A 71,183-nucleotide genomic window follows, 5' to 3' on the forward strand; every position below is an offset into this window, starting at 1 on the left:
TGTGTTATCCTTTTAGCATCTTTGTATAATCGTTATAATATTACGTTTTTACTGGAATAAAATAAGACTGTCCCTCGCATTGCAATGTGACCGCTAAATGTTCTTGCCTCCTGCTCTGTTTTGGACCTCCAGGTCCGACGCTAATGTCCCTGAAGCCTGGCAGTCAAGTAGAGGAGTCGTACCATGAACTGAGGAGCAAGGGGCTGGACAGCCGCCGGTCACAGAGTAGACCGGGAATGCTGCAGCTGGCATACATTCAGGACCAACTGGGTTCCAAAGAGAGCAGAGAAGAGGACAGCAGTCTAACGGAGGACAAGGACATCAGTTGGACGTCAGTCAGTAATGGACAGGACCTGTCTCCCTGCTCTCCTCCCATGACAGAGAACGAGGTACCAGGGATGGGTGTTGAGTTTTACCTGGAGGGTGAAACAGCAGATGTGTAGCCTGTATTTACATTTTTCCCCTTATTTTCAGTATGTTAACCACTTGAATGATAGCATCCCAATTTTGGGCAAAGAGAATTAGGATAGTCCTGGGGGCCCAGTCAATAAAGTAGCCTATACAGGGTTCAAGTGGTTAATACAATACACCGTAACAGCACATCTGCAGTGGTTGGAGGTGGTCTCCCTACTTTTCCAACTGTGTCAAGTAATTTGAAGCAGATAGCACACTGATGGACAACACATGAACAAACTAATATTTCAAGATAAGAGAAGATATAATGTACGTTGTTTGATCCCTGAGTGGAAGTGGAACTTTGGTATTTTCAGTAGCCAAAATGTAATGATAGCAAACAAACAAAGCTAAAGCTAAAGTGGAGATTCAATGACCTACGTTTACATCTGGAGCATGTTCCAAATCGCAATTCTAATATGCATACCTGTGTGTGTGTGTGTGTGTGTGTGTGTGTGTGTGTGTGTGTGTGTGTGTGTGTGTGTGTGTGTGTGTGTGTGTGTGTGTGTGTGTTCTGCAACCTCACAGCTGCGACTGAAGTTCCTCAAGCAGCAGGAGGACATCCGACGGCTGCGGGAGCTTCTCAACCAGAGGGACGTGCGTATCAAACAAATGGAGCTGGAGATCAAGAACTTGAGGAACTCCCAGCAGGCCTCTCTCTGAGACATGCCACGCCCCGCCCCGCCCCTCGACCACACCCACACCCCGGCCAACCCCATCCTAGCCCTGGCCAACACACTATGTCACCTTCATGCACTGTACAATGCAGAGTGTTAATCTAACTCTGAGAGAGTACGAATGACACCAAGTGGACCGTTACAGGTCCATCTGGTTCCATTCGTACACTCTCAAGAGCAGGGGTCTTTAACGTTTTCAGGCCAAGGACCCCTTAGCTGAGAAAGAGATGAAGCAGGGACCCCATATACATATTGTATAAATGTGTGATGGAGATTTTCATCGATTTCATGGATAGATTCATAGACTTGTTTGACAGCACTGTCATCAGACTATTTTGGATTCATGTTAATGTGTGTTTTCAGACATTTTAACCACTTAAATTGTCGATATTTTGTAAACTTGACCTTTCACTATGTACTTGGTCTGCTCTTTTTGACCTCTACACCAAACCTATTTGCAGAAAATAGCTGATCTACAAGCTCTCAACGCCGAGCTTATAGTTCTCCTAAGAATAGGGATGCATGCAAGGGTTCAAGTTGTTAATTTAAAATAATTATCCCATCACACAAGGATTTGGAGGCCCCCCTGTAGCAACTTGGAGCAATTTGGAGGTCCCCCTGTAGCAACTCTAAGGACCCCCTAGGGGTCCCGGACCCCCTGTTGAAGACCCCTGCTCAAGAGTTCAATCAACACTGAGGACTTTAACAGTGTATAGTCTAACTATATATCAACACACTACAAAATAGACCCCCATCACACACCTCTCTTTACATTCCCTCTCTGGATGGAGTCTCACCTCTATAGACAAGGCCTCTCTGTTCCTCTGTCGCAGCACAGGGGGAGGTGTTACAAATCCAATATCACTTCAGTTCCAGTTTGTGTTTTGGGAACTTGCAGTCTCACCGACACTGCACAGAGTGTGCACGTTTTTCTTCTTCATGTACGGTACATACACACTCACGCACTACCCGAGTCTTGTTCCTCCATATGACCAGTGCGTCATCTATTTTAGATTGTAGCCCATCTATTCACCTGTTATCTCCCCACTTCTCCCCCTCAACTTAAAATGTCTCTTTTGTATGCTTCACAGCTATGCAACTTTCTTGTAATCTTTTACTGTATCGTGTATTTTCTTCTTCAAATGCTCGTTAAGAGAGGAAACAGATTTGATGTACGTGCCTGCCTTCTAAATGAATGACGCGGTGGCCTGCCCGTTGTTTTGGAGCTGTCAGCAGACAATCACTTGCGATTGTACAACGACACTGAATATATTTTCTGTGCTTCTTGATCTATATTTTCTTGCATATTTAAACTACTGTATGACGCAATGGTGTGTGTGCGCGTGTGTGTGTGTGTGTGTGTGTGTGTGTGTGTGTGTGTGTGTGTGTGTGTGTGTGTGAGACAGAGAGGGAGAGAGAGAGAGAGAGTGGGAGAGTGGGCTTGAAAGAAGATTGAGCAGGTTTAATGAAATAACAATACCACAGTCTAGAGCTCTCTAGTGTTCCATAGAGCTGCCTTTGCATTTGAATGAATGGGGAAAAAACTGGTGGTTCAATTCTTTTTAGAGTTGTACAATTGTTGCCCAGCAGCCATCTCTGTACCTGTTGCCACATATGGCAGATTATTTTTTTATTATATTTTTTAATTTCTTTTTTAATTTATTCTACAATGTAAAAAGTGGACAGTGAAAATGTTCACCGTGCAAGTTATAAAATGTAAACGTTTGACATCAAAGTCAGGAGCTGTAACGTGATTTCTGTTCAGAAAATCAGCATGTTACCATTAATAAAGAGCATGTTTAATGTGTGTCATGATATTCCGCAGCCACTGTGAAGAACAGGTTTAAAAGCCATAGTGTGTTTCAATCAATATAACCTATGGTGCACACAATAAATGTATTGTCAATGTGCTTACCTTAAGCAGTGATCTCTTAAAACAACCATGAAGGCTTAAACAGCCAAGGTATTTAAACGTTCAGGTTAACAAAGAGTATCTTATTCAAACTAGAAATACTGTTCCTTCGAAACAGTGTGGGCTCGGTTCCAACCCAACAAATAGGATACTTTAAGGTACTGTAAGGTACAGTACCTTACAGTATTGTACTGTACCTTACTATACTGTACTGCACCTTACTGTACTGTACTGTACTGTACTGTACTGTAACTTACTGTACTTTACTGTACTCTACTGTACTGTACTTTACTGTATTCTACTGTAACTTACTGTACTTTACTGTACTCTACTGTACCTTACTGTACTGTACTCTACTGTACCTTACTGTACTGTACTGTACCTTACTGTACTATACTATACTGTACTCTACTGTACCGTACTGTACCTTACTGTACTGTACTCTACTGTACCTTACTATACTGTACTTTACTGTACTCTACTGTACTTTACTGTACTCCACTGTACCTTACTGTACTTTATTCTACTTTACTGTACTTTATTGTACTTTACTGTACTCTACTGTACCTTACTGTACTGTATTGTACTTTACTGTACCTTACTGTACTGTACTCTACTGTACCTTTCTGTACTGTACCTTTCTGTACCTTACTGTACTTTACTGTACTCTACTGAACCTTACTGTACTTTTACTGTACTCTACTGAACCTTACTGTACTGTACATATTATATGTGTTCTAGATCTACATTTTTGATTCTGTGTTTGGGAACCAGCAACTGTCAAATGGACTCCAACTGTAGTGGAGTATATTGAGTGCATATACTGTAGGCTAACAATCCCAGATCACATATGTCCTCCACTATGTCTATAACCAAGGCGTTCTTCTATGTGGCCACTCCAGACTGAGGAGTGGAGCATGGCTTTTATTGTGTTTGTGGATCTGACTTGGAAATGCATTGGTTTTGATATCTCCCTGACAACCAACAACAACCACTAATATGGCTGACTGTCCCTGCGGGCTCTAGGATATATGGCTATGGGATTTACATCCCATCGCCCGGACTTGATTCTTGATCACAGCTGTGTAATCAGTAGAGTGGAGAGGGACATTTATTTATAGTTTTAACTATAACTATAGTTTTATACATCACACAGCTTAGACATTTGGATCAAATCAGAGAGCAGACCTGTGTGAACGCAATGATATAGATAGCATATCTGAAGTGTGAACACTGCAGCCACAGCGCCTTAACATAAACATGGGTCTATTATCCTTCTCTCCACTCTGGGGACCCATTGGAAATGCATTGGGTGCTTAAAGTTAAACATTTTTATTTTTTTATAATTAAACTACAAAACATTTCAAAAAGAAAAATACACGCACACTTGTCCTCAGTAAGCTGAACACATAAAAATTTGAATGGTGTTGAAAGGTGTAAGCGTTTAGGAGATGAAGCGCGCCAAAGTTTTAGGATACTGACTAGTATAGAAATAAATAAATAATGAAGATAACATACGTGTGCTCGCCTTTAGGCGAGCCCACAATAATGACCATGTTTTCCTAAATGAACTCTTATTGCGTTTGGTGCTTTACGTACATTTTGACTTGACTTGAGAGATTTGCTGTTAGCAAATGTGCTCAGTCTGAATTGACAGATTCTGTAGCAGTGGTTCTCTTGTGGTTTAACACCTAGGATATGATGATTGCATTGACCATAAAAGACATAACACAGAAGGTTAAATGACACATCCTTCTAGTGAAGTTGGCGATTGCCTGTGACCTTGTCAGAACACCCTGCAACCCACTTTTGGGTCTCAGTCTGCTGGTTTGGAAATGCATTCAAGGCTAAGCAACAAGGCTATGACATTTTAAGGCACATTTTATGATAAAATGCCATAGGACTTCACCCTCTGTTTTTCGGTAACTCTCATTCAAGTGATGAAATGAAATGAAATGAAAATGAAATTAAGACTATTTTGCAATTGCATACATGATATTGTAAATTGTTTGTAGCAAAAAAAGACCACAACATCTACCACATACTACATAGACTGGTGCTTGAATGAAACTTGGTGTGAACACATTGTATGATGTATAACTATATAATTAATTTGAGCCATGTCCATAGCTCATGACATTATGTTATATAGTCATTAGCACACTCATCATAATGCTACTAAAATGTTTATGAATAAATGTACGTACACACAGGACAGAAGTGTACGTTTTTACCTTCCAATATGAGATGACCTTTTCAAACAGGCATGAGATTGATACTGCCGTACTCTCCAACACAACCACACACAATACTACACTGTGACAATACTTTATCAAGCTCTCTCTCTCTCTCACACACACACACACACACACACACACACACACACACACACAGCTCTATAGAATATGTTGTCTGTGACCCCAGTGACCCTTGCAGGACAGTTCTAGTACACCAGGCTTACCCATGAACTGTAACCACACACTGCCATTGGCTGACATGCCTCAATATATCTCCTTCATGCACTGCTGTCTGTCTACTATACAGAGCTGGCCAGGATGCCGCTCTGTTGATTGGCTGATTGTTCATGTCATAAAGGTTGTCTCTAGAATTTGATAACCAATTTCATTTCTATTTTCATCGCTCAACTCCACCAAATCATTGGATCATATCTTTCACAAAGTATCACCACTACTCTTTGAGCGATGTTTCAGTCAATATTCTGCCCAGGCATTTGCACACTGGTCTAGCACAGTGGTTTTCAAAAAGGTTTTATGTCAAGGACCGCCAAATTGATATGTATTTGCAACAGACCTCCATTTGAAAATATGTTGTGCCATGGACTGCAATAAGAGAGGATTTTTCAACATGTGTTGAGAATAGAGGCTCTACAAGCTCATGTGTTGTGAGCCTGAAAAACATCTGAAAAATAGAATAGGGCTTAAGTGTTTAAACTGTTTCTCATTTTGCTGGGGCCCCCCTGAGAACCAGTGGTCTAGAAACCTGTTCTCACCATTCCCACTCACCTCCTGTGGGATTTACATACAGGCAAACTGATAACAACAGACCTGTAGGTGGGGATGGGAGCACACAGCACAGTGGGGGAGACTAATAATGCAGAGGACTATATTAAACAAATGCAATCACTGGCTGCTCACTGTTCTGCATCTGTCTCAGGTGTGAGCATATTTTGTCACTGCGGTTTTATGAGGCTCATCTGAATTGTTTTCAATGGCACAACATAGTCAAAAATCCACACTCTAAAATGTATTTTTGCTGAATAATGTTCTGTTTCGCATGGCATAGCCAATATGAGCCTTCTTGAAGATGTATCTTCAATCCAATTGAGGGGACAAAATACCATTCCATAGCATAGACCCTTATTGTTAGATTCACGTGTTCGCTTTCAGCTGCTAACACTTTTGTTCATTTGATCAGTCTCACTGTGCCTAACTTCACTGCATTTTATTATTTTTGACTGTTATTGTGATGTCTTTGAGATATTGATGTATGCAAAAGTTTTAAAAAATATATGCATTTTACCCTTTCATTTCAAAATTGTTCCTTAAAAGATGCAAAGATTTATTCATCATATCAAATAAAATAATAGCTAAAAACTTATTTGCCTGTTTTATAGTGATGTTTCTGTCTGGACAGAACACCATCCTCACCAGCCCATGGGGTAGAAGTGTGTCAAAATGCTAATTACCAGCAAATGAAAGGCATAACAATCACATGCCTGCTGCTAATAGTTCATCAGACATCACCATTTAGATTTAGCTCTTGACCAAATGTCAAGAGAGACCATTCTGTGTCAAAAAACAATATTTAAATTGCTTGTCTTGCTGCTGGCTCATTCTGGTTGCCATGTGACTGTTGACTTTTACAGAAGGCACCCCTCCCCCAATACACATCTCAGGCTGCAACATGTGGAAGGCCCACATTTCCCCTCTCTGTTCGTGGGAAGGTAGCTTGCCTGACCTGTTTGGTTTAAAGATGGCCAGGCTAACCTAGGGAACATACATCTTTGGTGCGGTCTTAAAACAAGTAAAAATAATAATAAGAAAAATAATCACATTAAGCAAATCCGGGTGGTGTTGGACACAATATACAAAAATGTGTTTCAGAGCATTTCGCAATGGGGCTTACACGATAAGAGTGAAATATTGCTGCACCTACAGTAAATTAGACCATGATCGCTTAATTGATGCAAAAGGCGGGCTACTGGAGATTTCAGAAGCAGAAAGTACAAACATTTGAACAGGGCTTCAATATATATATATGTGTGTGTGTGTGATGGCAATATAAATTGGTTACACAAGTAGTTATAAAGGGAGAATGCTGGTGTTCCTGTGTTCTTTTACTTGAGCTGCTAGAGACTAGAATTCCAAGACTATTGCGGTCTCATGTCCAGTTTCCACCAGGCAGTCAGCACACGCAGGGTGCATCTGAGCAATACAGCCAATATGGCCACCACTTAATTTCTTCCTACTGACACTGTGAGTGTGACACCACAAAAGCACAGCAAGTAGGAAGAGAAATAGAGCAAGAGAGGGGGAAAAAACCTCAAAATGTTAACTTTTTATTTACAAAGTTGTTTTCTTGTCATACAGAAAGTAAAAATGTAGCTACAACCTTGATTCGTGCAACAGGCGGCCAACTTGAAAAATCATGGCTCGCTTGTTGCACTGTTGCTATAGCAATAATTTTATTGGGGGGGAAAAATAAGGAACTGAAGGCAAAAAAGAACAAAAAACAAAGACAAAAAATAAGAGAAATAATAAACCCAACGACAAAAATTCAAATTCATCCAACAAAATATTAAAAGCACAGACCCAAAAACTAGATACCAGTCCCAAAGTCCTCACGCGGGAATACATAAAGGAATACATAAAGGGGGATTGACAGTGAAATTGTGGAATGCTGAGTGGAGGGCTGCCTGAGAACCTTGGGGCCTTGGGTTGGGTGAGGTGAGGGGGGAATCGATGGGGAGGAGGTTTGGCTCTCGGGTCCATAGGAAAAGGTGTATGTGTGTGGGGGGGGACAGCTCCACTCTGCCCACCCGTCCGGTACAGTTTTGCTCCACAAAAGGAGCTCAGAGCTGGGGGAGAAACGTGGAGAAGAGAGGGCGGTTGGTGTGAGCTGGAGGGGGAAGGTGGGTGTTTGAGGTGGAGGTTGTTTGGGAAGTGGGGAGGTAAGGGGTCGGTAACTCTGTAGGCTCTCATCATCATCTTGCTCTTAATCGTCATCCTCGTCATCATCATCCTCGTCTTCGTCTTCTGGATCTCGCTTTCTCTTCTCTCCTTTTCCGGCTGCTTCTGCTTCTGGAGGAAAGTAAGACCCCCTTTAATTACACGTATACAATGATTCTACAAAGTAACAATAACCATAATATATCAGCAAGGGATGCATCCAGGACAAATATCTATGAAAAATAACATGAATTGAATTGGTTTTAATATTGATTCAGAGTCTAGTCTATTTAGCCGTTTTGTGTACTTGAAAGAGTTGAGGAATATCACGCGCCTTGCACATCGTGCCATTTTGGAGAAGTATGGTTTAGATCAATAAGTTGAACAAATCCACACCATAATGGGGGCACAAATATTTGTCATGGCATAAACTAATAGCGACTGCATTTCTAACTTTTTAAAACCTTGCAGTGTCAACATCAAAAATGCCACAAGCAGGGGAAACAGAGACACTGGCAGAGGAAATTGGGAGCTACAGGGTTTAGGAGAGTGGAAAATAGCTCCATAACGATTGCTAAATATTTCAAAGCTCTATTGCTAATGCAGATGACTCTCACTGGTTCACTTAGACTCAAATACTTTTTTGACTGTGGTGGGAATTATGCAATGGGGTCAAAACATTTATTGGCCAGGAGTCGATGGGTCCTACTGAATCCCCACAAATAAATCAATGGCAATGCATAGACTGACATGTCTTAGGGTTGAGCCGGTTGACATTGTCAATTGTCATTTTCTATGTAAAAATTCCACACTTTTCAGATTCAGATTTCCGAGTAACGGTTTTAAAATCCAGCTGTTCACATCTGAGTTACATTCTGACTATGTATGCTACTATGTTACCAAATAATTTCCATTAGATGTTTGCTAGGTACTATAGCAATCAAGTATTCAGTTAATAGTACCAAACACAGACATGTTCCCATGCTAAAACATCACAATGTTATTCCGTTATCGTCATGTATAACTACCGTCTACCCTTAGAGTAACAGGAGGCATGTTCATGTACAGTTCTTCGGGGAAGTCCATTGATATTGCTTACATTGTCTGTTATGTGATATGCTATGTGTAAATATGTAGATACTGTACGACGTTGTCTTGTCTTTTTTATTCCTTCTTTTTTTCTTCCCTTGCCCCCCCCCCCCCCCCCCCCCCCGTTCTTTTCATCCAGTGTATTACACCTCTAAACCTGTGATAAAGATTACAATTCTGCTAGATGGAGTAAAATGTACTGTATTCACACTTGTGAACACTGAAAATGAAATGGTTTAACTAATTGTTATTTGTTAAACAGTGTCTGTGCAGCCATGTTTATACATAAAGGTATGGTTTCCTTACACTGAAAATATTAGTTTTCATCTGATAACTAAATCACTATACATAACTCAAAAATGTTCAAACAAGCTTAATATTTGGTTATTTGGTGATGTCATGTATATATGCGATCCAAAGATAATGACACATTTCTTTTAAACTAATTTGGTTGCGGATGTCTGGATTTGCTACAGTTATAAGCCATTTGTGGAAAGCCATTTTGCAGGCATACAGGCAGCTCTGTTTTTACACATTTTTATATTTTAGAAAACCTAATAGGCACAACAGCCTGAAATCAAAAATATTTTTCCATAGGCTCCTATGTTTTCAATTTCCAATCAATTTCTCATACTATGCTGAATGCTGCTGGTTAAAAAGGTGCAGTAAGTGAATACTATCAGAACATAGAGCTTTATCTTTTTTTTAACCAAAACCACTTACACCACCTATAACATGTATCATAAAATAATTGTGTTAAATAATGTGTGTTATCATGAATATCACGATAATACACACCCTCAAGTGTAATATTGCGATTAAAAACACTGCTAGCATAGCCGCTTACAAGGCATTGCCTATGAAAGCAATGATAGCGAGCCGGCAGCTTTTTTGCGACCATCACAGCCGATTTCTTTGTTTGACATAACATAGTCCAACGCCAATTACGGATTTACCATTAAAATCACCTGTGACACAATATTATGACATACTGTATGGTATCAGGACAGTTGAGACCTGCTTATTGTCCCCAGATGTTGTGGGAGTGTTTGAGTGATTTTTGAAACCCATTTTCACCCAGTGCCAATTGACTATGTAATCCTGGGCTCTGCTCCCCCTCTGCCACGCCTGGGGAGACAACAGACTGATCTCATGCTTCCTTCTATGCATGAGTAGTCCAAGTTGCTTCTTTTCACCTGACAGTGGGGATTTTCCCGGTTTGGAAGTAGCGCATGGAAGGAACACATTATTCCAACCGGTTCCTTTCCCCTCCATCAGGAGCCCCCGCTGGCCAGGGGGAGGCATTACAGAGACCAGGATTACTGCATGTTTTTGTGAGGGTATCTACCCTAGGAGACACGAGGAGAACATACAAACTCCACAAGAAAGGCCCTATCGCCAACCCCACCTAGGGTGTGGGCGCTGATGATGCGGAGGAGGGAACACGCCCCCAGCGCCCCCAGCGTCCCCCTGCGGGAAACGAACCCAGGACCTGGGTTAAGCACCGTTGGTCCGAACAGCTTAACATTCACCAGGTTAGCCTTCACCAGCGTTGGCAGGTTAGCATTCACCAGCGTTAGTTTTACTGAGGTTAGTGTTACTGAGGTTAGTGTTAGGTTTAGGTGTACATGTATCCTCATCCCTACCATATGTTGTGATGTTATATAGCTGTGTTTTCACTACAGTGCCAGAATGTTTCCAGCAAAACCAAAATATGGCAATGGGAGATACCATATTCACATGCCCACCTTGAGAGCAAAGGTTCTGGCATTGCCTAATAAGAGACCGTTTTCATTTGTTTATTTTCTAATGGTATAGTACTTTAGTTTATACTCATGTGAGAGTGCTAAGAGGTGACAGTAGATTGTAACTTTAATCCATCAAAAGAACAGAGGATAAGCGAGCAGTTTTCTCTCTCTCAACCACTCATTATCACGGGGACGCAGGATAACAGGTGGAGTTGGCAGTTAATTCTGTTTCTAGCCTAAAATCTCATGTCCAAGACGACATCTTAAAATGTCAACATTGCAGTTTTTTTTACGGCCACATTAAATCATACAATCAAGACAGCTGTGTGTGTACTGACACAATCCCTTTATTCACTGTGCATGGCTTTCTCTTTTCTCTCCCTCACCCCCTCTCGCTATAAACATCTTAGGACAAGCCATCTTCTTCATGCAACACATTATGTAAGTTTCACCTTTCTCAGAGACTATTGTCAACATTGCTTTGAAGCATTTTTGTCACTTAACACTTACATAGGACAGTGGTTCTCAACCTGTGGGTCGGGACCCCCAGAGGGGTCCCCAAATTATTTTGGGGGGGTCCCCAGATGATCAACTTAATGTGAAACATTGTTTTCTCACTCAACAGTGAACAAAACAACATAAAGTTTAAGTGTATAGAGGGTATCTGAGTCCGAGTTTGGGCCGTTTTTGAAGAAAAGAAAAATTGTCAAAAATGTTTTTTGGACCTCAAAATATTTATTAGGCATGATCGCGATCGCGAAATTGCATGTTTAACCCCCATATCAACCCATTCTTTCAAACATGGCAGCCATGTTTGTTTACATCTGAAGAAAACATAATGGCTGCTATATCATGAATGCCTGAACGGATTTCCAAGCTGATTTCTTTGTTTGAAAGCTGTGAACAGCGTGCACACACGTGGGTGGTGCATGATCTAGGCATGGGCGTGCACGATCCGTGCACTATGAATTACATGGAAGTCTATGGAGACCATGGCATCTTGGACCTTCAAAGACATTTAATTGATTGCAACTTAAGTGTTAAGCCAATCTTAATATACGATTGTCTCTAGATAATGCAATATTTATTCTCTTTTCTTTTTATAGAAATTACAAACCAAATTCCCCTTTAGGACACTGATTACTTGAACTGAATTAAACAAAGTGGAAATATTAAAAAGAAAATTGTGCATTTGTACATTTGGTGAGTTAGGATTTGTGGGGATTCAGAGACTCTGTTGGGCACATAAGAGAGGTTTTGCGATACGATGTCTAAGAATTACCATTATGGTAACAGGTAATATCCTCCCTAGCTTCATCTCATCACCTACAAGATAAAACACACATTTGTGTACTCAAAAACAAAACTGGTGTCTATTGAAGCGCCTACAGCCTCACAGATTAAAAGTCTGAAAGACAGACAATCAATACATACCATCTTCATCATCATCATCATCGTCGTCGTCGTCGTCGTCATCGTCTTCGTCGTTGTCAACTGCTCCATCCCGACCTAAGTCTCCCTCCTTGGGGGGAAAAGGACAAAACCTGTTAGAAACAATCCTCCCGGTAGAAAGCTTTTACCTAAATCAACCACTCAACAGCAAGCTTTCACCTCTTCCTCTCCGCTGACCTCCTCGTCATCCTCTTCTCCTTCTACCTCCTCTTCGTCATCGTCGTCGTCGTCCTCATCAAAGTCTTCCTCCTCTCCGTCCTCATCCTCCTCCTCCTCTCCCTCTGCAAAAACAGAAAAAACCTTGAAACCACATCACTAGTGAAAATACAAGTGCACAGCCATGTTCCATATAATGACAAATTTAATTTTTGGATGTTTTTGTTTGTGTTACATTTTCATGCAAAATGTTTTTGAGCGGTGCTAACCGCTCCTACATCTATCTGGCTTGTTGTGTGTATGCAAGTCCGTCCGTCCTGCAGACTTGCTAGAGTAATATAAATGATAAGACAAAATGTGGACTAGTTTTAAGTGCCCAAAAATGTGGATGGCAGTAATATAAATGGTAAAACAAAATTAATTTACCATAGAAATTCACTGGGAAACATTTTTCAAAAATCTCAAAAAGTATAAACATTTATAACGAAAAAATACAAGCAATGATAACTGTGAACACGTTGAAGTTTGAATGAAATTCGTAGCTCAAAAACAAAAGAGTTTTAGGTGCCAGAAAATGTGGATGGGACAACTAGGGGCCGATGCATACTCCACTTGTAGAGCCTAATCTATTTAGGTTCGGTTCGGGGAGTCACAAAATCTTGCCAGCACTGAACAGCTGAATTAATGACGGTACCCGCCCCCAAACCTCTGAATGACGTCATATTGTAGTTTAGACAGAGCTCAACCAAAATAAATTCAGCTCTAAAAGTGGAGTATGCATCGGCCCCAAGTGTCCTCGAGTCCACAATTAACTCATAAAGGTTACTGCTCACTAGGGCTGTAATCTAGCCGTGTTTTAGGGATTCGAACTTCGGGGGAGATTTTCCGAACGGACCATCGAACCTTCGATGTTTAATTAATTGAATAAAAACCGAACAATCGGACCATCGAACGTACTGTACCTTTAACCAGCTAAAACAGTGTAGGAAATGTGTTAAATGCGCTGTTTTATCCATTGAAAACACGTTGATGCGTGACCGCATTAACACGTAGGCTAACACTTGGAAAATCCAATCCAATCTGAGAAAATGTTGCGCTGTTTGTTGACGAACAGGCTCAATGTATGGCGGAGTTGCACGGATGATGATCGGAGCGCGTGGCGTTCGGGCTGAACTGGTCTCGATGTAACAACCCCAGAAATCGCATTATAGATCCTTTAGGGGTTTGCAATGAAATCCATCTTTGCTCATGCTAAGGAGAAAGGCTGTTTAATCTTTGGGTGCGTGGATGGGTGTTCGCTGTTCGGAGCACAAACAAGTCAGTATCTGCCCAGCTCAGAGTGCTCTCACTCTCACTGTCATCAAGCGTGTGTCAGCGAGGCTGGTTCGCAGCCCCAACAGGAGCGGAACTGGAGCGGAGGACGGTCCTTGATCACTCCAAGCTGTTCTGGCGCATTTTAAAACTACTTTAACGGTCACCATTAACTGTTCGTGTTTACCGGTAGGCCTAACTTATTTCGTATTTGGCTATCTCTACTACTGTGATATTCTCCATTAACTGTTCGTGTTTACCGGTAGGCTTAACTTATTTTGTATTTGGCTATCTCTACTACTGTGATATTCTGAATAGGCCTATCACATTCTGATAATTATTTTTCGTGTAAAAAAAGAAAAGAAAAAAAAAGAAAAAAACCTGAACCCATTAATTTTGAACTTCGATTGCCAACGTAACGAACGAACGTTCGAATCCCCGAACGTTCGCTTGCAGCCCTACTGCTCACTTCACACTGGGTGTGATTTTTATAAAGCCCTTGGGTGATTGTGAATGTGTTCGTTTTTAAATCCCTCCCACACAGGTTAGTAACTTGTGCCTTTCAGATTATCATAATTTTTTTTTAATGGAACTATAAAAGAAGATGTTGCATTGAACCTTGGAGAGCCTGGGGGTAGCAGTAGTAACACTTTAGAACAAAACTGATTTGAACTGATTTCATGGTTTTATTTGATTGATAATTTGTTTGATTGATTACGGGGAATGCCTACCAACAAGGCACTGTGTATTTATTAGACCTCTGCCCGTAGGTTTATTAACAAGCCTGGTCTGACTAACCTGTGCAATCATATCATATATATTATAGCAGAGCATTAGTGTATAAACTAATGATCAGTCCATTCAACTGCACAGGCTCGCCCAGGGCTCTATATTAAGCCCCCTTCTGTTGTCACAAAAAGAAAATCTTTCCAGAAAAAAGCTGATCCACAAGCTTTTGTGAGCTTGTAAATAGCATTAAAATACATTTGTCAGTCTGTGCATTATGTGGACATGGTTTCCTTTTCAATCACTTCTTTATTACACAGTGTAGTGGTAAGAGGGGATTGACCGAATTATAAGCTGTTCTCTTTCTAACCTTCGTCATCGTCGTCGTCCACTCCGTCTCCGTCTACCTCTCCGTCTGAGTCAGAGGCTTCTCGGTCCTCCATGTCATAGCCGTCCAGGTAGGTGAGCTGTGGCAGCAGTTTGAAAACACTCTCTCTGTAGTCGTTCAGGTTCGTCACTTCACAGTTGAACAGATCCAGGCTCTTCAGGTTGTCCAGCTTTTTCTGTAAGTCAGGAGGCATAATGTGATAATTGGTGGTGGCTGCATCATTTTGGTAAAGCACATGTGTGCATTGAATGCTTTGTATTGAATTGTGTTTATCCGTAAGCAAATACAGCAAAGTGTGTGTATGTGTGCGTGGGCTTAAGAGCTGTGACCATTGGCCATATGATTTTTATGTGCATGTGTGGATATTGTGCACATATCTATAAGTCTGTACTGTTGTCAAAGTTTTCTAGCCATTTGTGTGTGTGATACTATTGTGTTTTCATCTTATTTTACTGTAAAGGCACTGGTGGGTGAGAAATGATTGGCTCCACTTTGTTCCTCTGCTACTCTCTCACACACACACACACACACACTGGGGCAAGCAAGGGTTTGTGTAGTTAACTTATGTAAGGCAAGTGCCCAGGATTTTAGCGGCAGCTATAAACAAACATTTAGTGATTTCTACAAGCATAATGTTTTTTATGCATATGCATTATCCAGTTACCTATGTTTATTTTTGCAATAACGTAAATACAATGATCTACATTGATTGCTTACATAAAGCGTGGGGAGAATTGGAGACAGTCTCTTTAGTGGGTAGTTACAGTATACCTTCCACTATGGTCATTTGCTGCACTTTATTTTATTAAATTTAAGGTGTCTCAGACAAGTCTATATGTTTATTATTGTGAGCTTGTTCTGTGTATTATGCATCATGCATCACATGCAAACAAAAATGTCACAGAGACATGAGCAAGTATTTAATTAGCATATTCATTATGTCCAGTCATTAAAAAAAAGACTCATAAACACTACGTACCAATGGTTCCAACGTGCTGATGTCTTTCAGTTTGTTGCCGCTCAGGTTTAGATGTGTAAGGAGTGGGAGTTTCTCTGCTAAAACGTCGAGGCCACCGCTGATTCTGTTGTCACTCAGCTCCAGCTGAAACCATGCAAGAGGAAAATTATTAATAATTATCCTTCTGTTGCCAGTTCTTAACCTGAATTTCCTTTTTACCCAACCCTTCACTGTGAATAATTGCACTTTGAGTGTACATATAAGAAAGAGGTGCACCAGTGCGTTTACCTTTTTGAGTTTTCCTAGTTTAGGCAAGTTGGAGACTGAGATTAAACCAACATTTATCAAACTGAGGAACTCCAGGTTGATAAATTCAGCTGTGAGGCCTTCGATTTTTCCTTCATTTGACCGACAGTTGTCAAGAACAAGTTCTCGTACCTGGGGAATAAAACATGAATTACCACATGAAAAAGACAAAAACATAGTTTATGATCTTCATCTGAGTACTCATCATAAAACTACAATAAAACTAAATGGTTTGCAATATTACACAAACATGCTTACATTTACAATCCAGCCCTATATTGCGTTGATCAGAGCAATGCTCACTGAGTTATGGCCATTTGAACTGTTGAATACTGATTTAGTGCCCCTTGTTGTGTGTGCTATTTATTATTTTTTTTGTCACTATTCTCTAGCCTGGCATTGCCAGCCTGATAATGTGGATTCACTCACACGTTGAATCCACATTATCAGGCTGGCAATGCCAGGCTAACTGTGCGCATAGCAGACTCATGAACTGTATTTGTGCCAAGTTTAGTCAGGATTGGAGCAACAGTGTGCTTGTGGTCACTGGAGGCCCCTGATGTGACCATTCTGACAACAGACTCGCCCTGAACAGTGTTTGTGTCAAGTGTGGTGCAGATCGGCGCAACTTGGCACCCAGGGGCCCCTGGCGGGGGCCTCCCTGGTGTGGCAGACCCCTGGACAATGTTTGTGCCAAATTTGGTGCAGGTTGGAGCAATGGTGAGCCTCATAACTCCGGATGTTACATTTGTTGTGACATCCACCGTCCACCCCTCGCAGGCAATTTTAATATAGGATAGGATAACACCCTTTTGACTTCAAATAGGCCTACATGACGTCACACTAAATGTAGCATTTACAAACAAGACGTATGGGTAGGGTAAGCAAAAAAACAACAACAAAATAATACCATGACGTAGAACAGTGGTTCTAGTGGGGCCCAGGGACTCTCACAGGTTTGTAACAAATGGAACCACATTTGTACACTCAAGAGTTATGGGGGGTCCTTGAAATTAAAAAAAGAACCACTGGCCTATAACACAATAAGGAGTGGTTGTTGCTTCTCCACAGTTAGTGTGCAATTATTATTAGAGCGCCTTTAGAATAAATGTCAGAACACAACATGTTTCTAGGGTAGAACATTATGATAACACTCCCATCAGTTACTGTGTGTGAAGTTGCGCAACTCGCAGTTCGTGTTCGACAACAACTATGGCCAACAAGTTCTCAGACGTCAAAGACCAGCAAGGTCTGACTGAAGTTAAATAAAAAATAACGAGTGTTTGTTTTATTGGATTATCCATCCAAACGTGAATTAGTCGCTCGGGGGTCTTTGAATCAGCTTCCACGAGAATAATAAAATATAGGCTACACAGAATGTCGCGTTGCCCTATCCGCTCCACAAAAACGTCATGTTTACACCGGTCTATGGTCGACGTTGACACTTTTTAGTTATAAACACGTCGATTTTTGTTGAAACATCATTGGTTCTCAAAGTGGGGTCCGGGGACCCCCAGTGGTCCATGAAGGAGTTCCATGGAGTCCCCAGCTAAATGATAGTTTGGAACCAAATGGACCATTTGGTTATGTATGTAACAAGTGTACAAATGTGTTTCCATTTGTACACTCAAGGGTTAAATTAACATTGATTTTACCATCTAAATTGAGGTCTCAGAGACACAAGTACTATGGGGGTCCGTAGACTAATGCATGTCAAACTGGGGGGTCCTTGATTAAAATGGTTGGGAATGGGAATCACTGCGAGAGCCGTAAAAATCTTCTCTGATGGGGATCCCTGGCATATCTTTTCAAATGGGGGTCCGTGGGCTAATAAGTGTCAATGTGGGGGTCCTTGACATGAAAAAGTTTGAGAACCACTGGTGTACATGAATCGTAAGCTCTGCGTTCCCCTGGCCTGCTGATGGGAGTCATTAATGACAAACGCAGTGGTTTGTGTTAGCAGGCTGGCTAACATCATGCTAGCTAGCCATTGATGCCCTTTTAAACGCTGCGTGCTGTAGTGTGTTCAGTGCTTTGTGTGCCCGCCATTAGCCGCCCAACACCAGCCGAGGAGACAGGGTGGCGAAAATAGCCCAGTAAATCGTTGTTGTTTTTTAATTCGCAAAAATCACTTTTATTGGGGAAGTGGAATGCCTTGACGTCGACCGAACGACCGATAAGACTATAATTTCATTTTGTATCATCGCTCCAGTTCGAATGGCGGAGGAAACGTTCGGAACGGAAATTTAGTGAAAAACAAAGATGGAGAGAGTTCCTTTCTCCAGAGCTTCAAAGACGACAGAATGACAACATGGCGATTCCTGGGACACAGTATGCAGTTCTCTGAACACTTAACACAGAGAAAGGGCTGTTTCCAGACACTTTAGACCGTAAATTACACGTCGCTTGAATTGCTTTTGCGACGATAAGTTGTATTATTTTGTGCATGCGAAGCAGCGTTATGCGGAACGTCGAGTTTGGTGCGCCCACGCATCGAGCGCTGTGTGTGTTGCACGGCTCTCGTGTCATCCTAGGAGGCTTGGTTCCTTATGAGCCACAAGCCAAAAACACCGACTCCTCCTAAACGACACAACAATGCAAAGTTTATGTTGTGTTCGAAGATACGTGGAAAGACAAGACTCGTAACGTTATGTGATTTCAGATTTATACGGGGGTGTATTTGGTTTATTTTGACCATTGAAGCAAAGGGGGGGTAATATGGCGGGAACAAAACACAGCCTGTCCGCTGTCTGGATGATGCGAACTCTTTAAACGTCTGATCGTTCACACTTTACGATCAGCTATAAGACGGATCAATATGTTTATGAATGCCACATTCGCAGCTGTTTGGAATAAGCCACGGCTGACATGTGCTGTGGCAAAGGCGATGACTACATATTTTACATGAAATTCTCCCTCTGCAACTTGTGTTGATCGAGGCACGCCAACGCCAGATTATTTGACCGAATAACTTACACCACGATTGCTTACATTGTAACTGTATCGTGCGCGGAAACATTGTCTCAAAGGTTGAAGTGGCCGTGCAACTAATTGGTGAATATATGGACGATTCGTGGACGAAGTGACAGTTTTTTGTTGGCGTAGCTGAAATCTAGGTCTCGTAAATGACTCCAAAGAAAAACACCTAACTCGTGATCGGGAATAGATCGCAATGCATGCCGAAATATCTCACATTTGGATGTATGCTGAGGAGTTTTAAGTGCATTGTAATAAATGCGCCCCATTTTAGCAGTTATGCTAGCCACAAACATGGCTTCCAAGGTCTATATAAAATAAACCCTCTGTGTGAATGCTCAACACGCCGCGGAGAAGCAATTATCCTGACATACTGCCGTGAATAGAAGTTTTTAAAAAAAAATGTGCCACAACGTGGAATTGAACCGTGTGTGCACCACCGACCAAGGAGGCTGCGAAACGGTTAAAACACTGCAATAATGCCAGCAAGCCAAAGAATCGGCTTTCAAAGTAACGATTCAATATAGCTTTTCTCGTCTTGTTGCCCATTCACGCCCAATCCAAGGCAGTATAATGCGATCAGCTCGTTACAAGTATTTTCCGCCCTACTAATGTATAAGAAACACAACCTAAAGCCCATGTGGTCACCATTACGTTAGCTACACAGGTCACTTAGAAAGCAAAAAAAGTAGCAGGCTAGCTCGCTAGCGATAAAACTAAGGGTTGGTTTTTAAAAAGCACGACTTACATCAGACGGTGTCCTGTTTCTTAGCTCCAAGTGGATCCTCTTTTTCATGTCCATCTTACCCAACGAAAGTTTAACTTTTCTCTCTTGGGTTTTGCTGTAATCTTCAGTCCAAAGGCAGAGAGATGCCCTAATGGAGGGAGAATATGGGACTGTATAATCAACTGAGCCAAACGCTAAGTTAGTCGGGGAGAGGAGAAACCATGGAGGGAAACGGCCTGAAACAAAATATATGCTCAATAGCGCCATCTGGGCCATCGCTGGCGTTTCAAAAAAGGCAATGCAGTCACAAATCATGACGCTGCCCCGAAACAGTGCTGTGGTGCAATTTTTATTTCTGGAAAGAAAGTGATATGTTGTAGCATTAAAAAAAGAAACCCCTATGTGTCAGTCAGTTTGAACATGCAAAGGAATTGATTCATGTATCACACAGTGTAGTAATATAATGTGTTTTTTTTATTCGTATTGTTCAAGCAGACATTATTTAATCAATTGCAAATAAAGTAGGTCATAATGTTTAATTTGGTTAGTGCCTATCTAAATAAAAGTGTGATATCTGAAATATGTCCATGACTGGCTGCTGTTTTCCTATGTCTACATAATTGAGAAGAAGCATCTGAATGAAACAAAACATATCTGTGTAAACACTACCTGTTGCCTCTGAACGCCAGATTGTGTTATTTTGACTGCACAATTATAACTACTGTACCCCAGCAAGTACAGTAATGTCAACCCTTTACCCTGGTAAGAAACCTAAGCCACTAAGTACACAGCATTGACAGCAACCATATGTTTTTGCAGCCTCAGACTCAGTCAATTCATAACCATCTCAGTCATTTCTTCTGCTCCATGATCTTACAGACAGCGTTTAAGCAGGGGAGGGGGTCGTATTTGGTTTGCTGTGAAGAGAGCATTGTATATGCACATGGTGAGGGACTGCCCCCGCCCCCCACTGCCCTCCCATTACTTCCTGCTTAGGCCCACGATCCCTCGAGCAGAAGTGGTCTTGTGTGCCTCCCTGTGTCTCGTCTCCATACCAAAGAAAACCACCATCACACATACATTTCTGGGAAATATTGCAATTATGAACCAATGAATTTGAAGTGACATTGGGGAGGCCTACAATATCCTGTTTGGATAGAAATCCCATCCTCTAATGAAGCCTAAAGCAATTCCATGTCAAGCATAAAAACAAACAAAAACATATATATTTTTGATTGATTGATTGATTGAAGACTTTATTAGAAGTATGCATAGGAAAAGGTACAGTTTCATGATGGTACAGTTCACTGGTACAAGGTCTACTAAAAGGAGATCCTAGAAAAGACTAAGCTTATTTCCACAGGAAACCATTAAAGTATCTCATATAACATTGAATGACAGACGAATAGAACACAGTACTATGCAGTAGATATAGTCAGTAAAAAAAATATATTATGTATAGTGTGTATTATGTATAGTGCATCATTGTATTCTGTATGTGCATCAGGATTGACTTATTTTTATGGAGTTAATAAATATTTATATGGGATTGTTTTAAGTAGCCTCCAACCTTTGTTTTCATTTAAATATTGTAAGCCAGTGGTTCTCAACCTGTGGTACTAGTACCACTGGTGGTACTAGAGCCCCCCTATGGCAGTACGCAGAGGAGTCTCCCAAAAAAGAAGACATAAGTGAAATATTTATATTATACGGGGGAAGTTCACACACTTAATAACTGAATCTGGCCAATGTCATCAAATTATTGTCTTAGGAATGCAACAAAAACTAAAATAAATAAATAAAGAAATCCATGAATTCAAGGAATAAATTGGCCTCTTGTGTCAACTGTGCATAGCTGAATAGGATGGGGTAGGTCTACCCACCTGTATTTAAACATCAGTTATTGTGGTGTTACTTGGAGAGACAGATATTTTCTGAGGTGGTACTGGTAAAAAGGTTGAGAACCACTGTTGTAAGCCAACTGTTACTGTTTATAAATTGGTACCTGGTAGTTGAGATAAAGCACCAGGAGAGGGCAGTGTAATGTCAAATACTCCAACTCATTTCATTGTGCAGCAGGGGTGTGTGTGTGTGTGTGTGTGTATGACTTCTGTCCATATGCTGATCATAATCAGCCCACTAGGAAGATGTTTCTTGGTTGTAACTGTCTGAATGTTATCAGCTGAAGTGTAGTCAGTCCATTCATTTGACCTGTTGTATCTCAAGCACTGGTAGTGGGAGTTTTGCTGTTCCTATCCTGTCATTCAAGGTAGTTTGAATAATGAGTGTGTGTGTGTGTGTGTGTGTGTGTGTGTGTGTGTGTGTGTGTGTGTGTGTGTGTGTGTGTGTGTGTGTGTGTGTTTCAGCTCTTTACACACTTTAAATCTTTATATGTGAATTTAATTTATTTAGCAAAGCAAGGTGTTCTGTGTAAGCATTTCTACACCTACAATGTATAACAGTGAGGCACAGGGTCACTATTTGCACCCTGTGATCTTGGAAGTTTGGAACTGCTATAATGTTTTTTTAAGAAATGTGCAGCTGGAAATGTTTGTAAACTGTTCACTCTGTTGGGCTGTCACAGTGTTAGCGATTTAAAAATAAATAAATAATAGAGTTCTCCAGACAGCAGTACAGTAGTAGTGTAAGGAATGTGTACACAGCCCACTATGTAGTACATCTGACAATAATCGTACTGACAGTAGTGGAAAACACTGTTGTACACACTAGTAGAATCCTCAGTGTTCATTGTAAACTGAGAGTGTTCAAATGGACTCTTACAGGTCCATTTGTTTACATTTTGTACTGCCAGTGAGTGTTAAACGAACCCGCAAAGAATTTACAGTGTATGCTACAAAATTGTATGTGTGTGAGAGTGTGGGAAAGTAAAAGGATTATGACAAATGAATATAGGCTGCTGACAATTGAATTTCAAGTAACTTAGAACAGGCAATCAGCTGAATTTGACCAGGGGCCCTAAAGTGGCCCTCGACACCAGTATACCATACTGGCACAGTATACCATACTGATACCAGTATACCATACTGGTGTCGAGATGGTTGGCAGTTGAATGTTATTTAATGTTATTTAGGCTGCTGCTGTCTGTGTGGCTCACACACGCACATCATGCCTCAATGTGCTGTGAGCAGATTGAGAACACGCCTCAGAAACGAACAGAGATAAGAGGAGCATGTCCCCCTACACTGCTCTTGAGGATGTGGCAAGGCGGGAGTTTGTCAGTCTACTTTCTCCTGACTCATTCAAAACAAAACATTTTTAATATTACCTAAAAACCCATGCGTTGTATGTCAAATGTAAATTGTTATTTTGCTTGCTTTAATAGAGACTACGGCTTCAGAATATTTCTGTTATTATGTTCTAGAATCTAGATAATGTGGAGCCCCTGCCATTAAGTGTTAAACTATCAACTGTCAAAATTAATAATTTAATATCAAAGGGACAGTTGTTTTGCCTGAATTTGGGCCTGAATGTTATGTGTTTTTACGACGAACGTGGAATGTGGCCATCAATGCCATGCCTCCCCACAGCAAGGCTTGCAACTGAGTAGCCTCCTTTTGCACATAATCAAACATGGTCTATAATTCCATTAATCTCGCACAAACTTGTTTGTCTGAAGAATGAATAACAGTCACTGTGTAATCTTTCTTACCATTGAGGAGGCCAAGTTGTTTATATAGGCCTACTGTTAAATGATGCATCTCTCAGAGAAGTGAGGAGAAAAGAATTAAACTAAAGTCTCATTGACAGTTACTGCTAGTTACACATACATTTCTTATATATTATTTAATGCAGTGATTTAGGTTAGTTATTTCCATCAAATGTCCCAAGATACTGTACACAAAGAGAAAGAATCTCATAGAAATTCAATTAGACTTGATGGAATTACAGGACTACTTCTTGAATTGACCCTGTTTGCTCTGCTTTGCTTCCTCCCATATCAACAGTGACAGAGAGAAATTGCCTAAATTCAGTCATAGGGACTTCCGCTACAGAGTACCAGTGGTACACTCAGCAGCTTTATTTGTACTGACTGCTGCTAGTAGTTCTCTGGCTCACATCTCTAGAGCACGCACGCACGCGCGCGCGCACACACACACACACACACACACACACACACACACACACACACGCTTATTATTGTCCCCCAGTCTAGTTGCTAACTTAATTAGGGACGCATTTGAAATTCAGGCCTTCTTCCTTTCTTTTTGTAATTGCTGAAAAAGCAAGTATTAATGTTCCCTCTTCCATTATCATGCGTGCGCGCGTGCACACACACACACACACACACACACACACACACACACACACACACACACACACACACACACACACACACATGCACACACCAGCCACACAACCCAGTGCAGACCGTTTTTTTCTTCTTTTTTTTTCTGTCTGTATTGTGCCAACTCCTCCACCTTTCCAAATACGATAAGAGCAACAGAACTCTCCCAGCATTTTGGTAATGGTTAACCAGATAATTTTTTAGGGTGGGAGTCAAAAACTGTCAGAGCTTAATCTATCCACTTTGGTTGTGCTTTCCCCTTCTCAATGAGTTGAATTAATTTGTTCCAGCTTGTCATAATGGAGGAGTCATTGCCAAAAGAGAAACCAGAGGTGGAGCTGAAAGAAGATGAAGACAACCAAGGTAAATAAATAATCTAAAAATATTGTCTGAATATATCAACTACTCATAGAGTTTTAGCATGCCAGTGGATGTACTGCAAGAGTTTAGTTGTGCATTTATGCTGCCACATGTATGGTAATAAAGGTTAGACTCTAGTCTACTGGGATTATTATATGTTTCTGGTACTTATACAAACTATATTATTTTTATCTAAATATTTGAATCCTATATTGTTGTGTTATTACTACTAAATAGAAGCCAAAGTGGCATTTCTTCTCTCTCTCTCTCACACACACACACACACACACACACACACACACACACACACACACACACACACACACACACACACACACACACACACACACACACACACACACACATATTCGGATAGGCCTGTGCATCATTGCGTTCATAATGACCCTGGTTTCTCTGTGTTTGTTCTTGTATAGGTGGGATCGGGCGGAGGTTAAGAGACAGGGATCTCCTCAGGAAGAGAAAGGCTGAACAAGAGGAGAAGGAAACTTACCAGTGGGTTTCTGGGTAAATTTTGTTTACTTTAGACAGTCGATGGTAGGCTGTGAGGGGGTAGTGAATGTTTGGAATAACTAGCATTGGTTCAATAATCATCCCTATCTTTGAAATTGTTTCTAAAAATATATCTTATTATTTATCATCTTATGACAATGTAACTTGACATGGAGCTGGGTTGAACCCACAATATAGTAAATGGTGACTCAGTATTGCGTTCAGCCCACATCCACTTTAATGGATTTAGTTTTAAGTGATTAGGAGACTTGTGAAGCTGTTGCAACTTAACACTAACAGTATAGCTTATCATTGTTCTCATGTTGTTTTAGTGATACAATTTAAGAAATGGTTACACTAACTGTTAGCTTTGCAACAGCTTTGTAACATAGCGGCCACCTACATTTTTGCAAAGTAAAGACTGGAGCTTTATTAATGAGGGTAGTCTTTATGACATTGCAGCTTGCCATAAATGCCATTAGAACATTGAAAATGAGTATTGAGCATGTGAACGGGTTAAACATTTCCCTTGTATTCAACATAAGCTCGCATTACAGCACACTGTAGTTAACAGTGAGGGGTGAAAAAGTTTATTATCAGCAGTCTTTTTGCTTATCAGTCAGTTCATTATTCAATATGGAGCAATAGGAAAACAAAGGTTGCTGCTGCGCTTGTTTGTTATTGACTACCCAGATCCAGGTCAAGGACTTTGTACCAGCACAGAAAAATAAAACATGACAAAGAACTGTATCAGTGTCCAATACTGAGGTGCATTATATTTCATTCAGGCTCGAGAGCAAAAGGAAGAGAGCAAGAAGAGAGGAGAAGAGTGGTACAGGAAAGAGAGGGAGGCCAAGGAAGACGGAGCCTCCACTAGAGCTTCCAGTCCTCCAGGAAGAACCAGGACAGCTTCCTCCAGAGGCTCCTGCATTAGTGGTGGTGCCTGAACCCACACTGGTGATTCCATCACCTGCTCTAACCCCGTTGCTGCCTGTGTTCCCTGACCCACTAGAATCCCAACCGGGGAATGTCCCTGCTGGCCCTGCCCCAATTCCTGTCCTGGCCTCTGCTTCGGTCCCTGTCCTCACCCCTGCTTCATCCAATAATGATGGAGGTCCAGCCCCAATCCCACTCATGCCAGCCCCCGTGTCAACCTCAGTCCCAGGCCTTGTTTCGGCACCAGCACAAGAAAAGGCTCCAGCCACTATTTCAGCCCCATTATTTATTTCAACCTCAGTCCCACCTTCATTTAAAAGTCTGCCCCTTGATAAAGCTTTAGATGCAGGGCCCGTTTCAGCCCCAGCCCCACCCCCACCCCCTGCACCTACACTTGTTTCGACCCTTGATTCAGCCCAAGCTCCTGTCCTTGCCCTTCCTTCCCAGGCTGAGGCTGTCTCCACAGAGCCACAGGGTAAGGATGCCCTTGACCAGGTCCTGATTGAAGACTTGGGCCCGGATGAGAAAGAAGACATCTCTTTTTCACAGGACAAGAGAGGCATTGACCAAGGTATTATTGAGGGAGTTGCTATGACAGTGACTGTCACTTTTGGGTCCTTGCCCACTGAGTATTCTTTTTTTTTTTTTATGAATAATAGTAGTTCTAATTCTGTCATTTCCTCATCTTGTAACAATTTCCCTTTTTTGCTGTTTGTAGATACAAGCCAAGAAACATTTCTGAGCAAGCCTGATGAAAATGGAACATTCTCTCCAACTCTCCCACAAGAATATCGTCCTGGATATTCATTCTAACATTCAGATATTGTCTTTGTTTGGAAAAGGACACATGCCTTGCTTTAGAGATAGGCCTATGCATCTGAGAATTAGATAGTATGCAGACTGTTGGATTGAGCATGATATTTATTCTCGTTTTTGTTTTTGTAGCTTATATATGATATGCTTTTTGCATAGCAAGTATTGCATAACATTTGTGAATGCATATATTTAAAAGAAAAGTGGAAATAAATCATAGTTTACTTGTTTGATATAGTTGTGGTTTTATTGTATTTTATTAAAATTTGTAATAAAAATCAACTGCAACAATTTTGCATTTTAACACTTTGAAATTGTCAATTGTCATTTGTGTTAAACTAAATGTTTAGACCTAATAGATGAAACCAAGAAATTATAGACAAATTAGTAATTGCGTGACATAGCCTATATCCGTTAATCTTTTTCCCAATAACAGATTATAATGCTAATGTTAATTATATTAACCAAATCATAATGAAACCAAATAAGTAATACGTATGAATAATATTGCTGTATAGTAGTAACAGTAGTGCCTATTTTGATTAACTGTAATCTGATCGTCGTCGTCGATTGTCACGTGGAACATTAGGCTACTGTTTGGCCAACAGCAACAACATCCATGCGTCAGGCTGCCTATATCCATTCTGCGTCTAGCATTTGGCAAGACCCAATAAATTCATAGTAAACATTTTGTCCGTGGAACAAAATATTTTTAGATGGGGGTCCGCAGCCAAATAATATCATTTTGGGGGTCCAAAATGTGAGAACCACCACGCAACATAAGTTTTTCAGATAACTGTTTAGGAAGGATAGCTAGCTTAATAGCCTGGGATCAATTCGCTTGTGAGTTGGCATATCCCGCCTTGAGTAAATACGGAAACAGATACTGTACGTATATGTAAGTGCATGTAAAAAATTACCGGATACAGAAGGGCGGGCCCTAGATCGGATCTTAGCACCAAGCAGTAAATAGAAACCAGGGCTTTACAGACTGGCGATGCGAGATAACAGAAGCCGCACCAGCTCGAATGAAACTAGTACTTCCGCATTGAACCAGACCACACGTGTTTGTTTTTAGCTTCGCAGATAAAAGAAAAGCTAAAGCACTTTAGATTTATAAATACTGCTTGTAGGATGTCTCCTATGTGCAATTGTTGTAATGAACATGTCCAGAGACTAAATGAACAAGTTTCTGTGATGCGAAAAGAAATCAAGAATCTCAGGTATGTTTACATCTACACGCTAGTAAGTATGTTAGTTATAAATAAATATGGAACAACATCAGGATCACTCTGTTTTCACATTATTTCACAGGCAGATACTGGAAAGTGCAGTAAGAGCTAATCGCAAACACATGACATCCCTCCAGCATGCTGTTTCAAAGATTGATCAAGGTGGGATGGTTGCCAAATGCCATTCTTCACTACCAAGAAGACCACACATGGACGTCGAGCCACTGGGTGCACTACTAGAACAAGGTAGGCTTAATAAACATACAGTATCATTCACTGTGATGAGCTATTGTTTTTTCCCCCACTCCAGTTATATATTGATAAACTTCGGATTTATTGTATTGTTGTTACCGTTGCCATATGTGTGTGTGTGTGTGTGTGTGTGTGACTGTGTGTGTGTGTGTGTGTGTGTGTGTGTGTGTGTGTGTGTGAGACTGTGTGTGTGTGTGTGTGTGTGTGTGTGTGTTAAATACTGGTCAAATTGACGTGGTAATATCTTATATATCGTGTAACTAATCTTGATTGTGTGACATCATAGGAAACATCCAGACAGTGCCCATCGGATACATTAGTTCATGTTTCTCTGTGAAGAATGGGACCCCTAGACAACCCACCATCTGTGGGCCCTCCAGAGCCACACTTCGGATCCAGCAGAGTGTGTTCAGTAATCCAGAGCATGCTTTGGTCGGTCTGGAACACTACTCGCATGTCTGGTAGGTGATGTCAGTTATTATAAAGGGCTACACAATATTGATCAAACAAAATCATATTGTTATTATTCTGACATTTAAATTAGAGTTTGAACATCTTGACCATAAAGGTGGAAGAAGGTCTTGTATATTGTCTATCTATTCTGTTTGTTTGGTTCTTCTCACAGGGTCATCTTCTTGTTTCACAAAAATGGACACCTTAGTTACAAAGCCAAAGTGAAGCCTCCCAGGTTGAACGGTCAGAGGGTTGGCGTGTACTCCACACGCAGTCCTCACAGGCCTAATGCCCTGGGCCTAACACTAGCTAAACTGGAAAAAATTGTAGGTAGGTATCACAAACACAACAGTGTGTGTGTGTGTGTGTGTGCGTTTCGTTGACTAATTATCTGTTTCTCTATGTTTTTGTAGACTTCCACACACGCTTCATGATTGTGCTTATAGAATGCTTAGAAAGACACTTCATCTGAACAAACAAACTGTTTTATTCAGGTGACACAATATACCTGTCAGACATCGACATGATTGCTGGCACCCCTGTCCTGGACATCAAACCCTACATCCCAGATTATGACTCCCCCCACAGTAGAGTGGACATGGAGACATCAGACTCTGGCCCGCCTGAAGAAGCTGCTGTTTCATTGGACAGTATGACAACCTCCCCAAATCTTTCTAAAGACTCAAGGAATTTGTCTTATGGAATAGATGCGGAGCAGAATTTAGAGGCAAAAAGAAAAGGCATACACTGCTGTGATAACTCAATCTCAAGTGACAAATTCGATGTTAATTTTCAAACGGAGGACGATGTCTTGCACTCATTTGCTCCCGATTGCAATGCCCCTCTTTCCTCCTTGCCCAAAGACCTTCAAACTACACTGGACGAGGTCAAGGCCTTTGTGACTCGACACGATGACCTTTCCCAGGTCAGAGAGAGTGTGTTAATTTTTCTTTTGTTATTATTGTTATTGTTATATTTTCAAAATTGCCAAATAAGAATTCATACATTTGTTAGCAATACAAATAAAGTATTTGATTCTTGATCTTTTGTTCTATAGTGCAGGGTTTCAGACTCCTCTAGGCCCAAGCTGCCTGACTCGGTGGAGGATAGTCATGGGCCTTGCTATGGAGAGGAGGCCTACAGCACCATAGCAGCCTGGATCAGGGAACCCCCTGTTGCCAGTCTGGAGGTGCGCTTCACCCCCCATGCCCAGAAGGAATTGGATGAATTCCTACCTGCATGCCCTTCAGGTGAGCCAACATGTGTCCTGGACTATCGACAACAGATTGAGTAGCACACCTTTAACAACTGTAATTTACAGAGTTTCCAGTCTCTTCTGTCATTCTTGACAAAAGCTATGTAGTGTGTGTGTGAGGGGTGTCCCTGCTTTGTCTTTCTCAGCTATGCTTGACCAGAAAAAACATTAGACCCCTGGTGTAGAACAAATGTCACAACATAATACACTATTCATGCTCAAAATAAACAATAGGACAATGAAATCGTATACAACTCATTGAATGAGCCATGCAAAATGAATTATATGGCCTAATGGAAAGTTAACTACTGTTTTTAGAATGTTTATTTTTGTCTCCACTAGAGGGTGCCATTGAAAGAATAATGCACATTAATGCTTCAATCATTATACTAGAATTGCTGCTGTTGAAATTACTTAAATACTATCCACTACAGGAACGGTAAAATCTTGATATTTCGACGTCCCATTAGTTCGACTAAGGGTTAGGTATAGTTTTACTGAGGTTTGGGTTAGGTTTAGGCATAGTAGCATTCACCAGGTTCACATTCACCAGTTTAGCATTCACCAGCATCGGCAGGTTAGCTTTGGAACTACTTAAAACCTTAAAGGTTAATGATATTTTATGGGAAGACATTTTAAACACTGTTCTGGAGCAATTGTGACTGAGAGATACTAATCAATACAGGCTACTGACTGTTTTTCTTCTACCCTGTAGAACCTTCTGGAAGCGGCAGACCCAAGTTCAGGTTTCTGTGCAGTTCAGAAGAGGCAACTACAGCCATAAGGGGGGTACTGTCAGCGGACCCTCGGTCGGTGTACAGAAGAACACGTTGCGAAGACAGACTATTCTACTTCATTCTGGACACAGCTGACATCACCTGCTGGTTCGGACAAGGCTTTGCTGAGGTGCTGCGCGTCCGACCTGTTGAATAAAAGTCTGACTGTGTGGAGGAGTCCCTTAGGAAAACAATTTCTTGAATTAATCAGACGTCATAGAATTACCTACAACTTAAAGAAGAAATCAAATCCTATAGAAACAACAAAACAATTCCTGAATCTAGAACTAATTTGTTATTCACTTGCTAGCTAGATTCACTTGCTTTGCATTGTCAGTGAAAAGAGAAAGAGAACTCAGAGCTATATCAAACCCTAAATAAAAGAAATCCTTGCATAAAAATGTATAAAAGTGTAGTTTGATCATTTGGGATCCCCGGAAATTGGGGTAGCAGAACATTTTGCTATCAGGCCATATAAATAGAGATTCCAAGAAATACTGTGTATTGTCATGGAAAATAAATCATGTTTGGGCTTGCCTGTTACAAGATATATTCTTATAGAATTCTATTTGGTTTTAATTTTTATGCTGTTAGTTACTTGGATGCTACAGCAAGTTCTATTAATCCATAAAACTAAAATGTAAAGATCCTGTGTGTTGTTACTTCCAATTCCCTACTGGTTCTCCTGGTAAAAGTTGTAATTAATTTATTTGAGAAGGTGGTTTTTCACACAGACAGCACATTCAATGGCTGGTCACTTTATCATTGTTGAATGAGTGGAAATATTTATTCTTTGGTCTTAATTTATTACTGCTACCACTCCCCCTCCAGGCCTAGCAACAGCAAATCACTCTTAAGCCATGGCTTTATGGTGTTGTTAAGTTACGTCTGTCTGTTTGTGTGTGTGTGTGTGCATGAGATAGGTGAGAACGGTTGAGCCTTTAGATGCACTGAAATCTTGTCGATTTGCACCTAAGCTCTTCATAAATCTACGATATGGAGATCCACCAGGCTATCCTGAAGGCAGATTTCCGGAAGGTCAGGGGGCTGATTGAATCTGGGGCTCCTGTCAACTCCAGGGACAAGGAGCAGAGAACACCTCTGATGCTCTGCTGTCTCCATGATGAGGAGTCCTGGGCTCTGGGAGTGGCTCGCATGCTTCTTGTTCACAGGGCCTGTGTCGGCTTACGTGACCAACGCGGCAGAACCGCTCTCGTCTATGCAGTCCTGTATGAACGCCCCAGGCTCACAAAGCTATACCTTCAAGCTCTGGATTTTGACCCAATTTTTACTGATGAGTGCGGTCGTAATGCTTTGTGGTATGCAGCTCAGAGTGACAACGGGTCCATCCATGAACAGGTACTCCAAGCAGTGAGGCAGTACAGTCTGAAAATGCCCCAGCTTCTCACCACAGCCACTGCCAGCTTTGGAGGTCACAATGAGGAACAGGGTCATGGTCGACAGAGGAGGGCAGTCGAGCACAACGTCACCGACTGTTGCTCTGTCATCAAGGACAAAGGACAACCTCTTGCACAGCCAGGGAAAAGTTTGCCTCCATTGTTTAGGAAGAATTTACCCTACCAGCCTCTGGCTGCAAATTTATGGGCTAAGAGGGAGATCTTCTACAAAACACTGAACCCACCAAAAGTAAAACCAAAGACAAAAGCAGACATAAATGGTCAACCAAAGACGTGGATGAGGGAAGGAGAGAAGAGAGATGGGAATAAAACAATCCCCTCTATTTCAAAAGACTGGAAGGTGGATTTGAGGAGCCTGATGGAGGCGCTGCAGTGTCAGACAAGCCCTACATACAGGTCCCCAGCTCAACCCCGATCTCCCACCGTACCAAAGCTGATTTGTACATCCCCGCAGGAGGACACCTTGGCAGGGACCCAGCATCACTGTGGACGTCCTGCTCCGCCAGCGGAGACCCAGAGGGAGAAAGATGTCCCTGGATGCTATCAGTGAAAGCTTGCTGAATGATAAGAAAGCTGTGGGAGCCTGTCACTGCAGTGTGTCAGGCAGTCCAAGCCTCCAAGGGGTAGTAGTTATTTTATTATTTTAGTTCTGTACCTACTGAAATGTTATAGCCTACTCTGTACATTTCCTTATTCTGGGAGGGAAATATCCTTAACAGTATTTATACTCACACACACACACACACACACAGAGTATACTGTATATTGTTTTATTTGACACTTGCTTTGGCAATGTAAACATATGTTTCCCATGCCATTACAACCTTTTTTTTATTATAATTTTTATCCCACAATTTTGTAACCCATTTTTTCACCCAGACAGTGTCAATTGCCTATGTAATCCTGGGCTCTGCTCTCCCTCTGCCACGCCTGGGGAGACAACGGACTGGTCTCATGCTTCCTTCTATGCATGAGGAGTCCAAGTTGCTTCTGTTCACCTGACAATGGAGATTTCCCTGGTTTGGACGTAGCGCGTGGAAGGAACACGTTATTCCAACCAGTTCCTTTCCCCTCCATCAGGCGCCCCGGCTGGCCAGGGGGAGGCATTATTGAGACCAGGATTACGTGCATGTTTTTGTGAGGTTATCAACCCTAGCCCTAGGAGACACGGGGAGAACATGCAAACTCCACACAGAAAGGCCCTATCGCCAACCCCACCTAGGGTGTGGGTGCTGATGACGTGGAGGGAGGAACACTCCGCCAGCGCCAACAGCGTCCCCAGGCGAACCCAGGACCTTCTAGCTGTGAGGCGAAGCGCTAACCACTGCGCCCAATCCAGGTGTCAGCCGACAGCTACAAGCAACCCACTGGGGAGGCGCTCGTTGGCACAGTGGTAAAAGGTGCCTCAGAACAGCTAGGACATAAAGTGCTCTTAGAATTTACCACATATTATTGTATCTATTTAATAATACTATTGTATCTAGTAACATGTAAATATTATTATATTATTATTTCTTGACTTACCTCAGTATTGTAATCATTTTCCTGAGTTGATGTTTTCAGTTTTCTTGATACAACATATTCATTTCTGTACATATTTCTGTAAATAAATCAAAAGTTCTGAATATAAAACTACTTTTGTCTGTTCTTTTTCTGTTAGTGTTGTTTTTCTGACATGCTGTTATTGGGGTTATTTGTGAAAATAATGGTATTTAATATCAAATGTCCAGTTTTAAGAGATAAAATGTTATACAGATGTAACCAATCTGTAATTTAAAGCATGTTAATACAATGTAACTCAATTGTTTCCCTTTTCTTTCTATTGGGAACTGTAGACAGTAGACACTGTTCAGTTAGGAACTCTACTGGTTGAAGAGATATTTTACCCAAGTGGGCACTGTCACACTGCACTGATCAAAAGATTGTAGCTTTAAATGAAAGAATTACTATTAATATATATACTAAACAAGAATAGTTGTCTTACTTTCAGTATATAAACACGAATAGTTGCCTATTTTAGTCCCTAATATTCAAGAAGGGAGTACTAATATAAACAAGAATAATTGTCAATATTGGAAGACAAGGCTGAAGAGTCGTCTCAAGACTCATTTCCTAAATAGGTAAATCCTAAACTCACAAATATTTGAGACATTAAGTATTGCAATCTTCTAATCCACAGGCCTCTGCTTGCTCTTAAATCAGTTTTATCTTGAAGTTCTTTAATAGAGGTTATAGTAGTAGTAAGTATTACATAATTTGAGATAGCTTTCATTTATTTTCCATTGGATGATCACATTAGATTGTATTTTAAAATAAAATGTTGACATTGTTCCTATTCTATTTCATCATTGCTTAGTTTCTAGTTAAATAAAAATCAAACAATCCAATGGATGATTAAAACAAGGAGACCTAATGACATTTGTAAATCATGTAAAACATTTAATGAGGCAGCTTGTTACATTCAGCAAATAATAGACGAAGTGTAGGCTAGACTGGATATTTTGTGGATGAATAGTTTTGCACCAACACAATTACACTGTTGCTTACATATTTGACAATGGATTAGATTGGATACATCTGATCAAATTGATCCACTCTGGGAACTCATTCAGGTCTTGACAGATTAAAACGGAACAAATCCAATAATAGACACTGTGTGGACTGAATGTTGCTCTGATTAAAATGCACCAACTCAATAAACAGGCACTTCCAGGCAATGTTGACTGAACCCGTCTTCCACTTGCAGTAAAGACATATGACAGCAGGTGGCACTGCAGTGTAGATTTCAACAGGAAAAGGCTGGGGAAAGGATGTTACGTGAGGGTGACGTAACTTTAATAAATGGACCAATAGTAGTGCTGCTGTTTGTGTTTTGAACGAAAAGCGGTTGAAGTTGACAAGGCAGCAGAAGTTCTGAACGGAAGGTTTGTTTATCATATTATTCTGTAAACATTTTGCACACATTAATGGCGACCAGCTCCGTTTTTCTACGTTAGTCTCTAAGTAACGTTACGCTACGTACCGTCTGGTGAGTGGTGATTGATGAGTGTGGGATCAAATTGGGCTTCATATTCTGTAGCCAGATTTATACTTCGTCGTACGAGATCGCGTTCCGAATATAGCCGATCTACAAGCTCACATTGCGTCTCTAAAGGGACGCGGTGTGAACTTGTAGATTGGCGATTTTGTGCGCGCGACACAGTTGTACGACGGAGCACAAAATGTATCGACGTATTTTTGTAAACGACCACTAATGCAACGGTTAACCTGGTAAAAAAACAAACACAAGCGCACTGCTTACTAGCCTACTATTCAGTTATGGATATCGTAATTTTACCTGTTTGTCTTTGTACGTCTATAGACCTTTTAATTAACGTTTATTACGCTATAGATAACTTTAGTTACCTTCTAAAGCTAAAGTTAACTATAGGATATGAATGTATTGAAAGACGTTTGGCTTTACCAACAAAATTGTTGCATAGCTTATTTTGTTTTCACGTACTGTATTATATGTATTATTTGCCTATTATAATACTGTCTTTATGTATTTAATACTATTTTCTCCTGCAGGTGCATATTAGTTTGCCTGGGACAAAATGTCATCAAGGAAATCCAGCTCAGCTTGGGAAGGATTGGTAGGACATCTTCTTACAGTTTTTTATGACACGATATTTCATTATGGATGTTCTGATGATGATAATAATATTTTCCTTTTTTGCTGTCATTAGCCTTCCACCAGACTTGGAGGGCGTACGCCTTTGAGAAGCTTGCAGAATGAAATGGGCCTGACGTCTTCCAGGTTCAAACCAAGATCACTGTCAAATAGTGACGTTTTTAAAACTACAAAGGTAAGGTCTTTAAAAAAAAAAAAGCTCATATGTCAGAAGTTTGACTTGCCATATTGTGAGCTTGGCATCAGTGGTGTAAAGTAACTAATTACAATTACCGGTACTCAAGTACAATTGAGGTATTTATTTGACTTTACTTGAGTATTTCCAGTTTTCAGTGCTTTTACTTCACTAATTCTCAGATCCAAATATTGTACTTTTACTCCACTACAATTACTTTATTTACTAGTTACTTTGTATATTTTGATTATTTTTTACAAAATGTACATTAACCACTTCAGCTTAAAATACATTTTGGCCATTTGAAAATAGCCGATCTACAAGCTCACAAAGCGTTGCGGTATAGACTAAAAATACTTTTGTTCGGCTCCTCGGACAATGTAGCAATGTAGTATCCGTGATGGAGACAACAATAATTATTATGCAAGCAAAAGCAATGTGGCTCAAGTGATCTGTGCAGTTTTCTTTTGCTTGGTTCAGAACATAGGGGGGGGGGGGGGGGTTAGCATTTTTTCAAGCTTTATTTTGGCTAGCTCCATCCGGTATCTGTCTTCTGATTCTGCTGTGTGTAAAGAGCCTCAGGTGAGATATGAACTGGGGTTAGCAGCGAGAAGGACTATATTGCCTTATTTATGTGGTATGGGCTTCTGTAGCTCTGATCCATAGCGTTAGAAGGAGTTCTCCTTAACGCTATGTCAATGATGATCCTGTGTGCCCACAGGAAAGGCGAGGGTGCACAGCCTTTCCTGCTTGCACACCGGATAAACACTGACACCGACATAGCGTTAAGGAGAACTCCTAACGCTATGGACCAGGGCTAGTTCTCCTGCTCTGTGATCACCTGGCCACCCACCACATTTCTAATTATTTCTCCACCCTACCCTTTCTAACCAACAGAGTGATGTCCTTCTCTATGACCCAGACCAACACACCAGCTGTCTGCCACACAACATCACAGATGTCTGTTCGCCCAACCTAACTGTTGACAGAGTACCCACAATTGGTACCGCTGCCACTGAGACAGCTGTAGGACTTGGAGATGTAACATTCAAATCCTTCATGTGCTCTGGTGTTGAAGTGGAGGTTTCAGACCTTCCTTCAATAGTGGCACAAGATGGTATCATTCTACCCCATGATCAGCCCACAATGAACCCCTGTGACCCAGAAGATACAGTCATAACTGACAGTATGATGTCTCACTCAAGTGACGACCACGTGGAACATCCCTATTGTTACAATGATGGAATTGCTGCATCTGTTGATCACGCAGGACCTCTCAGTGAGCCTTCAAGCTCAAGTGAACTGTCCGGGAACTTGAATAATTCTCAGAGAATTTCCCAGACTGCCTGCAGTGGATTTGAAGAAGATGTGCTTAAATCTGTCATCTGCGAGTCAGTTGAGGTAGTAGTTTCAGACATCACCACCATGCTATCGGACGAAACTATTCCTCTGCCTTTGCCAGAGCTTGGGGAATGCTTATTGCATCACACTGTTGATCCAAGCCTCCTTGTAGATGACTGTAGTGAGCGATGCTGTGGGGAGCATGCAGATCATCCCTATTGTAACAGTGAGGGTCTTGAGCTGACTTCTTCGACTGCCCCCCTTGATGTATTCTCTGGAGAATCGTCTTGTATTGAAGAACCCATTAGTGGAACATGTGATATCACTTTCAAATCATTTGTCTGCACGGGAGGTGAAATTGAGCTTGCAGATTACACCATTCAAGCAGAAGAGACGATTCCTGTCCAGATTGACGAGGTTATGAACAGCAGTAACCAGCCAAATGACTGCAGTGTGAATCCAAGCATTTTAGTGACGGACCCTAATCTACAGTCCAACGATGACCATAAAGATCATCCCTACTGTAATATTGAAAATGGCTCATCCTCTCAAAGTTGTGGTCTTTCCTCATTCCAGGAGCCATTGCCAGGCTGCCATGATGAGCAGAATGAGGTAGAGCCAATTGACTGTCGGGAAGATGTCACATTCAAACCTGCCACCTGTGCAGAAGGAGATGTTGAAGTTCCACACACTGCAGATCTGGCACAGGAGAAAGAGCCTCTACCTGGTTCCCCATCACCGTTGGGCATCTTACAGCAGCTGCCTTGCAATGACGGTACACTTAATGGTATCACAATGGATGATAAACATGGTCACTTTGAAAACCTGCACTGTCAAGTGGAAAGAGATGGTGCTGCACTAGATCCAGGAGCTATCAGTTTTACCTCATTGGCAAACATGTCCATTAAGTTGGTTAATGATCAAGATATTAAGTGTTCAATTCAAGAAACCCCCAAACTACATGTGGACAGCAGCACAGTGCACTCAGACCACTGTCATTTAGAAAATGATGGCACTGTACTAGATTCCAACCTATCAGCTGTCGGTGCACCTCCACTGGTACATGCATTATTCAGTGAGTCAGTGAATAATGTAATTGTCAACTGTCCAATTCAAGTAACCCCTAAACAAGCTTCTTTACATGCAGTTCATAACCTGCCTGACAGCCGAGAGTTGAACTGCAGTGAACTTGGAGCTCGAGGGAGCTCAACACCATCACTGGAGCAAGAGAATCTAAAACATGATGACATAAATATGCCTTCAAGAAGTGTAGCTTTGGACTCCAGTGGTGCAAATGACAGTGCTCTGGGATTGTCCGGAAATGGACAGTTTCCTTCCAACTCTGTAGAAAAGCTGTGTGCTAATATTGACTCTGATGTTCTGATGTCACTGCCAGAGATTCCCTCTGTACCAAACACCTTGCAGTTTGAGTTCATGAGTCCAGTCAACAGAGGAACCCCCGCTAGAGTACGGATTCGCAGGGAATCATGCTTCGCTCGAGCCTTGGCTGAAGAGTCTGCGGTGGAAGGGAAAAGGAGCTTAGAGTCTCCTTTTCTCCCAGTCCCTTCAGGGCCCTGGCTAGGGCCTTTGGAGAGCCCAATGCCACAACCATTACTTAACTCCACAGTCATTGGTAGAAGAGTCAGTTTTAAGTTCCAGATGGCCCCAATCAAAGACAAAGTCAGAGATGCCGATGAGAAGCCCAGTGTAGCGGCACCTGCTCAATCAGCAGAGGAGGAACCGGTAGTGTTGGATATTCCCTTTATTCCTACTGGTCCCCTGCAGCAGCAGCTCAGGCAGATGGCAGAGTTCCTCATCATGGCATCAGGGAAGATGGCTGCCGTCTCAGCTCACCCTCCATCTGCAGCACCAGGTACCGCTGTCCGCTATAGAGATATAATGCACACGATGTTAATTTAAATTATTAGGTGCAGTGTTTAGTAATCCAAAGAGTTTGGGATCCATGCGTGGAACACAATTTATATGTAAACATACATAAATCGTCATTAAAATTGCAAGATAATATTGAAATGGTGAAATAATTGTAATAATGATGGAATTGATTACAAATAATTCTATGATAGTGGATAAAGAAATGACTGACTATAGTAAATGATAACTTTGTTGACCTTCATTTCTGACATTGTGGGAAATGAAATCTGATCGATCACACTCACTCCCACTCCCACAGAGAGCCACAGTATGTGTGTGGGCACCAGTCCTGTGAAGCTGGTCGATCACAGTCTAAATACATCAGGCCAGTTTGAAAGAAAACGGGAATTCTCCATGGCTGATAACTGCACTATCACAGATCCTCTCCTATGGAAGTAAGTATTATTTCCCCATGTAGAGTTGAGATGTAGAGCTTTGATATCAAAATATTTGAATATTGTGCAAAAGTTATTTATTTTCATAATATATTCTAGGTACATTGCGCCGGAAGTGAAATATTCAAAACCTTTTTTTGAAGCGGTGAAAACCGCTTCCAATGAATGGCTTTGTGTGTATCACGCCCATATATGGTCATTTCAGTCCAGAATGAACAGGCTTTTTCAAAAACAGAATGTCTGTTTAATTACCATAATGGTGATCTCAGTCCAGAATGAACAGGGTTTTTCAAAAACACAAAGTATGTTACCTTATGTCCATATATGGTCACTCCAGGCCAGAATGAACAGGTTTTTCCTTTCCCACAGAATGTCCATTTAATTACCATATATGGTGATCTCAGTCCAGAATGAACAGGGTTTTTCAAAAACACAAAGTATGTTACCTTATGTCCATATATGGTCACTCCAGGCCAGAATGAACAGGTTTTTCCTGTCCCGTACGTGTAAAATATCAGTCCAGAATGAATAGGCTTTTTCAAAAAGCAAAATGTCGATGTCCCTCCCGGTTAGATGAATGGATACTTTGAGGATTGGTCAAGCTTCACATGATAATTTGGCCTTCAGGGTTTAAAATATGTAGTAAGCCACAAATACATTCAGAATAGAGGTTTTATCTGTCCACCGCTTCACTTCGAACCGAGGTTTGATTTTTTGAATGGCATACAGCTCATGAAAATCCCTATCTCAAAATATTACATGACTACTCTAAACAAGGATTTATTTGTCAACCTTCTGAAGTCAGAGTTGCTTGAAGTCCAGTGTGAAATCTCCGGTCATTTGGGATGCTATCACCTGTGATTTGATTACAAATGATGTTCAATTATTCAAGTATGAATGCAATACAGAAAAATCGAATGGCATCAAATCTAAATGAAGCATTACAACTAAACTGGAACTACAGACGTTCAATTTCTGAAGTCGATAACAATGAAGGCTTGATCAAAATGTAGTTCCTAGTACTGTAGGCCTATGTACTTTACCCTTGTTTTGCAACAGCTTACTGTTTCTGCCTGTCTCTCCTTCTTTCTTTGGTCTCAGTGTACCCCCAGGAAGCCTGGAGTCTCTGTCCAAACAAGAGCTAGAGCAGAGGCTAAGGTCCTCTATGATCATGGTGGAGGCCCTGGCACAACAGCTGACATCAGCCAGGCTACACAGCTCTGCTGCCCCTGCCAGTACAGGCCCCGCACCCTCTGCCCTCAGGGACCAAATGGTGCAGACTGAACACACTGAACTCAGCCAGGTTTGTTGCATAGTGGTTAGATTAACCGCTGCACTGAATAGCAGGGTGGTGCTTGATTCAGTCTCTAGCACATATAATAACATTGAACTCCTACCTGCTCTGTGTGTGTGTCATTGTTATGGGGCAGAAACTGTAAATGAAGTGTCACACAAAAGTAGTGAAAATAGCAGATCTACAAGCTAAAAATGTGTCGCAATGCGTCATGTGAGCTTTAAGATTGTCTATTTTCACCATTTTAAAACATTTTCTTTTAAATAATAAGAAAGGAACAATTTTGGACATACCGGTATGTGGCTTCTACCCAATAAAAGCGATACTCTACATTTTCACAGTACATTTTGCGCACATACGTGTCACGATTGTCTTAAATGTCTGAAAGACCAGATCTGAAATCTGCCAGACAACTACAGCAACTGACTGAAGTCAGATCTGTCTTGAATATCATCACCTTGTGTAATGGTCATCCTTTGACTTTATCGTGTTGTTGATCAGTTGTCGTCGAGACGTAGACACTGATTAAATGAATGTTTTCTTTCATTTTCACAGACCAACACATATAGAGACCTGTACATTGCAGCTCTGGACAAGATTGGTGTGTTGGAGTTTGATGAGTCTTCTTCACAGAACCTCATTCAGTGTATACAGGACACCAGGCAAACCATGGTGAGATAGAGATGCGTAGCATTAACATGTAGGGCTGCTGCGAATTGAGGTCCAATGGGACAGGACAGTGCTTTATGCCAGCCAGGGGTTTTGTTCAATAAATGTATCTGTAGCATATGCTTAATATAAATTGCTTTTAGACTCGTATTGCAAGTTCAGAAGTAGGTGAAGTAACAGAGGAATGCAATTATATTGATCACAACAGGAGAAGGTGAAAATGTACCATGTATTGAATTTGAGATTAAACTAAATCTTAAGGAAACAATACAATATGATTCAATATGTTCAGCATCCAAATCCTTTAGCAGTTTCATGGGTAGTGAAAGAGTTTATTGTCAATGGTCAGAGTCGGGAGGGCAATGGCAATGTGAGGGGCAGTGTAGGTGCGTGTGATTTGGGGGAGGTGGGAGTATGGCTGCTGCAGACAAACTTGAGGTAGTCACTCAACACTCGTAGTCACTCTGGGTACATCTGATTAGCTTGCCATCAGTTTATCATGGGGAACCCCGGCCTGTACGTATAAAGGCCAGGTCTACAATATCACCAATAATCAACAAAAAAACGGCTTATCTACAAGCATAAATACATCTCTTACATTTCATAGCAAAAACAAATATAAAATCAGAAACAATTTGAACCTCATGCCAATTCAATCTCAGTCATGCTGTTTCACACAGCGTTCTTTGCATAGGATTTTGCATGGTGGATACTAAAATATCATATACATTCATTTATATTTTTAATGTGTTATCCTGGACCATGCTAACAGAGCTGTTTGGAACAAATGCATGAAGATTATGTTTCTTTGCATATTGAAAATTGTGTAATTGTCTTTCTATTTTGTTTGTGTTCTGCTAGACGTCTATAACATCTGACACAGAAGCAGCTCTTGCCAACATGAAACACATGGAGGAAGTGATTAGAGATGACCTCAAAAGCCTTGTCACACAGGTAAGGATAAATTAAGTCAAATCTGGTGTAATTTTGTGTAATTGGTAGATGAAAGAAAAGTTATTGAGAAGAAACAACAAATTGAAAGATTATTATCCGTAACTCATTAACCAAACAATAAAATATTTTAATTTCTGCATGGTGGTACCGTGTTCTTCCATAAAGGGGGTGGGAAAATATGTCAGGAGATGTGTGTGGTAATTAAAAAAGAAATCTGCACTAGTTTCTTCTTCCATTTTTCTCCAAATATTCTGAGACGGGACTATTATTAGTACTTTTATTGTAAATTGTAGTACCTGTATTTAGCTTTTTGTCACCATCCTTTGCAGACATAAGGTGCGTCTAAATGACTTGTATATTGCCTCTTCTCAGTATGGCCAGATGAGATCCCTGTGTGCCAAAGTGAAGGAGTCACAGACTCGGCTGGTTCAGAAGGTCCATGACGCACTGCAGGAGAGAGAGGACATGAGGCACCAAATGGAGGAGGCTTTCACAGTTAAAGATGCGGCAAGTCTCAAAACTACGCAACCAATCTCAGTTGCACTACTTGAATAGACTACTGCAACTTCTAAATCTCAAGAATCTCCATTTGTGTATGACCGTACCTTATGCACCGATAGTGTGCATGGAAAATTGCCATCAGATGTCAGCCATGTCAGTTCTTATACAACTTAATTGATTGACTATCAAACCTATATACTATTCTAATTTTTTTTTGCACATTTTCAATGATTTTATAAACCTTTATAAAATCAAATATAATAGCCTTTATATTTTTGCAAGTGGTCTGAGGCAGTTTTAAATGTACAACAAGTGAATTAAAGTAAGAGTATATTGATATATATTGAAAAGTATTTATAAAACATTCATAATAACATATATGCATACCGGCATGTGTGTGCGTGAATGAGGCTCAATCCCCCCCACTTGTGGAAGCTTAGATTTGGATTTATTGTGGTAGAATTTATAACACAATTGAGGTTTATACGGTAAATAGATAAACATGCGTAAATAAATACACTAAAAACATATTCCAGTTCATATGTATGTACAGTGCAGTTCCTGGTGGAGAATAGATGAGTATTAACAACAAATTCTTTATTGGTCTGTGCATTAAAAGCTAGTGTGCTGTGTTGATGGTTTTCTTTCCAGGCCTTCAGTGTGATGGAGCAACTGAGAGAACACAGTGCCAAGCAGATCTCCCAGCTGGAGGAGAGTCTGGGCTCTCAAAAAGACCTCATGGCTGCTTTAACCAAGACTTACCCAGAGCTGGTAAATATTCTGCTTCTATGTTACTTATTCCCCCGGTCTTGTTCTTTGTTCTGTCTTGCTCTCTCACATACACATGCAACATGCATGACAGAGCTATCCAGCATAATTGTTTAGTTTCTTTTCCTTTTTTCTTCTTTCAGTTCCTCTCTTGCTCAACACACAGCACTGCAGAGCTAGCTGTAGTAAATTAACCAAACATGTATATCGAAACTGATATTTAGAACCAACCTTAAATTTTGGTTATAGACTAAATCGATTAGTCTAATTTACCACATGACCCTGTATTTCATTGTACCATGGTGGCGTAAAATATCTAAAATGCCCAATCTATAATCTCACAAAGTATCGCATAACAACATGTTGTGAGCCCCTAGCTGGCAGTACAGACACTTGACTTAATGTGTTTTATCTATGCAGGTTGCATTAAACAAGTCTTATGTGGAGTCCCTCAATTCAGCATCTGAGCTTTTAACTAGAACCACCAGTGATCACACCACTCTCGCTGAAGAGGTAGGGATGCATTTAAATAAAGATTGATATTATTATTGTTCATAAATCATAATTTAAACTGTTTTATAACAATATCACATTTGTATTGTTTACTAGCTCCAAGCAGCCAGAGGTCTTCTGCAAAAGAGCCTTCCAATGCTTGTGAAGATGAATGAGAAGGCAGCAGCTGCCCTGAGTGAGAGGGACCAGTATATGACGGAGAGAGACCAAGCTGAAGAGGAGCGAGACCGGGTCAGGATGTTTTATAACATGAAGAACTTCCTAGGAGAGCTCACAAGCAAAAAATGTATCCACTAGATAGATAAAATGTCTTAATACGGTTATTAAATCCACAGGTTCAAGAGGAGCTGGATGAGGCTAATTCGAACCTTCAAGATGCCACTCGGCAGATTGGAGACCTGAAGCTCCAGGTGACCATCATGACCTCAGGTACACACAGTATTTAAAAACCTTTTTATAAAAAGACTAATGTACATGTAACATAGTTTGTTACATGACCATTCTTGAACACAACAGTGATACAACCTTTCCGATGAAAATAATCAAAGAATTTGGAAAGATACGGCTAGGAGTACGAAGGAGGCTAGCTGTATCTTTTCCAAATAATTTATGACGACAGTACACTTAACTAGTCTACTTACTTTACTTTTCAGAGATGGGTGTGCTGCATGAGAAACTGGGTGATGGAGCGCAAGAGCAAGACATGTTGGAGAGGAAGGTTGCTGATCTCAATGCCACAGTCTCCTCTTACATGGCTTCCTTCGCCTTCCTGGAGAAGGGACTTGGTGAACAAGCTACCAAGTAAGATCACCAGAGACCTTATTTTGATAAACTCGAGTGGTTTTTACAATTGTTATTATGATTGAATTCACGATGAAAACCAGCACATCTTCGTATCCGTATATCTCTGAAGGTCACTCCTGACACTGTGGTTCCCCTGACACATCACTGTGACATCACAGGTTATATCACAGGTGACATCACCTATGTAAAAGTCCATATATGGCTATTCCACAGAATCCCTTTTATGCCCATATATGAAGATCCCTGATGTCATCGATATACATCATTGGCCAGATGGCCAAGATGTGGCCCATTGTGTAGCTGGTTCAGATGGGGATCTCCATGTATGGGCATGAAAGGGATTGTATGTTGTGACGTCATGGGAACCACTCTACCAGAATCCCTTTTATGCCCATATATGGAGATCCCTGATGTCATCAATATTAAGCCCATATCTAACAGGACTTCATATGAGAATGCCCATATATATGGAGGAAGACAGCCCATATCTGTGTGGCTGGTTCAGACAGGGATCTCCATATATGGGCATAAAAGGGATGTACCATACAGTACATTGATCTCCATATATGGGTACCAGGGGTCTCCGTAACTGGTCTGATACATCACTGGCCAGATGACCAAGAATTGGCGCGACCTCGCCCTAGGGCGAGGTCGCATTGAGGCGTCTTACTAGTATTTTTAGATACTGTGTAACCTGATCTACCTAGCATACTTGGTAGATCAGGTCTCTCTTAAGGCCCCTGCACACCAAACTGACTTGTCCTAACTACAAGACTAAAGCTGTGTGCACACTACAGATATATAGTTGAACGTTTAGCTTGGTAATTCAATGTAATCTCAATGGAAACCAGCTTTAAAGCTTTCAAAGCTTTGTTTGGAGCGTCTCCTGTATCTTTAAAGCTGGTTTCCATTGAGATTACATTGAATTACCAAGCAAAACGTTCAACTATATATCTGTAGTGTGAATGAGGCATAACTTTGGGAGATCAGTCAGGAGATCAGATGTCAGGTTAAAGGTAGCTGTGTGCAGGCTGTTAACACACTGCACCCGATGGGTCAGCTCAGCTGATGACACTGTTGTGCACCTGTGTGAGAGGAATTTGGTTATTGACATGAAACTTGCATGTTGGTGCGTCTCTCATTCATACATACACTTATTGTGTATCTTTGTATCTCTGCAACTGTAGAGCTTACCTTTTTTATTGTGTATCTGTAAAGCACTCGTGCTGTGAAGGGTGCTATATAAATAAAGTTCATTCATTCACACACAACCAAAGAGCTCGACCACCCGACCCCTCTGATCGACGCCAAGTCTGATTGTACTTGAGGTGAATGGCTCACACAGACGCCTCACTACCACCGACGGCTGTGTACACACCAGACATTCTACAGCTGACTTTTGGCCACAGATGCTTATCGGTGGCCCAATTTTGTCTTGGTGTGTCACAGTATTTAGCTCTGATCTTGGGAGCACAGATTAGTTTGTTTGAAATGCGTTTGTTTACTTGTTTTAAGCACCAGTTTTGTCTTGTGTCAGATTGCAGAAGTCATGGGACGATGTCAAGCAAGCCAATGGAAGGGCAGAGGAGTGAGTTCATTTTCTCTCATTAATAATTTCTGTTTATCAATTACTTTTGGATTGGATCTCATTAGTTATGTACTTTAGGTCTCTTTGTCTCCACCTGCAACTGTTTTGTACCATGTGTCTGTGAACAGCTAATCTCCAGCAACGTTGGCCCGATATAAGTGAAACTGTGCACATAAACTCCCTGGATGCCAGCGCAGAACCTCTCCCCCACATTTTTCAGATTGACCTGTTAGTGCCACCAGAAGGCCACATTTGATTAATTAAAATGTAATTACTCCTACAGATTTTGTTCAAACATCATGCAAATTGGTGACTTTATAGTCAATAGTCATGTGATCAAGAGAGATCTGTCCGATATCTCATATAGTTCCATCCTGATTGGCTAAGATTGGCATATTAATTGTTTGCTGGAGTGGCTAGTTTTGAACAAGATGCCTCAAATCATGAACGCAATGTCCGATTACCGTGAAACTTTACTTCCTCAGCCTAGTGGGAATTATGTGAGTGCAGTCACCCTTTTCTCATTGTCCTGTTATAGTCCCACCAGCAGGCCGAGTTTCACAAAATGTTTGATATTACTGATGTCTAAACATCACATTATCTCTATTGTCATGTGATCAAGATGGATCTGTCAGATTTTTCATGTTCCATTAACATTGCTGGCCCACAATAAACCACCTGAACTTGTGGAGACCTGTGCTCCGAGGAGCACTTTGTCTAGTTATTCAATGTGCGCTCATATTCCGTTTCAGTTTTTTTAATATTTTACCACAACAACATTTTGAGAATTTAGATAAATGCTATTTACTTGGTGTTTGTTTGTAGGTTGGAGGTATCTTTGTCCCAGTCAGAGCAGCGTGTGTGTGAGCTGAATCAGTCTCTGGCCCACAGTGAGGAGCAGCTCAGACAGTTGCAGACCTTCTCTCATACCCAAAGCCTACAGATCGAAGAGCTCAAAGATGCCCACAAACAGCTCCGAATTTTTAAGGAGGAGAACGAGGTAAGAGTGTCCGTATTTGAGTCTTGTATCTATTTTAGACTGTCTCATGCCAGATGGAAATGAACTGAAAACAATTGAGTGCATCTAGTGCAGCCATGGCCATCACCTTGACACCTTCTCGGTCCAAACCAGCTGCTCTGGAATTATTTCTCTTGATTAAACTTGATTTGAGTTCTATATGACTTCTGTCTGGCAGAGAAATAACATTAACATCTATTAACATTATTAACATCTATTAACATTAACATTAACATCTATCTGCTGTTGTGTGTTTGGGTCAGTTCATGCAGATGGAGAATCAGCTGACCAAAGAGCAGGTTGCAGAGACTGAAGCTTCCCTCAGGAGCCATCTGCAGAGCCTCAGGGAGAGGAACATCCAGTGTGAGGACCTGAAAGCAGCTCTCAGTCATCTTCAGTAAGCCCTCACATTTTCCAAACTTGTGACTACTAAGTATGGATTGTTGGAACCAATTCTTTTGAATTGACAGCATTTCTGAACATTGTCTTTTTTGCCATTTAGGCCTGAACGCAAATCTGTGTCACTTTAGATTTTAACCACTAACCATTATTTAATGCTTTAACTTAAAAAAAAAAATAGCAGATATACAAGCTCACAGCACGGCACCGAGTGCCACTCTGCAAGCCTGTAGATCTGTTATTATTATTACCAGTAACACTCCCTAATCGGGAGATAAGCGACCGTAGGTCACTTATCTCCACAAATAGTGCAAAAATGTGTTTTGCCAAAATCTTCCTGATCCATGTTGATGACATGAGTGTAGACATACTGTGTAGTGATTTTCGTGATTTTAGGGCAAAATCTGTAGGAGCAGTGTCCAAAAATGTGTTTTTAAAAATCGGCCTGGAGGTGGCGCTATATGGGAGAGATTCATGTTGATGGGATGAGTGTAGACATACTGTGTACCGATTTGCGTGATTTTAGGGCAAAAATTGTAGGAGCAGTGTCCAAAAATGTGTTTTGCAAGAATCGGCCTCATGGTGGCGCTAGAAGAGGGCCATGTGAGAAATGAGGGGTGGGGTCTCCGCGCCGGCAAGGCGGACGAATAGGTACCGGCCCCGGCTGTCCCGGTCGCTCCTAGCCGGAGTTACGGCATTTTATGTGAGCTGCAGTGTAGGGGGTCCTCCACTGGGGGCGCCACCACTTTTGCATCCGTTCTGGAGCACCAGGAGTGGGTGGTCCCCGGGAATTCCCCGTGAGCAGCCCCGTGGGGGTGGTCATTTGGTCAGTTTAGCACATTTGGTCATTTTTTACATCTGGGGGTCCCCCAGGGACCTGGGGGTCCCTGGAGCTCCGGGGGTCCTTGGAGGTTGTAGTTTGGCAGGTAAGGAAGGTGTGTGCAAAATTTGGCATGGATCGGGGCAACGGTTGCGGAGATATGAGCAGGGCAAGAGTGTGACGTGTGAGGTGTGACAGACAGACTGACTGACTGACTGACGGACTTACACTTTGTGCAGGGTTTGATAGTAAATGCGACCTACGGTCGCAATTATTTTTTTAAATCGTGAACGCTTGTGCAAGTTTTTGAATATCTTTGACCCGATTCTATAAATGTCTTCTAAATCAGTGGTTCTTAAACTTTTTCATGTCAAGGACCCCCAAAATTACATGCATTTGGCCACGGAACCCCATCTCAAAATATGTTGTTCCAGGGACCACCCAGAGTTGCAAATGTTCACTTTTAAAATAATAAGATATATTCAAAGACTTAAGAACTTAAGAAAATAACTATTTTTCAATAGTTAAATCATTAAATAATTCTAGGCCTAAATGGGTTAAGCACGAAGACTCTTTTCAACACATTGGACATATATTTACACACATTCTCACACTGATCCTTCCTACACACAGTCTTGTACAGCTCCTGCTGAGCAGCTTCACTGGAGTAGTTGTCTACCGTGCTCAGTGGAACTTTTGACTGTGGCTGCTGAGGGATGTTGGGAGGAGTCACACTGCACTGAATAAAGGTTCTTAAAACGAACCACTGGGTTCTCAATGAGAAATTAATAATTTGTGTGTGTCTTTCGGCAGGCTTGAGAGGGATGAGTTGCAGACAGAACTGGAGGCTGAGAGGGCCAGAACCACTGCTGTTCAACAGGAACTGGGCGGACAGTTGGCCCAGGCTGGCAATGATGTCACCCTGTTCCACCACACACTCAGAGGAGTCACCAATGACCTCCATGCAGCGCTTCATGAGAAGGTAACGCAATCAATGTTACTACTAAGGCCAAGCGAACATAATGGTCGTAAAAACCCATGATCGTCTCTAAATCTCTAAATAGCCAGGTACCACTGGCTATGTTCTGTGAATGTATCCACAACTTTCCAACATCCCATTGTGCATTGCGCAGAAGTTGCACGGAGCTTCCTGCAACGCAGCCGAGTGTGATCTACAAGCTCACAATGGTTGCATCTGCGACGCGACGTGAGCTTGTATGTCTGCTGTTAATCGGAAGTGTGGTGCAAAAAATTCTCCAGTAAATTCCTGTGGAAAGAGGTGGATAGATGGATATAAAGACTTTCCCCACTACCTTTCAAAAAGATTTCAAATTTTGGATTTTTACTTTCCAGAAACCAGAGCACTGCAAGGATGAGTGGCCCCAGTCATCTGCCACTGCTGAACGTCGTCATCCAGCCGTTTCCTTTGTGGACAGCATTATGAAGGCATTGACCACTGAGATGGGGACAGACCCAAACATGGGAACCTCTGATGACCCAGGTAGAGTACTACACTGTTTACTAATGACTGATTACCCTATAGGTCTGTAACAAACCAAATTAACAGATCGTCTTGTTTTGATACAGTTGTAGGGCCACTTTATGGTATGTTTTTGATAGAAAAATCAGAAGAGGCTAGACTTATTGGGGAAGAGGCTAGACCTGTTGGTTAATTGATGATCTTCTGGTGTTGCCAGCCATAGCACTGCTGCTGTATTGTTTTATACAATGGGCCTAGGCCAGGGGTTTTCAAAGTGGGTGACGGGGCACCCTGGGGTGCCGTGATGGCAGTCCAGGGGTGCCTCGAGATAATTTGATAATATTTGGATTTTTTTTTTTGACACAAAAAAAAGTACAACGTTATTTTCAGTCAGTTCTAACCAAAATGGCTATTATCTCAACGTTTTTCTCGCAACATAATCACTAAAATATTATCACTGTCGGACAGAAACCTTGTATCTCCAAGTTTCAAATGTGTACGTCTTTTGGTAAAGCAAAGCCCTGCTTCAACATACAAGACTGTCGCACAAAACTAGTGAAAACAGCCGATCTACAAGCACGCGATGCAAGGCGTTGTGTGCTTGTAGATCTGCTGTTTTCACTATTTTATAGACGATAAATACAAAACGAACGGTTTTGGACATACAACGATATGCTATAAATATAAGGTGCTGGGAGTGAAATGTAGGGGTGCCTCAGATTAAAACAAATATTTATGGGGTGCCCTGAGACAAAAAAGTTTGGGAACCCCTGGCCTAGGCTGTTAGTGTGCAAATGTGCCAGAGGCTCCCCTCTGAATAAGAGAATGGTAAAAGTTGGGTGAGTTTTTATTGTTTTCTTTTACACGATGGATAGGGCTGTACATGTTGTCTTAGCTTGGAGTTCATATGGACGTCCGTATGGATGGACATACATGCACACAAAGCCAGGTGTAGGAGTGGTTAGTAGTGTTGCCCGATCTCGTGATCGGATCGGCCGCCGATATGGCCGTTTTTATAAGATCGGAGATCGGGAAAAAAATATCGGGAGAATTTTTTTTTTTTTTTTTTTTTTTTTTTTCAAAAAAATATTTTCGGGGAGTACTGAAAGTTACAGGTAAGGTGAATGCGATATGAAATGTAAGCTTACCATAATCACAGTAATCCTTAATCATTTTCAATCATGTTCAAGGGCTTTTGGAGAAATGAGACAGACAGAGCACTGCAGAGGGAAGGTGATTGTGTCAGACTCTGTGTCCAGCTGGCAGCTGATGCCATTAAGTAGTAATTGGCCCCTTGTTAATGGATCAAAGGAAGGCAATTATGTCTCTCTGCACTGTCAACTAGCTGCTACAGATGCATACTTTTCAAGCAGACTGGTTAATTGGTTCTTAACTTATTTTGTTTCAACTTTAAAAATGGCCAATGTTTTACCAGTTTTTATATAGTTTGTTGATTATTTTTGATGCTGTAATGGTCTATTTTATTTTATTTTTTGAGATATTAAACAGGTTTTAAAAGTCCTTAAATCGTGACTTCACTGACAAATTTCAAAGGCCACACCAAAGGTCCGCTGCACAATGATTGAGAAACACTGCACTAGTAGGCCTATATCACTATACACTACTCATAAGCTTTGTTTTTAATTTGTTGATTCAGTGATAGAATGAATAGATTTTTTTTTTCTTAATGCCTTGCCAAAAGATCGGATCGGGAAAGATCGGGATCGAATCAGAAGCAATAATATTTGATCGGTATCGGATCGGGAGCAAAAAAAACCTGATCGGGGCATCCCTAGTGGTTAGCACCGCTCAAAAACAGGGAAATGAATAAACCGATTTCCGCTGTATTCATTCTGCTCAGACTCTCCTGAGGTCGGTGACGGTTTGTTCAGTGAGAAGAGGAGCGCCTTCACCCGCGTGCCCGTGTCCCGTGAGGAGGTGAAGCAGGTGCACCCGGAGGTGGAGGAGCAGAGCAACGTGGTGATGATGTTGGCCGACGTGGGGAACACAGTCAGTGAACTGGTGTCTACCCTGGAGCAGGTTAAACGCCTCAGGAACACACAGCTGCTGGAGCTGCACAACACCATGTAGGTTTAGCTGTGCGTGTGTCTATTTAGTAGACCAGGGGTCTTCAACGTTTTCAGGCCAAGGACCCCTTATCTGAGAGACATGAAGCAGGGACCCCCTCTACATAGTGTATAATATGTGTGATACAGATTTTTGTTGATTTCATAGATAGATTCATAAACTAGTTTGACAGCACTGTCATCAGTCTTTTAGAAGTGTTTTTTCAGACCACTTAAATCGTCTTTACTTACTTACTAAACTTGACATTTCACTCAGTACTTTTTTTTATCTCTACACCGAACCTATTTGCCAAAAATAGCCGATCTACAAGCTCTCAACGCCTCGCAACGCGAGGTTTTGACCCTCGCAACGCAAGGGTCAAGATGTCAATTTTAATAGAATTATCCTATTGCACAAAGATTTGGCACCCCCTTGTAGTAACTCGGACCCCCTAGGGGTCCCGGACCACCTATTGAAGACCCTTGCCGTTGACTGTATACTATATTTCCTGCCAATATACCTACTTGATAAAGAATGTGTCTGTGGAAGGAGCAGAGCTCCACAGTTCAGAGTAAATCCTCGTGGTGGAGCTAAACAGTTTGTAATTGTACTTGCAAATGTATAATGTAGTTGAAGATGGTCAAGATGTTGATACTTTATAATAGATAATCGTAATCTTATTGCCAGACTCCTCCCATAATCGTAATCTTATTGGCAGACTCCTCCCAGAAGACTAATTGTGGCTAATGATTATTATGGTAATAATCCTAAAGGAGGATGTGACTTGAGATTGAGAACATAAAAACATAACTAGTGTTAATTTTACAGTCACTTGAAAGTAAATGTAAACCCAGACACCCGCTGCAGGTTTTATTAGTATTGTTTTTATCAAAGGATTTTTCGGCTGCTGAGATTATGGTTGTTGTTCCAGCTGTGGCCTGCAGGGGGAGCTACACACCCAGACCAGCAGACACCAGTCTGAGGTTGAGGAACTTCAGGAACAGCTGAGGCGTCTGCAGAGTCAGCTCGGGAGAGGCAACCTGGCACTACAGCAGAAAGCAAAGGTAGAGATCAACACTCCCTCAGGCTGGAATGCCTAGAATTGAACAAAATGCCTGTTTATAACTGAAATGTCTATTATTTATACAATATGTGTGAGCACTACAGCTTTGGCCTTTGTTTTTTGTTACTAATGGTTGTTAATGTGATTGATTGTCCAGAAATGAAAACTTTCTCTAATGTTGCACACTATAAAATCACTCTAGATAAGAGTGTGTGCTAAATACCTTTTTTAAATGTAATAGCCTCTTTAAAAAAAAAACTTTTTCTGTCTCCCTTTGACCCAGGATGAGAAGATGATGACCCAGCTGTGCACAGAAATAGATGAAACCAGGGAGCTTCTTAATCAATATAAAACTGACAATACTGTAAGTGACTGATACAGTAGGTGTTTTACGTTTATTGTTTTTATGTTTTAAACAATTCTTAAGGAACATTGTGGTGTTAAATCCATAGTGAGAAGTAACAGACACACCCTAACCCACTCTTTATTTAACCTGTGAAACTACTGTATTTTATTCTAAGCTGATATATTTTGAGAATTGTGTTTGGCCCATATTGTGCACCACAGTGACTGTCGGTTGTAAACAGTATTTTCTTTGTTTCATGCAGGAGTTGCGCAAGGAGGTGACTGAGCTTCGCCAGTCTCTCCAGCAGTCCCAGGTGGAGTCTCATGCACTGAGGGAGGAGCTAAAGAAAGCCAGTAGCCTATCGGTAAACCCGGTGCACTTCATGGACGAGAAGATTGGCCTGCTGCAAGAGGTACACTTCAGTCATTTGTGTCAGTTGGTACTAACGCAAGATCATGTGCAAGTCGGTGTTGATTAGCATCACCCCTCTCCTTGTCTTCCTAAATCTGACCCTCTGCTTTGGTTTAGATCAGGGGTCCCCAAAAAAGGCATTTGAAGTCTCCCCGGGAACCATACTTACAGAAATGCATTCTGAATTAACCATTTAAACTATTTTCTTTGGTAAATAAATAATAATAAAAAAAACGTATGGGAAATGTAACGCACACAAAAAAATGTACATTTGCCCACGACCGCCTTGTTTTTAGATGACCTTTGTATTCAATAGGTTAAACTGGTTCCCATAGTAATACAGAGCATTCCCAGTAACCACATAGTAAGTCCACCCTGATCAGGAACTTAAGTTTCCATACCTGATGTGTCTCTAACAAGCACTCTATCCCAGGTGGACAGACTGAGGAGAAGCCTGCAGTTGCTGGAGCAAGCTAGAATCAAGCTCCTGGACAGAGCCAAAAGACATGTAAGTACACTATTTATTATTAAAATTATATCATTGAAATATATGATTAATATATACATTTACAAATGTAAATAAATGGGCAACTATCTTGTTGGAAATTGGAATAGGCAATTTCCTCTTTTTTCATTATGCATTCACAATAGTGTATTATACAATACCAAATGTCCCCTTGTGTAATCAGTAGTGTTATAGAAATAGATTGTGAACAAACCTGAAATTGGAATGCACATTTTGTGTCGTTAAGGTAAATTCCATTCATAGCACACAAATAAAAATAGACTGTACTGCTTCTGACTATTTTTCACCTATAATCAAAATGCATCAGATGGGGGTATCTTACAGTATCTTACAGTAACCTACAGAAATCTGAATCATTAGCCTCGCGTTGCCAGACTCTAATCCGCCCACAGTGTGACTAGTGAATTATCTAATGTGAATTTTAGCTGTTTGCCACTCTTCTTTGTCCTGTTGTGTTCTTATTCTTAACATCCACAGGCTCCTCCCTCCCTGCTATCCATTATTTATGCCAGTTTGGAAGTGTTCCACCCTGTTGGCCTACCAATACAAAACTTTCTTAATTAAAATGTCAAAATTCTTTGTCGGGGACATCCCTAAAGTATATGCACTACAGTACCTTTTCACAGTGATACCACTGTAACCCAGATCTTTAAGCGTTGTGGGGAAACTTAAGCACACAGGTTTTTATTTGTAAATGTCACTTTAAGAGATCTCATTGGTGATATATGCTGATATTTTTAATGAATGAGGTGTACTTAAAAATACAGCATACCACCCAGTCTTACCACTTACTCTTCCTTCATGGTGACTGGTGTCTGCTTTATCTTATCCATTTCTGGTGTCAGTGAATTATGATTTCTTTGTTTCTGCAGCAAATCATCCACCAAGCTAACGAACAGAAGTCGATGAAGGAGCTCCAAACGCTGGACGCCATGCTCGATAAAGTCAGAAAGGTGAGTCCCAGTCACTATACTGCACCAGAGACCTTTCCTTTTTATTGAATAATAATTATAATACATTAAATATTAATACGAGGCAGCGGAGGGAAAAAAACTTTTTCAATGGTAGTGGATGGAGCGAGAGGATTTATCATTCACCAAATGAAGGTGAACGTGTACACCTAGGATTTTACATGTCCATGACAACTGTAACTGTGAACATAGTAAATACTCAGAGTAAATTATTATTATTATGTATCTGTGAACACCTTGCAAACTGGTTGAGAAATGAGAAGTTTGCCCGGGACCCCAACTAGTGAAAATGGCAGATCTACATTACTCTATCACTTCTTAAACGCTTTAAAATATGTATTTATGGATATTATTCAAGTCTTTTATTAAAAAGGGGATATTTACCCACAACCCATTCGCTTTACACCAGAATAAAATTCTACAGAATGAGTAAGATACAATGTAAAAATGATTAAAAATACATTTGTGAAAAAACGATACATAGCGCTAGGCTTAACTCATTATGTGTGCAGAAGAATGCGCCCCAAAAACGTTATGTGCATAAAATTTGGGGTTTGGTTGAGGTCGGGAGTCAATGGTTGAAAGGTTTGGGAACTCATGCTGTACAATATTGAACAGACCGTTTGCAAGATGTTGGCATGTCAGTGAAACCCTACTTGGCTACTTTAGAGAACAATGCTTTCTTTTTCCCTCCACAGACCTTGCTGTCCGTTCCAGAAGTAGTCGACAGCTGTGAGCCGCTGAAACAGCTTGTTAAATATGTTTGTTGATGACCTTTTTTACAATTGTTTTAGGCTTTTGAATATGTTTTTATAGGCTTTTTAGGCAGTTTTAACAGATTATCTGTGCACAAACTGGCTGAATAACCCTGAAGGCACCTGGCGTTTTTCTAAATGTATGTACTGTAATGTCTTATTTTATTTGTGCAGAATTTAGGCATCAACAAATAATTGATCTTTTATTTTGTTATGTATTTAAGAAACAATAAAGTACCCTTTTGTGATCATTGTATTTGTTCTGTGCAATGCTTCAACACTGAACCTGAACTGTTCAGGAACCTGAACAAGAAATATGTATTTAATATATTATTTGCTGAAGTTGAGGTCTAATTGATATTGAAAACTGATTACATTTCAGATAAGACTTGATATTAATTAAAAGTAAAGTATTTTCTAATCTTTGCTCAAATACATCACTGGTATGTAGGCTATATATTAAGTAGGGCAATGGGTTGAACCCTAATGAGCTGAGAAACTTGCTTGCTTCAGAGAAGGAGGGTGTTTTTGTGAGACTCCTTAATCATACGATAGCAGCGGTGGCCATTATAGTGACACACAGAAAACTCTTTCATTTTCCAATATCCTAAAATAAAATGCCACTCTGATGTCACTGTGATATCAGGAGAACCACTAACATAATGGGTTTGCCGCTCTGACATCACGCTCCATCCTTCACTGTGATGTCACACTAACAATCTCTTTTATGCCCATATATGGAGTTCCCTGGTGTCATCAATATTAATGATGCCATGTTAGAGAGATCCCTGTGATGCCAGGGGGAACAAATCGTTTTTATGCCTATATATGGAGATATGGAGATCCCTGTGATGCTAGGGGAACAAATCCCTTTATGCCCATACTGTATATGGAGATCCCTGATGTCCACATCACTGTGGCGCGACCTCGACCTGAGGTGTCTATCTAGTATAGATATATTGTATTACGGTATGGACGTTTAATACATTTCTTTAGGTTTTCAAATATTTGTGGACACTCCTGGTGAATCATGGTAAACATCTGAGTGGCTTGGTTCCAGGCTTAAAATAATTTATATAAATATTTTCAGAAATCTATGGAAAGAATGAATGTGTGGCACCACAAAATGGCCACTAACCAATGACAACTGTTATGCCCTTGGCCTTATAGGTAAAACTCGTGCTTGAGATCTCGGCTCTAAGCAAGAGCGCATGCTCGGGATTGTATGTCCCAGTGATGCAGTGACATAAATTCTTGCAAAGGTGAACATATCTTTGATAGCAAATCCCTGAAAATGGCATATGATGGCATATGTCTGGTGAAATGTGCCCTCAACTCTGCAGGATGCTGCACCCCTTGCTGGTGTAGGCTAGACTCAGCAATCACTTCCACAATCGAGTGAGAGATACGTTGCTTTCTGATGGGCTTGTCACTATGAGGCTTAGCCAGTGAAACAAACCATTGGTCAGAGTGGTTTGGACTTAAGTCCTATCCATATAAATGTGTAATTATGCTCCTACAGGGCAGAGCATATGTAATCTCTGGTGCTCTAGACTAGAGAATGGTTGGAAGCTTCCAATTCCACCGGAACATACCACATTGAGGGCTTCTTAGCTGGATAAAAGCAGGGTTAGGCATAATCACTACTTTAGGATTGTCTTGTGCTAACTGAATACTCACAGAGTGTCATGAGATGGCATGAATGTCACTGACACGCTTTGCCGAAGCAAGTGCCAGAGCTATTTAAAAAGGCCATTTCATATCCACTTCATCCAGAGGCTTCAACTGGTGGCTTGGAGAGTGCCTCCAGTAGGCTAAGGAAGATAAATCCCTTGATTTAAAGAAACGCCTAGACACTCATAAAATGACACAAGGGGGTGTTGTTGACCCACTGTCATGTCCTTGCAAAACCTGCATGACAGGCTGATATGGCTGCCGGATACACTTGAATGGTACAAAAGACATTATTTATCTATCATCTAGGCCTATTTATCCATTATCTAACAGCTCCTGTAAAGTGAAGAGATTTCTCAGAACAGCTTAGGCTTGGAATTACATAATAGATTTTTCACACCAATTCTCAAATACACTGCATAGTCACAGAGGTTTCTGAATGACAGAGCCCTGGCACTTTGATTAGTGGCAATGGCAGTTGGAAGTCACTATGCATTCATATTTAACGTCTTGTATGCCTAGTCTACAGCTGTGGTTCTCTACCTTTTCAGGTAGAGAACCCAAAATAACCATATTTTAACGGGACCCCCCACCCTGACAAGCACTAAGAGTTGAGATTTTGTATAACACAGTTTTCTTTTCACAATAGAACTGTGTTATACATAGATCATCTGTTTTCACAATTTCTGCCTCTAATATTTGGCAATTTGGCCAATAATGTTTAATTTGTCATTTTAGATGTATTAAAAAGTCCTTAAATTGTCACTTTAGAAATGTGCATATACACTTAAACTTTATGTTTGTTTGTTTACTGTTGAGTGAGAAATCAATGTTGCACATTAAGTTAATCATCTGGGGACCCCCTAAAAATAATTCGGGGACCCCCCCTGGGGGGTCCCGAGACTCCCGACCCACAGGTTGAGAACCACTAGTCTACAGGGCCAGAATGAGGATGAAATATCTCCTGTGTGCCTGAGAGACAAGTCTCGGCTCAGAGGGAGAGGCCACGATTTACCATGGAGAAGGGAAACAATGTTTTTGTTTATAAGCCCTTCATATGTGAATATAGCAGGTAGCATGTGACTTCAGATGACATTATGTTCTTCCATCACCATCAACACATTTTGCAGCATTACCACAAGGCCCACATGTTCACATCACACAATGGGTTTTAAGTTCAAGTGTTACATAACAGCAAATATATAAAAAAATGAAGAAATCCTATAACTCAGGAGAATAGCAACTAGTTTCCGTAATATCTTGCCTTTTCCATTTCTAAGTGCTGCTGCTGTCTCTTGTTCATCAACATCACACCTGACAAGGTAGCACCTCTGCTCGTCAGCAGTGCTCAGTGTGGTGTGCAAGAACTCTGTAGAAATCTATGTAAATGTAAAAGAAAAGTTTATTAACCTATTGAAAATGATCTGAACGAGATTTATAAACAGTTGAGTTGATTTTGACTTAACAATTGCATCCAGGTAGTTCTTTTAACCTTAACATGCCCTGACAGTAACTGTTTGCAATAGAAGAATACACAATGACAATTTATATTCTGGAAAATATGGTATTACAATTAAAACATGACAATTATACTAAAATATTCATACACAATTAATTTGACAACAGATAATTTATTGTCCATTCTAAATGAACTGAAGAAGATGAAACCCTGTTCACTCTGTCACAGTAGCGGTTAATTATTTTTTCTTCAAGAATAGATGGTAGATGTGGAATGTAATGTTATTGTCAAGGTAATCTAGTTGTATGATTAATAACTAAAGGTTACTTTTAAATGAATCTAATAATGAGTAACAGTGTTGAGTGACACAATCAAGGCTGAAATTATTGAAAAGAATATGTAAAATAGAAGAGAGGGCTTGCCTTTGGTCTAATCAATGTATATGGTGTTAGCAAATTAATGGTTTGGGACAACTTCAGTGCATATGTTGATTAAACAATCTGTTTAAAACAATTACAGGAGACATTGTAAAAACAGATGCTTTAGGGTGCTCAAGAATTGTTGCTATTTTAAATATTTACATTTTGTCTCAGAACAAGAACACACTAATTACATGTGTTATTCTATGCGTGTGTCATGGCAGAAACTGAGTGGTGTACGTGTATTTAGTTTGCTGTGAATGTTTGTTCTTTGTAGTTTTGAGAGTGACCTTGTTATAACTTGCTTCTCTTACATGTATCAGAATGCATGATCATGGGAAGATATGACAGCCTAAGGCTGTTATATCTTCTTTTTTTTTTACCTTTATTTTTACTCTCTCTGTGATACTTAGCAGAGCTGGCCTGACACATTTGAAATCTCATAGGTGGACATTTATTTTTTGTATTGGACAATGGTGTTTTTTTTATCTCATGACCCATGACTCTTTAAAGTAAAATAAATGTATTAAAGAAATCTAAATTAAATCTTCAGTTATTTCATCAGCAATGTGTGAACATGTAGGCCTAGGTGTATGAAAACAAAATTACAGCAAATCAACCAAAGTTCAAAGTAAACAAACCATGTAACCTACAGAGGAAAGATATACTGACTGCTCGGGCTCTGACAAATTAAATATAATTTGTCTTAAGCCCCAGGGGAAAAATCCGCCTAAAATGTATGTCCAAATTGGAACAGTTGTGGACACAAAACTACAATGATTGTGGCTACTCTTGACTCGCCAAATGTCATCTAACCTCTGAAAATTCACAAATGCAGTGTAAAACATCACATTTCTCTTACCAAATTGTCCTGCTGTGATCACTTACCTAGGAAAAGATGATTGAAAAAGACCTCCGCCTATGGAAATTCTGCCTTTTGAATAGTGAATGAGCCTCAAGACCTCATTGAAAACATATATAGTGAATAGAGAAATTGTTCACCAATGTGTCATTATTGATAGGCAAAATTGTATGAATATATTCCAAACTATGTAAACTCTACAGATGTTTAGTGAGAGTAGTGCTGTAATATTAGTAATGTTAAAGTATAGGGTGAGAAATGATAAAAACGAGTAACAATAAGTTGTAATAATACTGTAATATGAGTAATGTATGGATGAAAAGTACAATGGCAGCTGATTACTATGCTGTAGGTCCACTGTAACAATAATCAACAATGAAATTGTAGTTTGATTTGGTCTCTATTGATTTATTGACATTTATTGACAGCTGTTCAGAGGTCAACACCTTTTGCCCCTGCCGGTGGGGGCAATGGGGTTAAGAAGGGATGTCCCGATAAAGTTTTTTTGCTTCCAATCCGATTCCGATAATTTGATTTTGAGTATCTGCAACTTTCTGCAATGCATTACGGAAAGAAAAAGAAAAAACATTCAAGTTGTCCCTGAAAGTTGTTTTTTAATTTAAATGACAGTATCCATTCTATCCAACATGGATATTTTTTTTTTTCTTCACTCAGTGCAGCATTGGATCAAAACAAAATGAGCCTATCCTTTTTTATATTTAACGAAAAGATTTTTCTCGATCTTTTTCTCTCGATTCCGATCTTTTGAAAATCACGTGATCGGCGCCTGATCTCTTATCTCCTATTCCAATCGGGACATCCCTAAAAATAATTATTATAGACGAGCAAACAAGGTGTCAGTCATCACTCCTAATGAGACACTCCCCAGATCCGCAACCAAACAAACTAGAATATTGGTCTTGATACAATATTGGTCACAAATTAAAGCATTATCTAGTTAGTAGAACCACATCAAAGCGATTCGCTGTTATAGTCAAACATTGCATTGTTTGCGAAAGGAGTTAAGAACATGGCATGGTAAATTGACTCACTAATTTATATTTTCATAGACAGAAACATTAATTGAATATACATATATATACTGTATATACAAACATACTAATAACCTAGTATAAAATAGTCTATATACAGTATTTCCTATGGAAAGTTAGACATTGGTTGATGTGTCCCTTGTATGTAATACCTGTTGCTTATCTCAAGTGTTTAAACGAGTGCCAGCATTTTGTGGGCAATGCTTGTTCATAATAGTTCCTAGTGGCAATATGGTACATTGCACGTTAATGTATGTAAATTACTTCTTTCATGTTAAGTTCAAAACTGTGAAGAGTTTTGAAGTTAATTGACTTCTGCAGAAAACATAAAGGAATAGTAAAATGTATTTTATCCAATTTGAGTATGTATAATAATATAATGTTTTTCTGTTATATGATGTTTTGCATAGTATTGTTGTATATTTGTCTGTCATTTTATGTCTCAATGAATGGAGTTCAAAGGACATTGCAAACAAGCTGTAGTGCTTTCTTGGGTCCTATTTGTAGACCTTGTATCTGAACTGTATACTGTCATGTTCTTTTCCCATGAAAACGGCTAATAAAGTATTCAAACGATCAAAAAACCTACCACTCATATATGTTTTTTGTAACACATTCTTTTGGACAAGGTTTATTGGTAATAAAGGAAGCTCTGGCAGGAATCAAGGTCAGGCTCACAGTGGTGTGTATTCACAGACTACACAATTCTTTTCTCTCTTAATCACTTAAACCCTATTTGAAAAATAGTCGATTTAGGTTTAAAGTGGCCCTTGTATTTAAAAATCGAACCTCTGTTCGAAGTGGAGCTGTGTGTGTGTGTGTGTGTGTGTGTGTGTGTGTGTGTGTGTGTGTGTGCGCAACAGCGCCCCTCCCTTAACATGGGTGGTCAGAAAAGGTTACTGCAGGCTACAGACACGCAGACAGACATACCCACACACACGGCCACGTATAGGGAGCTCCACACAGCTCCAAAAATATATATTATACGGTAATAGGGAGGGTCATTGGGTGGCGCAGGAAGAAGTCAGTTGTAGGATTAATCAAACCAGCTCTGGGTATGTTAAATACCCACTTGTTCAAAACCAACCTGCATCATTGACAGGCACATAACTGAAAAGTTTCAGGACTCGAGCTGCGCTAAAACATTGCTCATTTTTCAGTGTTTGTCAAGCCTGCCCTCTTCATTTCTGCTTCACTGCTACTCAATGCGAGTTTCATTCTCTCTTATAGAAAGACATATCTCTATCCCTTGTGATGTGCTGGTGGAAATGCCTGTGGCATTAGTTAGTGTCTACAAAATGTATGGCTCCATCAATATAGAACTATCTCAGTCATGTTCTTTTGAATCATTCCTTAACCCATTTAGGCCTAAAATTATTGAATGCTTTAACCAGTGAAAAATAGCAGATATACAAGCTCACAGTGCGGCACCGAGTGCCGCGCTGCGAGCTTATAGATCTGCTATTTTTGAAAAAGTCGTGAAAATGTGTGCAAATCTTTGAATATATGTATTTTCAAAGCGAACGTTTGTAACTCAAATTTTGCTTCTGGGGGGTCCCTGGAACTAAATATTTTGAGATGGGGGTCCGTGGCCAAATAAATATCATTTTGGGTGTCCTTCACATGAAAAGGTTTGAGAACCACTGACATAGTAGTCTCTCGAGAACAGACTAACTGAGCTCCAGTTAAATGAAAAGGACCTTTTCTTTGACGATGGCTGGCCAGATTGTTGACGTACAAACATCGGTTTTTCAAAAAATCTTAGAAGGATTCAAAAGACACTTATGTAATCTGGTCAAAAATCTAATTTTCACGATTTTTCAAAAATAGCAGATCTACAAGCTCGCAGCGCGGCACTCGGTGCCGCGCTGTGAGCTTGTATATCTGCTATTTTTCAATAGTTAAAGCATAAAATATTGCGTCATAATGTGTTCAGGCCTAAATGGGTGTTAAATCACAAATATGAGGTTGATGTTGGCACTGTATCCCTCTGTTTCTCAGTTCTGAGATTTGACTACTTCTTTATCAAGTGCTTTGTAGTCGTGTTTTGTGCTACAGACTGTAAACACGACAGACTGTAGGCTAACATTTTACCACTGCAGTAACTTTCAAGTTTCCATAGTATATTGCTAATGTTTACAATTGTAGGCTTTGCTGTAAACTGCAGTTTGCGCATAGGTCAACAGCACAACAGTATACATAGTAATCAGTAACAAAGAATAACTTCAGTTTTTCCTTTTCAAACCATAAATACACTGAAATATTGCTCTCTTGTAGTTTGGGTAATGAAAAATACCAAGCAAGATGGTATTTATTGAAGCTTTATGATGTCTAGTTTATTCCTTTAACCATGATTGTGTCTCAGTTTTGTTCTAGGAAGCAAATTATACTATGTAATCATAATTGTCATTGAATCATGAAATATTTATACAATCATGAAAGTCTTAATTGATTAATGACAATTGTTTTAATGTTTTACGTTGAACTGGATTAATTAAAAAGTGTAAGTGAGTACCTCAGGCATTTCACTGAGCCGTATGGAATAATATTATAATAGATTATATCACTCAAGGGGGAAATCTTAAAGGAATTCATGCACACTCTTATGCAGATTTGGATAATATCTCAGCTTTAGGTCTTTTCAGTGACTTTCCTGTTGGAGGTTAATATGTTGCATCTTCATTAAAATGCCCACTATTTTGTGCATTTTGCCTCATCAGTCAAAGCTCCCTTTCCTTTCAAATAACAAATGCACTCACTGTGATAAAGCCATTTTCCCTCTTGTGTCTCTCATCCTGTCTCCTGTGTAATCTTATCTCAGAGCGGGTACCTCTTGTGTTTGGTTAAAAGCCTCGCAAATTACTTAGCTTCACAAGTTTAACTATCAGGTTCCAAGGCGATTAGACTGATTAGACTGCATAGACAGTCTAGCTTAGACTCATCTTCTACTTACAAATTGAGTGGACAGCAATTAATTCATTATTTCATTCAATTATTTTTGCTCCCCTCTGTAAATTCTATACCTTGAAATTCATTGAGAGGGGCGACAGAAATGCCAGTTTTTACCATGTGTCTCCCCTGCTTGGGCCTTGGGGTGACAATGTGTGTGAGCTAGAGGAGTTGCAGCTTGTTAAGTGGCTGTGTCGATGTCTGGACATGATAACTAAAGGCCGCTCAGGGTGGCTCCAGACGGCACTTCAGAACCAGCTGAGCTGAAACAGATGGGTAGAAAATGGGAAGAATGACACAAAAGGGAAGGAACTGAGTTGGGCTTTAAATTGGCATTTAAATTCCCTTTGTTCTTTGTCTCAGAAAAGATAATGCCAAAAATCGTGTTTGTTGTTTTGGAAAATTTGTCCTTGAGTTAAATCGGATTTTTGTCTGTTTAAAAACGAAATCCAAGTTTGATATTGTGTGTGTGCATGGGTTCTATTGTAGGAAATGATTAGTAGGCCTATTTGAACTGCTGAATTTGAATTGCTGATATTGCCAAGAGGAATATTTTAAAGTAGAAAGACAATAGTTTTATACAAATACAATGTGTTTTTATTTTATTTTAGCACAGCTACATGAATGTCTTATAGCATTGATGCTTCAATAAATTAAAATGTTTAAAACTTGCATGACAAATTATTTGCATACGGTAATTCAGCATTTATTTTGAAAGAATACAGCCTGATATATGCTGATGTCTAAAGCCTGCATTTTACCATTTGCCAGCAAAAACACATTCAATGCAATAATAAAAGAAATGAATCGTCAAATAGCCTATAAACATAAAACACAATAATTTATACGAACAGTGTTAAATTCAGTGTCATTGAACTCCAATAATGTAGAATTACACTCACATTCCAGTCATGAAGATTATGCTTGCAAGCAAAGAGGACATTGTGTGAACCACCGTAGAGTATATGTCTATAATCTCACTGTTTGTAATGTTGCTACAGCTGTATTGGAAGTGCACGTGACAAGCAAACACATTGAAACATTTTCTATATACAGTATAAGGTGAATATCCATTAGTATGGATAATTACTAATGTGTTTGTGTCTTGCAGTCCATTATATTATTATTACATTATCATTACTGCAGGAGAGGTCTTTTTTTACCTTATCGTGTAAGAGCAAAGACAAAAGAAGAGACCTCACTGCGACAGCGGTGTCCAGGATTGACTGGTCCATTCGCTGTAGTCTCTGACATGACATCTTAGCAACATTGCAAGAAATGGCCAAAACAAAATCTTACCCACATTCCCCCTCTCTCCACACTCAGGGGTAGCTTAGATAGCAGACACAAACCTTTCCATATTCCCTGGGTATGAGGGATGCCGTAAGTAACTGCCTGTGTTGTGACTAATGTGACCCGTTGCTCCATTGTATTGGGAGAAAGAAGCGAGCTGGGCAGGGGAAACCCGACCGTAATGTTCTGCTGTCTCTACGGAACCTGGGGGTGAAGAATGGAGACGTCCGGTCATTCCGTACCCCTGGCTGTGGCCTGGCTGACCATAGGAGCTCTGGCTTGCGTGATGGTGGTGATGGTGGTGTGGGTGTGGGTGTGGGTGTCCATTTGACCCAGAATAGGCAAACCCAACATGGGGGGCAGAGGAGCGGGAAAGCATTGCCCCTCCGCAAGCCTGGCTCTGGAAACCTGGAGTTCCTCCGAGGCTGCACGGGCTTGATACAGGCGGACCTCCCTCTGGACTGAAGCTTCGGCTAGGCTGCTGCATCCCCTCCGGTCCCTGACCTCCACTCCCTGGAACATTGGATGGAGCCGAGTGCCCTATGAGGGTGTTGATGCTAAACATGTGGGCCTGTCCGGGACCAAAGCCTGGGGGAGACGGGGACGGGTGGTAGTAGGCCGAGGGTGGCAGCTGTTGAGCATAGGTAGAACTGACCGTGACATTGGGGTACACAGAGTTGGCATAGGCCGCAGAGCGGGCGGCAGCGATCTGCACGGGGGAGAATACGGGTGATTCGTGGACATACGTGGCGTAAGTGGTGAAGTCACAGCGCTTGAACCTTTTCCTGCGCCTCAGGAAACTGCCGCTCTCAAACATGTCCTCTGCGTTGGGGTCAAGGGCCCAATAGTTGCCTTTTCCTGGCCGCCCGGGCTCTCTGGGGATCTTGATGAAGCAGTCGTTGAGAGTCAGGTTGTGGCGAATGGAATTCTGCCACTTCTTGGAGTTGTCCCTGTAGAAGGGGAAGCGCTCCGTGATGAACTTGTAGATGCCTCCCAGGGTCAGCTTGCGGTCGGGGGAGTTGCCGATCGCCATGGAGATGAGAGCGATGTAGCTGTAGGGAGGTTTACCTCGCTGGAGCGGTCTCTTCCTCCGTCGACCGGCACGCGGCTGCTCGTCCGTCTGAGTGGCGGGAGGTGGAGGAGGGTTGGAGGCAGACAAGGAGATCTCCGACGGAGAGTCCTTCTCCACTTTGACCACTGGCATCGTCATGGAATGGTTTCAAATGTCCCACCAAAAACAGACAATCACATAAAAATCACTTAAGTGCTGCAGGATACAATGCCCTTGAAAACAGACTTTAGACTGCAAGGAAATAAACTAAATAAGAGTAGCAAGCAATCATACTAAAGACAGAATGACAGATTGCAATACTTTCTTTAAATGATCAACTCACTGTTTTTAAGTCCAAAACAAGCAGTCCCCTCAGAGCTGTAAATTCAGCAGTCCTTTCCAAGTTATTTAATGCTTAGTTTGTAATTCCAGTAAAGTCGAGGAGCTCAGGTAAGCACACCATGCGTATTCTCCGAGGTGTATGTGTATGTGTGTATGTGTGTGTGTGTGTGTGTGATAATGACTCATGGCGAGTTACCTGAAGACTGTAATAGCTGTGCGGAGCACACCTGAGGGGCCACACCTCCCCTAAACATATCACATGCTCTTGACATACCAGCGCTTATAAGGGTCTATTGTTCCATGTTCTACAAAGTGCACAAGCTATTTGTGATGGATATTTTCTATTTCGAGTGTCTTAACATGTTTTGCTCTGTGAATCTCAAGTGGTGAAAAAGAACGTCTAGCTACTCAGAGAAGATTTGGTTTTAAATCTTTGAATTGAAAAAGAGCAATAATTTACATCAGTAAATGGGCTAAAATGCCATTACAGTTGAATGAACCAATATTTTCCTTTGATCGTTCACTAAATTGTTAATGCTTCCTTACACCTACTGTGCCTATCTTATTTATTCTATTCAGGCACTTATCGTTTTCATCGACCAGAACAGTCAAAACAAACCTCTTTTCATCTTACTGTACTATTCAAATCTGCTTATAAAGTCAACCTCAAGTTTATTTTAAAATGTCCAAAATGAGCCTTGTTGTTTTGACGTTTAACACTAAAAGGCCTCCTTAGTGGTAATGTAACCTGTGGATTGTTTTTCTACCTCACTTCCTTGTTTGTTTTGTGCCAGTGGTTGGAGGAGCCAGCTGTGTTAAGCTATGTAAATGTTGTCCAGAGGAGGGCTTGTCCCGTGCTCGCACCATGCAAAATATGGGCCATCACCATCAATCCCTGGATACAACCAGAGTGACAGGAATAGAAAACTAGAAGATATGGGTCAGGAATTGTTCACTGATATTTCACTTGATTACCAGGACGAGTGACTTATAAGACAAATCATAATGGTAAAGAGCTGCTGTTATAGCCCCTTGCCCCCTGCATACACATAATATAGACCTATTAATTCTTCACAAAAAAGTTCCATTTTAAACCAAAACACATTCTTAGGTATTCTAAATTGTGCAACCCCCTCCCCCTCTCCCCCCAAAAAGTTTGAGTGAACTGAATTGAATTCCTTGGGCGCCAGAGATGGAGGCTCAGCTGAAGCCCTGCTGTCAGCAGTAACTGGTGGAATGGGAGTCTCCTGCACTCCAGAGGGCCAGGGTTAACTAGTTTAAGCTCTTAAACAAACACAGAGCAGGGGAAAACGCGGCAGCACACTCCCAGCGCTCAACACTCCACGTCGGGTAACACAGCACAGCGGGGCCCAGCGTTGGGGCAGAAAGCACATGTGGTGAGGGAAACAGGGAGAGGAGAGGGGGGTTTCATCAGAAAACAACCCGATGAAAGGTTTATAGCTGCGGGGAGGGGTTGGATTGTGGTCCCTGTTGTACCATGAGGTGTCACACTGAGGTGGAGCCACTTGGAAGTCCTCGAACCCTCTGCTGTGCGAGGGCAACTCATAAAAACATCCTATTGTGTATACTAGGACTAGTGATTGATGTGGCTGCCTGCCTGATTATAATAATACAATTTTAGATAAATCTAAACTTTATTATGTCGGTTACACTTGTGTAAAGTTGCCCCAGGCTTCATTCAGGCAGAGAATCTAAAGATAAATAATTGTTTCTTTAAAGGACAACTTTTTTAAATATTTTAGATTGTAATTTGAGAATATCGTTTTAGAGATTTTGATTTCAGTGGGTGGGGTCAAGATTCAAGATCAAGATTAATTTATTTGGTCCCAAGGGAAATTTGTCTTGGACCAAATAAATGAATCTTGATCTTGAATCTTGTCATGCGTACAAGTGGCTAAATATGTATTTTTAGACACAATAAGCTGACGATTTCTTTATTACCAGTAAGACTCCCTAATCGGGAGATAAGCGACCGTAGGTCACTTATCTCCACAAATAGGGCAAAAATGTGTTTTGCCAAAATCTTCCTGATCCATGTTGATGACATGAGTGTAGACATACTGTGTAGTGATTTTCGTGATTTTAGGGCAAAATCTGTAGGAGCAGTGTCCAAAAATGTGTTTTTAAAAATCGGCCTGGAGGTGGCGCTATATGGGAGAGATTCATGTTGATGGGATGAGTGTAGACATACTGTGTACCGATTTGCGTGATTTTAGGGCAAAAATTGTAGGAGCAGTGTCCAAAAATGTGTTTTGCAAGAATCGGCCTTGTGCGCTGCAGTGGCAGGGGGTCCTCCACTGGGGGCGCCACCACTTTTGCATCCGTTCTGGAGCACCAGGAGTCGGTGGTCCCCGGGAATTCCCCGTGAGCAGCCCCGTTGGGGTGGTCATTTGGTCATGTTTGCGCATTTGGTCATTTTTTACATCTGGGGGTCCCCCAGGGACCTCCGGGGGTCCTTGGAGGTTGTAGTTTGGCAGCCAAGGAACGTGTGTGCAAAATTTGGCATGGATCGGGGCAACGGTTGCGGAGATATAAGCAGGGAAAAAGTGTGACGTGTGAGGTGTGACTGACGGACTGACTTACACTTTGTGCAGGGTTTGATAGTAAATGCGACCTATGGTCGCAACTATTTACAGTAACACTACTAGCCCCCATAAGTCACATCTGCATTTTGGGAATGGGCTTATTGTGTCTAAAAAGACATGTTTAGCCACTACACATGCCCCCATCACCCACAAAATCATTAAAATTGCTAAAACTATAGAAAGCAGTAAATTCTCTAATTACAATCTAAAATATGAACCCTTGTTGTAAAAAAAAAACAAAGTTGTCTTTTAATAGATACAAATCAATTAGACTAAATTATATTTGTAGATCATCTACAGTAGGCTACTGTAGTTTTCCAACTTGTGAATGTAATTATACAGGTAGTTGTTGCTCATAGTGGTAAAACTTGCACAGTAGATTACACAGAAAATCCAAATTGAATCATATCAGTATATCAGTTTGACTGCAAAGCAGGCTTCCTGGGAGCCTGGTAATCTAGGTGGGATATGCTATTAGTGTGTTTTGCATCATGTGATTATGTAGATGTAGGGCCTACTGTATCTATCCAGTGTGCATGTGTGTCTCTGGCTGTCATTGTGTCTACAGGATACTGTATGAATGTATTTTGTATGTGTGTTTCACCTGAATGCAAACCCGCTGACACCTCTGTCT

At 40.9% G+C, this 71,183-nt stretch overlaps 6 protein-coding genes across 9 annotated transcripts in view; 4 read left to right on the plus strand and 2 right to left on the minus strand.

Annotated features, from left to right (window-relative positions):
• coro2aa (coronin 2Aa) overlaps positions 1–2,937 on the plus strand; it is a 50,410-nt gene extending 47,473 nt beyond the window's left edge. For both annotated transcript variants that reach the window (XM_080722070.1, XM_080722071.1), the window contains exons 11-12: positions 133–389; positions 982–2,937. In XM_080722070.1, coding sequence (XP_080578196.1) covers positions 133–389; positions 982–1,116 — 392 coding nt within the window. In that variant the 3' untranslated portion in view covers positions 1,117–2,937. The remainder of the gene's footprint in view (positions 1–132; positions 390–981) is intronic.
• A 4,671-nt stretch (positions 2,938–7,608) lies between these two features.
• On the minus strand, positions 7,609–20,556 carry anp32b (acidic (leucine-rich) nuclear phosphoprotein 32 family, member B). 2 transcript variants are annotated; one of them, XM_080722080.1, is made up of 7 exons: positions 20,090–20,556; positions 16,348–16,497; positions 16,081–16,203; positions 15,084–15,276; positions 12,680–12,801; positions 12,503–12,590; positions 7,609–8,360 (listed from the first exon to the last, which is right to left on the minus strand). In XM_080722080.1, exons 1-7 carry the CDS (start codon positions 20,381–20,383, stop codon positions 8,278–8,280), a joined length of 1,053 nt encoding a protein of 350 aa, XP_080578206.1. In that variant the 5' UTR covers positions 20,384–20,556; the 3' UTR covers positions 7,609–8,277. The 2 variants fall into 2 exon arrangements, with proteins under 2 accessions (XP_080578206.1, XP_080578205.1); XM_080722079.1 differs by having other exon boundaries at positions 7,609–8,363.
• Positions 20,557–24,579: 4,023 nt separating this feature from the next.
• hemgn (hemogen) lies at positions 24,580–27,307 on the plus strand. Of its 2 annotated transcripts, none has more exons than XM_080722081.1 (4): positions 24,580–24,737; positions 25,169–25,259; positions 26,033–26,751; positions 26,899–27,307. In XM_080722081.1, the coding sequence occupies exons 1-4, from the start codon at positions 24,674–24,676 to the stop codon at positions 26,991–26,993; spliced, it is 969 nt and encodes a 322-aa protein (XP_080578207.1). In that variant the 5' UTR covers positions 24,580–24,673; the 3' UTR covers positions 26,994–27,307. The 2 variants fall into 2 exon arrangements, with proteins under 2 accessions (XP_080578207.1, XP_080578208.1); XM_080722082.1 differs by having other exon boundaries at positions 25,169–25,247.
• A 744-nt stretch (positions 27,308–28,051) lies between these two features.
• Positions 28,052–31,329, plus strand: trmo (tRNA methyltransferase O). Its single transcript, XM_080722073.1, has 7 exons — positions 28,052–28,216; positions 28,308–28,471; positions 28,764–28,938; positions 29,103–29,260; positions 29,425–29,855; positions 29,988–30,180; positions 30,901–31,329. The coding sequence occupies exons 1-7, from the start codon at positions 28,128–28,130 to the stop codon at positions 31,116–31,118; spliced, it is 1,428 nt and encodes a 475-aa protein (XP_080578199.1). The 5' UTR covers positions 28,052–28,127; the 3' UTR covers positions 31,119–31,329.
• A 7,590-nt stretch (positions 31,330–38,919) lies between these two features.
• On the plus strand, positions 38,920–57,094 carry spag5 (sperm associated antigen 5). Its single transcript, XM_080722066.1, has 23 exons — positions 38,920–39,441; positions 39,760–39,895; positions 40,997–41,198; positions 41,745–41,861; positions 42,720–42,812; positions 43,185–43,319; positions 43,965–44,084; positions 44,502–44,594; positions 44,691–44,825; positions 44,930–45,023; positions 45,248–45,395; positions 46,936–46,986; positions 47,812–47,986; positions 48,268–48,401; positions 50,037–50,205; positions 50,577–50,724; positions 52,565–52,790; positions 53,702–53,834; positions 54,117–54,197; positions 54,442–54,591; positions 55,024–55,098; positions 55,989–56,069; positions 56,786–57,094. Exons 1-23 carry the CDS (start codon positions 38,952–38,954, stop codon positions 56,855–56,857), a joined length of 3,258 nt encoding a protein of 1,085 aa, XP_080578192.1. The 5' UTR covers positions 38,920–38,951; the 3' UTR covers positions 56,858–57,094.
• Positions 57,095–66,590: 9,496 nt separating this feature from the next.
• Positions 66,591–67,760, minus strand: foxe1 (forkhead box E1; the record flags this gene model as incomplete). Its single annotated transcript, XM_080722075.1, has 1 exon — positions 66,591–67,760. One exon carries the CDS (start codon positions 67,758–67,760, stop codon positions 66,591–66,593), a length of 1,170 nt encoding a protein of 389 aa, XP_080578201.1.
• Between the last annotated feature and the right edge of the window lie 3,423 nt (positions 67,761–71,183).

The sequence above is a fragment of the Nannobrachium achirus genome, assembly GCF_963921795.1.
Source record: "Nannobrachium achirus genome assembly, chromosome: 3".
NCBI classification, from domain to species: Eukaryota; Metazoa; Chordata; class Actinopteri; order Myctophiformes; family Myctophidae; genus Nannobrachium; species Nannobrachium achirus.

Excerpts from the sequence above, each read along its gene's own strand:
- anp32b (XM_080722079.1), bottom strand. The coding sequence starts at position 20,383 with ATGATTTGTGACTGCATTGCCTTTTTTGAAACGCCAGCGATGGCCCAG. Across the intron at positions 16,498-20,089 it reads GAAACAGGACACCGTCTGAT|GTACGAGAACTTGTTCTTGA; the intron begins GTAAGTCGTGCT and ends TTTATTCCCCAG. Across the intron at positions 8,364-12,502 it reads TGATGATGATGATGAAGATG|AAGCAGAAGCAGCCGGAAAA; the intron begins GTATGTATTGAT and ends ACTTTCCTCCAG.
- hemgn (XM_080722081.1), top strand. The coding sequence starts at position 24,674 with ATGGAGGAGTCATTGCCAAAAGAGAAACCAGAGGTGGAGCTGAAAGAA. Across the intron at positions 24,738-25,168 it reads AGAAGATGAAGACAACCAAG|GTGGGATCGGGCGGAGGTTA; the intron begins GTAAATAAATAA and ends GTTCTTGTATAG. Across the intron at positions 26,752-26,898 it reads CAAGAGAGGCATTGACCAAG|ATACAAGCCAAGAAACATTT; the intron begins GTATTATTGAGG and ends TGCTGTTTGTAG.
- trmo (XM_080722073.1), top strand. The coding sequence starts at position 28,128 with ATGTCTCCTATGTGCAATTGTTGTAATGAACATGTCCAGAGACTAAAT. Across the intron at positions 29,261-29,424 it reads TAAACTGGAAAAAATTGTAG|GTGACACAATATACCTGTCA; the intron begins GTAGGTATCACA and ends TGTTTTATTCAG. Across the intron at positions 29,856-29,987 it reads GACACGATGACCTTTCCCAG|TGCAGGGTTTCAGACTCCTC; the intron begins GTCAGAGAGAGT and ends TTTGTTCTATAG.
- spag5 (XM_080722066.1), top strand. The coding sequence starts at position 38,952 with ATGTCACTGCCAGAGATTCCCTCTGTACCAAACACCTTGCAGTTTGAG. Across the intron at positions 50,725-52,564 it reads GGGAACCTCTGATGACCCAG|ACTCTCCTGAGGTCGGTGAC; the intron begins GTAGAGTACTAC and ends CATTCTGCTCAG. Across the intron at positions 53,835-54,116 it reads CACTACAGCAGAAAGCAAAG|GATGAGAAGATGATGACCCA; the intron begins GTAGAGATCAAC and ends CCTTTGACCCAG.